Source organism: Cynocephalus volans, chromosome 4, assembly GCF_027409185.1.
Source record: "Cynocephalus volans isolate mCynVol1 chromosome 4, mCynVol1.pri, whole genome shotgun sequence".
NCBI lineage: Eukaryota > Metazoa > Chordata > Mammalia > Dermoptera > Cynocephalidae > Cynocephalus > Cynocephalus volans.
In genome coordinates, this window is record NC_084463.1 from 104,218,929 (window position 1) to 104,291,017 (window position 72,089).

Here is a 72,089-nt window from a genome sequence, read left to right on the forward strand (position 1 = left end):
CCCTCTCCAAGTCTCTCAATGCCTCAGCCTCCCTCCTCTGTCTGCCTGTTTCATTGGTCCCCCAGCTTACCATTTATAGCCAGGCCAAAATTATTGACCTAGTTAATCCCCCAGAAAAGCAAAAACATGCAGCTTTTCTCCCCCTAGTCCTGGGGTCTCCCTGGCCTCCTCCCTGGTGGCCACAGGGCTGGGCACAGGGTCTCTTATCCACTCTGTACACTCCACCAGAGACCTTTCCATAAGGCTCTGAGCCTCCATGGAATCTTTAGCCTCCCTGCAGCACCAGATCACATTGATAGTTCAAATAGCCCTCCAGAACCAACATGCCTTGGACCTCCTCACTGCAGATAAAGGTGGCACCTGCATGTTCCTCAACGAAGAATGCTATTACTACATCAATGAAACAGGTGTAGTCGAAACCAATCTCCACACTCTCACCAAAGTTTGTGAGTCCCTTCAGACCTGGTACCACATGGTAGACCCTACCTCACATCACTGGTGATAAACCCCATTAACCACATGGCTCTTCTCTTTACTAAGCCCCCTCCTTTCCTCAGGATATTGCTAACTCTGGCCCCTTGTTTTTTTCGCTTCATTCAGGAACGAATTCTAGAGGTTTCTAGAGTATCTGTCAACCAGCTTCTGCTCCACTCCTACTCCCGCGTGCCCACTTCTGACAACTCCTATGATGCCCCTTACTCAGCAGGAAGTAGCCAGATCTGAGTCATTGCGCTATAACAACAAAAAAAGGTCAGAATGTTGGGCCAGCAGGATCAGGAGGAGCAGAAAGCAGCAACAAAGTAGTGATGCAGTCTCCATCTTGTTAACTCCACCAGCCTCCATCTTGTTAACTCTACCCCTCCCCCTCTTCACCCTCCCCAGAAGGCGGGAACTGGAAACTCAACCCTGCTCAATTCCATACCATGTATGGGCAAAAAACCACCAACAGTCTTCCCCTATAAATACCTGTTTGTATCTACCCTGCACACGACTTCCCCAGCCTCACTCCCTTGCCAGCCACAGAACCTCGCCCGAGAGCGCCTCCATTAAAGCTTGCCTCGAAGCCATTGCCTGGCTCCTTTTGTTACTTACCATTACTGATTTGAACCAGACACTGTCTTCAAAGTTTATTTATAATTAAATGAATTTCATAAACTCATTTCTAACAGCCTTATCTAAACCATCACCATCTCTGTTCTGAATTACTACAATATCCTACTAACTTGTCTTCTTGTTTTGATCTCTCTCAACCTCACACATTTTAATTGATTTTCATGATAACAGCTAGAGTAATCTTACTGGATTTAGAATTTAAATTCAGCTTAAGTTTCAGATCAAAGTGACAAAGTTAAAACATGAATAACAAATACACCTTTGTTGTTTAAGATTCTTTCAGATTTAGGGAATTTATTTTATTGCAACATTATTTAGTCAATGTTGATTGATCAGATTATAAATGGTTCCTGCCACATTTTCCTCTTAAGCTAATTACCAAAATAATTGCCAGACTTATCTTCTTTAAATATACTTCTGGCCATGACATTGCCCTAATAGTAAACCAACCAGAATTCTTATATTTTATTTAAATTTAAAGCCTAGTTCGCACAATTGCTGCAAGAGCACACATGCTATGCACCCCTGTTATGACTCAGAATTTATCTCTTACAGTTAAATTCTACTTGCTTACTCCTTTCCAGTTACCCAAGCCTTCTTACAGTTAAACATGCATGGCATGTTAAACCTCAGCATTTTTTCATTTCCTGTTTTCATTGCCTGCAACGCTCTTCCCCAGATATTCATAAGGCATGAGGCTTAAACCCTACTTTGGACCACACTATTGCAACTCGACTGCTGTCCAATTCTTATGTCTCTGCAACAGAAGAATATATATGGAAAATATATCTGTACAAACTTATACATGTATATACATATATACATGTGCCTGCATACATATGTACATACATGTGTACATACATACTGATATCCATATCCATATCCATACATACATAGAAAGGGAAAGAGAGAGAGAGAGAAGAGAATTGTTTCTATAGTTTTAAACCCCATCACTAGGGGAATCCATGTACATTTAAAAAATTAATCCATCCATGAAGGAATGATGACAAAGTTAAAAGATGAAGCATTTGAAAATGTCGGCATAAAAGAAATATAGTAAATAATTTTAAAGTTAGGTGTTAATTTTTTAAATATTATAACATCCAACTTCCCTGTGGACAACGACATGCATGAGACTGCAAATTATAAACGTGGGTGATCTCAACAAGGTGAGGAAGAATAAATTAATAGAGATAAAGGAAATAATTCTCATATAACGTTAGGATGTAAAGACAAGTAATGGGAGATGAGGTAACGAGGAAATCAAGGGTAAACTATTTCAAAGCCTTTGCTTCGGTGAAAAGAGGGAGATTGTTCTCTAGAGTCTTTTAGTTTCAATAGATGCTATTTTTTATAAAAGACTGAATATGCTTATCTGTTTAAAAAAGTGGCAGAGAGGGAATGCTTGAAGATACAGGATAAAAGAAAATTGATGAAAATTTGATCATAAGGTAATTGATAAAGAGAAAACAAAAATAATCTTAAAGAAGGGAGGTATATCAGAGGGAAAAATAAAGAAGATTGAATATTTGCAGAATAGATTTAAGAAGGTGGATAGAAAGGAAACAAATGTTATAAATTTAAGAGACAATTTGTGGAGAAATTGCTTGACTATAGATCTTGTAGGAAAAACAATGAAAAATAGGCATGCGAAAGATACTCAGATACTTTATTCATCTCTTTCAAGGCTAGTAAATATTAAGTGTATATATATATTTTGCTGGGACATATAGTCATAAATTTTTACACAATCCTAGAAGTTTAATCATAGAACCAAGAAATGAAAAATCACTTAATGGTTAGAATTAGGGGGTTGTCCCACACCTAATTAAAACCTTAAGTGTAATCAACTCACATTAAATAACGTTTGTTATCAACTGGTACACCACATTTGGCATCTGGAAGTACAGAAGAAAAAAGTAAGTAATCCAACATAATATCACATGCAATTAATAGCATCCAATGGAAAAGAAATGGAAAAGAAAAAGAAAATATTACAATAACTTTGTGGTTTGCATACCAACACCGTATTTGAAATACTCCCCAATATTCTATGAAAATAACACCTAGAGCTTTTCAGTAGAATACTCTGATAGTAGAGTTAAACAAGTAGTCATTACAAAATTCCATAAATATTTTCTATGAATGGGTGCTAAGTGGTATCAAAGTGGAACAAAGCAGAGAAAAATGCATTCTCAAATTGCCCTATTCAACTGGAAAAGTCTGCAGTATTTTGCCACTAAGGAGATAAAAATGCTATTTTTGGAGGTGGAGGGGGCTGCAAAGTGCCAAATGGTTTCAAAAGAATTGATTAGTAGTAGTAATAATAATAGTAGTTGTTGTAGCTATATGAATTGAAGCCATAGTAGCATTATATTTACAATGATAAATGATACTATTTTGTTTCCCTAACCTATAAGCCTGGCTATAGCCCAGAAAGTTGACTAAATGTCTGTCTCCTGTCTTTCCAGTCTACAATTTCCCTATATTTCAGATTTTTTCCCCACACTCTGAATGATCTCAAATCCATCATGCTCTGAAAGTAACCCATTATTTGATAATTCCTGGTTCTCATTTCCTAGAAACAACTTCTTCTGAGGTAACTGAGCTCTTTATGTCTATGTGCCTTCAAGCAATGGGTATCTTTCTCCTGTAAAGTAGGGATGAGTCTCAGAAGTGTAATGACCTCTTTTGGGGCCAGGTCTGTAGCATCGCCCTGGGATCAGCTCAGATTCTAAGAAATGCTGAGAAAAGAAACAGATGATGAAAGACCCGTTGCTATTAATACCTTTCCAAATCCAAAATCTAGTAGAAAAGAGCTGTTCCATCAATTGTTCTTACATTTCAGCTAGCTATCTGTTTATCTGGGTGAGTTTCTTCTCTGTTTGTCAGGACCACATATGATCAAGGGCTTCTAACTGCAGCAAATTTTAAGAGGAAGTGGAAAGGATAGTGAGTCAGATGATCTTAATCCTGTATCTCTCTGTAACAAAGTGTCATTGGCATGGCCATCCTCTTACTATGGGCCTCAGATTTTACCTTTATTTATTTTTATTTTTATCAACAATATGAGACAAGGGCTAGATTGATGTCATATAGAGATGGGAGAGATGCAACGGTAGCTTAGTACTGTCTTTTTAATTGCGTGTGACGAAAACTTAACAGACACACTCCAGTTAATTAGTAGCAAGAGCATGGTGAAAATAAGGTTTTCAGGATCCTCTTTTAATTTTAACCTACAAAGTAGTTCTAAGATTGGTTTATTTACATTTTAAAAATAATAAGAGAAAGAGAGAGAGTTGGGGGTGTGTATATGTGTGTGCTTGTATTTGTGTAGTTTGAGTAGGACTTGAAAGATGTGATGAGAAAGTTAAAAATAGGAACACCCTGTTGTCTTTGGTAGCTTTCTTATCTGGTCCTACTCTCACAGCGACCATAGCTCATCTCGCGTCCCCTGAAATCCAATGTTCTCTGTATCACGGATACTAACATCTTGTGTTGTTATTTCTTCTTTTATACACTTTATTCTACCTCCATTTAAATAATCTTCCTAGTTTTCTCTCCTACTCTTCCATTCAGAAACCAAAAAAGAGCATTTTCTGATCTGATTATCATAGAAAATTAAGTTGCATAAAATGCATACTTTGTTGTTACAGAAGCAATTTTTAAAATAAACTCTTTTTAAAAATTTTCTGTTCCTATTCATACTTTTTCCACTTACTAGTAAAATTTTAAAGGAGAGTGGATTGTTTCTCATGTTAAATGGCCAGATTAGTTTAAATAAGTGGAATTTATTGAATCCACCATGGTCTACACATGATTGGGGATTCATTTTTCTATTGGGATATTGATTATTTGTTTGGCTTATATGAACATCCAATCTTATAGATTTGACTGAGAAAAATCAATTAGCTCCAAAAAAATCATCTTTTAATGGAGTGTTTATCAACTCTTTCTTTGGAAAATTTCCCCATTGTTGTATTTTGGTTTTACATTTTCTCAGGAAGGCAGTAGTTTGCCTCTGTCTTTCCAGAAGTTCTCTGCAGTGTCTGACAAGCCCTAGGTATCAGAAACTGAGTGCTCACTCTTTTGCGTACTTTGTGCTGAGACTTTAAAATACAATCTTATTTAGTCCTCCCATCAATCTAATGAGTTGAGTTAAATGATATTATCTCCTCTCTCCCATTTGTAGTAAGGTAAACATTGGAGCTAGTTTTACATAATACTTTATATTTCTAAATTAATTTCCCATGATTTTACACACTGTACTATGTAGAAGAAAATGAATGTGGTTAGTGCATCATCATATATTATGGTAGGACTAGAGCTAATTTTTAAATTTATTCTTAGATTTTCAGGCAATTCATAAATAATTATCTAGAATGTATTGTCTTTTGTGGTCTTTTAAGGCTCTGCCTTTTACAGCTCGTGCTACTGTATCAAAATGTGCTCATATTTATCAGCAGTCACTTTCAAGGAATCCACCGCATTCTCCACCTAACCTCATTTTATATGGACATCAAAAGGAATGTCTTTTCACAGATTTTCTACTTGTTTTGACCCCTACCTCTTTGTCTCCTTGGCCACTGCCTCGTGACTTTTATGGCTGCTGAAGTTCATATAACAAGTTCTCTTAGTCTCCATCAACTATTAAAACATTTTATATTTTATTATGTTGGGGACTTTCTAGTTATATACACATATGTATTCCTACTGTCTGTGAAACATTCTACTTCCTCTATAATTTCACAGAAGTACCTCTCTATTTTCCTTTCAAAGAAAAATATATAGAATCTCATTTAGTCTATGTATTTTGGCTGTGACATAATCATAAGCAAGATGTGATAAAACTTTTGTATAATGCTAAGCTTTTGGAATGGCTAATAAAAAATAAAAAATGAGAATGTATATAAGGTTGCTTTAAGCTTCAGTTAGTTGTTTGGCAAAGAGAGAAGGCAAGTTATAAAAAGATCAGAAGTCTAGCGTGGGGGTGAAGCGGGTCCATATACACAAATGTGTTAGAAATGATTTTCACCTCCAACTGGTAATAGTAAAATGAAAAAAGACAGCTAAATTAGGTTGAGCTCTGTTGTAAACAGAAGAGGACTGCCCTTTTCCATTTCCAGACAAATTAATATCATCAGAATATTTAAGGTACAGGAGTTATACAATAGGCCAGATTTTGTGGCCTGCATCCTATGCAAATTTATGGTCCCTTTTTATTCCATTGACCTCCTATCTGTCTTCAAGATCTGTGAGTACTTACTTCAGCTTCCGTGCCATTCTGCTTACACAACCACTTTGAAGACTCATGGACCAGAATTAATTCAGTGAATCAAACATGCTCAGCCACTATTGATACAAGAATAACTCCTACATATTGCTTCCAGGAACCTGGATAATTGGCCCTCACAGAGGTAATTCAACTTATATGAAACAGCATACCTCCTCACTTGCCCATCTGAGGGTAAGTTCCTAAAATGTGAGTGGAAGTATTTTATTCCCTAAACCAGAGAAATTGGAAGTACTGGGAGAGACTGCCACCCTCTGATGTTTCCAAGCTTTGAGCTAATTGGACAGGGCTCTGTACTATGACTTCAAGTGTCACAGGTATATCCCACAATTCTGAAATATGTCTGTAGTTTGGAGATAGATAGAGACAAAAAAAGTAATGTTGGCATCTGTGACACCATCTGAGAAGACTCTGAAGACTAGCAGAATCAATGCTTATAGAATCAGTTTCCATTTCTGTGATTTCTATGTGATAAACACTGGATCATGTTCCTCATTCACAAATACTTACATTGGCTTTGGGAGAAGATATTTAAAAGATATCAGAGCTCTACTCTGATATTGACCTAAATTGATACCCTCAAATTCAAAGCCACATGTTTATATTTCCATCCATGCTTTTCAAATTCTGAGAGAAAATATGAGGAGAGTACCCCTTTTCCTTACCTTCGATAATTTTTCTCTGAATAGGTATCAGAATCAGTGGTGACTACAGGATTTACCAGCCTCATGGGATCCAGCAACATGTCGTATCTGAATCCACAGACAGTGACCCTGATTGGAATTCCTGGACTAGAGCATGTGCAGTTTTGGATTGGGTTTCCCTTCCTTAGTGTGTGCCTGGTGGCTCTGCTGGGGAATATCTTCTTGTTAATTATTATTACTACAGAACGCAGTCTACACCAACCCATGTACATCTTTTTGGCAGTGCTGGCAGCCACTGACCTAGGTCTCTGTGTAGCTATTGCTCCGAAGATGTTGGCCATCTTCTGGTTTGGTGCTTCCTCCATGGCTTTTGATGCTTGCCTCACCCAACTCTTCTTCATCCATGCCTTGCAAGGTGTGGAATCTGGTACCCTGTTGGCCATGGCCTTTGACCGCTACATTGCCATCTGTGATCCTTTGAGACACACATCCATCCTCACACCTTTCTTTCTAGTTTGGGTGGTGCTGATGGTGGCATGCCGGGCAACAGTGCTTGTTGGGGTTTTACCTATTCTACTCAAACGACTGCAACTTTTTCACTCCGTGGTTATTGTGCATTCCTACTGTGAGCACATGGCTGTAGTCAAGTTGGCTGCAGAAGATGTGCACATTAACAAATCATATGGGCTCTTTGTGGCTTTTGCAATTCTAGGTTTTGATATGATCTTCATCTTCATCTCCTACATTCTGATTTTTCATGCTGTTTTTCGTCTTCCCCAGAAAGAGGCACGACTCAAAGCCTTCAACACTTGTATAGCTCATATTGTTGTCTTCCTGGAGTTTTACATTCTTGCTTTTTTTTCCTTCTTCAGCCACCGTTTCGGTCATATATCACCCTATGCTCACATCCTCTTGTCAACCATCTACTTGCTTGTGCCCCCTGCTCTTAACCCAATTGTCTATGGTATGAAGACCAAAGTGTTCCGCAAGCGGTTTGCTCAGATTTTAATTCTGAAGACCGACGTCCAGCAACAATCGAACAAATAATATGTCAGAGGAAAAAATATACATTTACCAATTTAAGATGGAAACTCGTTTTACTACATGACTATTTTGGTGAGATTTTTACATTACAATGATCTGCCTCTAAGAAATTCCCAAAACAAGAGCAATCATGAGATAAGCTTGGGTGAAAAGTACACATGTGTGTTATACATTCCTGTCATCCTTCCATCTCTCCCTTTCTTTTTCTCTTCCTCTTTTCTTTTTGCTTTTTTCCCTTCATCCCTAATTTCTCTTTTTTTCTTCCTTCCCTTTTCTCACATCTATTGTCTCTTTCTGCAATACCAAGAGGCAGTTTTTCCTTTGGATGTGCAACAGTAACAAAGTCATATTCCATGATTTCAAAGGTTCACAGTATAGTGATGATGAAAAAAAATTAAGAAAATGTAATTTAATGTTATTTAGGATACAGTAAGATAAAGGCAATAGACTGTTTCACCTGTGAGAAGAAAGTAACCTAGATTTTAGAAGGAATCAGGGGAAGTCCTTGTAGAGGAAGTCATGGCAATTGTGATATTTGAATAATGAATTTTACTTCAGATGATGAAATGTTATTTACAATAATTTTAATTCAGCTTTTAAAGCACTATCCTAAGACCTCATGTAGATATGGAAAGGTACGTTCAGGTGTGTGTGAATCTGACATCCTTGAGGACCCACGTCATAGAAAGCAGGCTTATTTCTGCCTTCATCAGTGATTGAAATATACAAATCACTCTTCAGTAGGGGATTATGTATTAATATTCCAATCATGTACTACTTGGTTTTATTTAACTGCACAAATATAGTCCTTTTATTGGGTAAGCAAGAAGTTCAAATTTGCAGAGTTGCCATTGCCTGGAACTGCTTGTGATGGCCCTGGAAGAAGCCCATTCTCTGTGTGTGTAGTGCTGCAACTCTCTATAAACTTATTTTTGCCAAAAGATAATTAGGAGATACTTTGAAAAGGAAAATGTGCCAGAAAAATTGTAGTTCTTTTATGGACAGCGTATTTTATATATCTATGGATCAGATGAGGAAAAGAATGGAAATTTTTCTCGTTATTTCTAAGAACTCTATAAAAACAAACTGACCCCCCCGTATATTCGTGTGAACAACAAAATCCCTCTATAAATAATAATTTTCAAAAAGTGAGAAAGGGGAATCCTCCTACACTGTTGGTGGGACTGCAAAATGGTGCAGGCTTTATGGAAAATAGTTTGGAGGTTCCTCAAACGATTACAGATATATCTACCATGTTACCCAGCTATTCCACAGTTGGGAATACACCCAGAGGAATGGAAATCATCATGCTGAAGGGATACCTGTACTCCAGTGTTTATTGCAGCACTATTTACAATAGCCAAGAGTTGGAACCAGCTCAAATGTCCTTCATCAGATGAGTGGATAAGGAAAATGTGGTATATCTACACAATGGAATTCTACTCTGTTATAAAAAAGAATAAAATACTAGCATTTGCTGCAACATGTATGGACTTAGAAAAAATTATATTAAGTGAAATAAGTCAGGTACAGAAAGAGAAATACCACATGTTCTCACTTATTTGTGGGAGCTAAAAATAAATAAATAAATATACAAACAAATGGGGGTGATGGTGGAGAAGACACAACAATCACAATTCCTTGAACTTGTTAAGACAAGTGAACAGATATGATGTTGATGGGAGGGAGGGGGAGCGGGAGGGGATAGGGAGGAATCAGTAAAGGGCCATGAAAATCAACTATATTGTATATTGATAAAAAAGTGACTCAATAATGGTTTGTAAAAGTGAAAATATTATGTGGCAGGTGAGTTTAGAAGACTATCATAGCAGCTTTAAGTACCAGTGTCTAGGTTGAGTCAGAACTATCAGGAACACTTGTCTACAATAACTTTATTTGCATTAATTCTAAATAAAGATACCACCCATTCATAACACATACAGTGAAGATATCATATTCCAAAGATAACGATATAGAAGCAGATGGCAACAATGACTACAGTAATTGTTTCTAGTAGTTGGGAATGTGAACTGATGAATGAATGTTTGTTGGCGTATTTAATTAGTGAAAATATCTGAATACCTCTTTTTTGTACACGACTTATCATAACATACCTGTGCTCAATTCACCCTTTTTTTTCTGGACTACTACTTGCAGTGGATCAAGAGTCCTTTTGCAGTACAGGAGGGGCCAGAAGAAAAGATAACCTTTTGAATTACGGGAGGGAACTGTTGTGCAGAATTAGACATATTGTCTTGGAAAGTAAGAGAGATTTGTACTGGTGTGTCCTGGCTCTCATGAGTCCCTATAAGTCTCACTATATATAAGCCAAAGTGTTTTGGTTACCCTGGAATTTTTAGAGAAAAAAAACTTAATTTCTAAAATTGAGAGTGGTCCAAATGTATGAGAGCTGATACGGGGAGCACAGGAAAATATTCATTGGTGAGCAGTGACAGAGAAGGTTGGGGTCATAATAAAGAACTTTAGAGAGGAGATACAAACTGAAGAACAATTTATTATGGGAGGGAAAGAAAACTGAGAGTAACAAACTATATTTTCCAAGCATGGCTATAAGTGTGTATCTTCCATATCACATACTTTTCTATGTGGTCTTGCTACTCTCCAGCCAAGAATACGTCTTCTCTGCACCTTTCAATAGGATTGGGATGTGCAACTGCTAAGAGTGCAACAAAAGTCAATCTGTGCCAGTTCTTGGCAGAGTCTTTAACTGATGTAATAGTTTTTTTTTTTTTTTTTCCTATTCTCTTGCCATCATCTAAGAACCTCAGGGTACTCTGATGGAATGGACATCAGTGTGAAGATGGACTGGGTGCCTGACATATGAGTGAAGACGAATCCTGGAATATCCAGCCCCGTTGCTTGAGGGACTGCAAGTGAGAACTACACAGCTGAGTTCAAGCAATACTCAGAATGTTAAGGAAAAAAAGTCATAATTGTCATCGATAGCTGCCACTAAGTGTTAGGGTGGTGCATTATGCAATAGTAGTTGAATGCAATAAACAAACAAACAAACAAACAAACAAATAAATAAATAATAAATAAATAATAAATAAAAAAAAATGATGTCAGGATTTTGATTCTCCAGTAGAACAAGTCTAAGACATGCAGAATTGCTTTTCATAATGCACAGTGGGCAAAAACTTGAAAAGTACAAATGAAACTGTTTATGAAAACTAAAGAGAATGATAAAACTGTTATTGTGTACCAGAGAATAAAGGAGCCACTGCTTTGTGATAGTGGAACAATGGACAAAACTGCCACCTTTGTTAAGGTAGGAAAACACATATATGTATGTGAGGGTACTTCAAAAAGTTCATGAAAATATTTATACTACCTTTTTTTTTTTTTTTGTGACCAGCCACACCAAGCACACCGGCCATCCCTATATAGGATCCGAACCCACGGCGGGAGCGCTGCAGCACTCCCAGCTCCGCACTCTCCCGAGTGCGCCACGGGGTCGGCCTTTATACTACCTTTTGATTCTATTTTTCCAAGAACATTTTGAGGTACCTTTGTACATGTATAAAATGAACCAATGGATTTGAAGAAAAGAATTTCCAGAAAGTGCCACAGAGTAGGATATGCATAGAAAATTATGAGTTAAGGAAATCAGTGTTTAATTTTCAAGTAGAATTCATAGAAACCATAAAGTTTACAGGGATTTCTGACTTAGACCGTAAAACAGTGTCTCATTCACTTTTTCTCCAGATATTATAGACTCTTAAAGTAGAAGAAAGCCTTTGAATAAAAGCCTGCCCTTTTATGACCTCTTGTTAGTCAGAAGCTTTGCTAGGTTAGACTTAAAAGGACAGAGATAGCTCAAAATGAAAAGAATCCTTGGTATACAATACCTTACTGTTAACTATAGGCACTATCTTGTACAGCACATCTCTAGGACTTATGCATCTTGCATAACTGAAACTTTGTTCCATTGACTAATACCTCTCCATTGCCCCCTCTCCTCATCCCCTGGCTACCACCATTCTACTCTCTGCTTCTGTGAGATTGACTATTTTAGATTCCTCATATAAGTGGTATCATGTGGTGTTTTTCTTTGTGTGTCTGGCTTATTTCATTTATCATAATGCCCTCCAGGTTCATTTATGTTGTCATAATGGCAGGACCTTCTTCTTTTTGTAATGCTGAATCATATCCCATAACCTGTATAAAGTACATTTTCTTTATTCATTCATCTATTTGTCAACATTTAGGAAGACATTAAATAAAATAGAGAGCCCAGAAATAAATCTGCACATCTAAGCTCAATTTATTTTTGACAAAAGTGCCAAGAATACACAATGGGGAAAGAACAGTCTCTTCAGTAATTGGTACTGGAAAAACGATATCCATACACTGACAAATAAAATTGGACCCTAATCTCACAGCATAGGTATCACATTTTCTTTATTCATTCATCTGTCAGTGGACACTTACATTGCTTCCATATTTTGGCTATTGTGAATAATGATGCACTGAACATAGGAGAGCAGATACCTCTTTGAGATTGTGATTTTTACTTCATTTTGAGATATACGCAAAAGAGATTGTCAAGTGAAATGGTAGTTTTATTTCTAACATTTTGAGGCACCTCTATTATTTTCCATGATGGCTATACCGATTTAAATTTCCACCAACGACGTATATGGGTTTCCTTTTCTCCACATATTTGCCAACATTTGTTATCCTTTGACTTTTTAATAATAGTCATCCTAACTTTTGATTTCCGTTTCCCTGAGATTAATGATGCTAAGCACCTTTTAACTGTTGACTATTTGCATGTCTTCTTTGGAGAAATGTCTATTCAGTTCCTTTGCCCATTTTTTAGGCAAGTTATTTGTGTTTTTCGCTATGGAGTTGTAGAAGTTCATTAAATATTTTGTACATTAACCCTGTATCAATATATTGTTTACAAATATATTTACATAGGATGCTATTTCATTTTTTGATTGTTTCTTCAGCTGTGAAGAAGCTTTTTATCCTGTCTTCTTATCACATAATAGTTATAATAGCAGCAATAATAATAAAAAAGGAAGATGGGAGGAAACTTTCTGAGGTGATGGATATGCTTATGGCATAGATTTTGGTGATGGTTTCACAGATGTATGCTTATCTCCAAATCCATCAACTTGTATACATTAAATATATACAGCATTTTTAAAAATGTCAAACACACCATCATAAAGTGGTTAAAAAATATTGCTTGCTTTTGTGTGGGTAGAGATTAAATTTTATTTCATATTCTTGCATGCAGCAAAAATGAACAATTCTATTCCCATTCTTTATTCTGCTTATACTTCTATTTTCAAGGCCTAATTATATGTTTAATAAATACTTTTTGCTAATAGAAACAATAAGCATATGACATTTTAATAATTTTGCTAGGATAAAAAAACTTTACAATAATATCAACATAAACAGTGAAATACGGGTGTGTAAATTTGCTTCTGTGTTAGGATTAGCCAAGATCTTTATCTTGACATATATGTAAATTTAATAATGTAACATTCAGTAAAATTAATTTAGTGTCATTTATTTTAAAAAGAGGGAAAAAAAGAATATTTGAGGTCCCTGACTTATAGGCTTAGAAATATAGATTGAAAACTTGGACCATTTCTTACCACAGTAAAGTAAAATGTGAAGAAAAAAAAAACAGAATTTGTTTGGCAAGTGTTAAGTTTAAGATGCATATGAGAAGTGGTTCACACGGCTTTAGAATTTGCTTTCTGGAGCACAGACATAATTCATGATTTAAGATTTAAATTTGGGCATCTTAAATTTGTAAAAATATATGAAGTCAGGTAAGTAAAAAGGAAAAGTGAAGCTAGAGAAAAAAATAACTTCATTAGATCTTCTTAAAAATTTATTTATAAAATGCCTACATCTCAGGTCCAATCTGTTATTTTTACTAAAGATTATTTTTTTCTTTTAATACCGTTTACACAGAGAAAGGGAACACATTTAAATATTCATGAATATTAGTTTAAATATAATTATTTTCCATAATATACTATTTTGTGGTGGTGAAATGGATAAAACATAAATGTAAAAGAGAAAAAATTAAATCAGGAAAACCTTTGGATAATTACGGTTGCCCATACATCTTGAGAATATAGGCCCAAATTGCATTTTTACCTCACTTGAAAAATGTGTTTCCAAATTATGTGAGGTGGTGTAATTAGATAAATAATGAATTTAACAGTAAAATGTTATCCTCATTTATTACTGGCATATGCATTTGGGGAGGGTTCTGGCTATGAGCGTTTCATAACAGCTGTATCTTGACAGGAAGAACATAACCCAGTTACGTTCCCACACTGGCTAAGTCCTTCTCTTGACTTGGTTATTCCTTTCCCCATGAGGCCCCAAACCTGGCAGGAGTGATCTCCACCTCCCACCTAGTGTGACTTCCAGCTCCACTTTTCCAGGTCTCCTGTCCCCCAAAGTTATAAACCTCAGTCTCCGTGACAGTGGAGGATCCGCAATACCCACTCCCGCATTTGCTTGGTCCGGGCACCATAAATCAAGGGGTTGAACATGGGAGGCACCAGGAAATAGAGATTATCAATGATAATCAGTAGATGGGGAGCCACATCGTAGCCTAAAATTTGGGCCAGGACAGAAAAGACAACAGGAAAATAAAACAGACCAATGACACAAAGATGAGAGCCACATGTGCTGAGAGCTTTTCCCCGTGCTTCCCAAGATGGTATCCGAAAGACAGCATGAAGGATAAGTCCATATGACAGACCGATAAAAAACAGATCAAATCCCACAGATGCTACGATAACCATGATGCCATAGGTAATGTGTTCAGAGATGTCTCCACAGCCTATAAGCACCACAGGCGTGTAGGCACAGTAGGAGTAAGGAATGATGTGCGTTTGGAATCTGTCCAGTCTTTTTGCCAGGATGGGTGCTGGGGTCAGCACTGCCACTGTCCTTGCCAGAAGAGCCAGTGCTATCTTTATAAGCATGCTGTTAGCCAGGATGGTGGTATATCTCAGAGGGTACCAGATAGCCACAAATCTGTCAAAAGCCATGGCCAGGAGGATCCCAGACTCCATGACATAGAAGGAAGGCATGAAAAACATCTGTGTGAGGCAGGCATTGAAACTGATTTCCTTGGCATTCATCCAGAAAATACCCAGCATGCGGGGCACAGTTACAGTGACAAGGCACAGGTCAACAGTTGATAACATGGCCAGGAGGAGAAACATGGGCTCATGAAGACTCATCTCCACCCGGATGATGCATATAATGGTGACATTGCCAATGACCGTGATGACAAATACCAAGAAAAAAGGCAGAGAGATCCAGCCATGGAAAGATTCCAGGCCGGGAATTCCAGCCAGGATAAATATCAAGGGCTGAGGAATGGAGTTATTGCAAGAAGACATCCTTAACCAGAGCTCCTCAGGGTCTGATTCATAGGGAAAAACAAAGAACATTTTGAAACTACTGCGTTATTTGCACCTACAAAATGCTAGTCATTACAGTAGTTTAAAGTGATAATTATGATTATATTATGTAAACTAATGTTCAAATGAATGCTTCAGCTATTTGGGGTGAAGAGGAAGATAATTCTAGGCTATTTACTCTGCAAGAGAGAGAAGTAGTCTCAGAAATAAATTCTTAATAAACACATATCAACTCCATAGTTTAAATTCTCCTATGGCTCTGATCCTATTTAATATTCAATTTTTGCATTTGAACATGGCAGGACAGTATTTTAACATTACAAGCAGAAAGTTAGGTACGAATGAGCCAGAAAGCATGATTTTCACTCAAGACAAGGAAGCTGAATTTAATCATACCTGAGTCACCAGTTTTTGGGATAAGACTTGGTGCTTTGGAATTCTTTCCTGGAATATTTAGTTACAAATTGTTCATTTTGACAAAGGACATAGGAAATCTGCTAATCATATTCCTGGAAAGCATTATTGTACTCTGGAGGAATAAAAGATGTTTTGTATGACAAAAGTGGACAGATAAAAATTTAGTATTAAGTTTCTAGATTATCCAATAAAGCCTGGTTGGAGAGTGGGTAAAGGTAAATGTAAATTAATGATTTTCTGTATATATATGTATTTGTGTGTTTTTGTATGAAAAGCAGGGTTTGGTGGTTAATGGTAACCCATATTTCTATAGGAGTGTGGCTTTATTATATTTATTAAATATTTTAAGCCACAAATCTCTTTAGAATAGAAGTACATATTTACAAATTTCCAAATTATTTGATGAAAACCATAGAATAAAGAGTATACTTAATCGGTATATTAAAAAAAGAAACCAAAATATTTGTAATAAATACAAAAATATAGGTATAGAAACAAGACTTTTTAAAAATTATATGATTGCAATTAAATTTCACTATTAAGGTTTATACTCCTAATTTTGTTAGAAACATTCCAACTATACAATAATTGTAAAAGAAAATCACAGAAAAAGAGAAATTTCAATATAAGTTTAAAATAAAGGATGGAAAAATGTACCACAAAGTTGTTTTCAAAACAAAGGCATATTAATATTAATATTGTGTCATATTATTTTGTTTTAATTGTTGATGAATTTGAATTACTAGTGTTACTAATATATGTAGCAATTTCATCTCATCTTTTAATTTAGCATGTTTACAATTTATTTTTAATACCAATGCATCGCTTCTAAGTTTCTTCTAAATAATTATATATTTTTATCTCAGCCATAATATGAGCCTTTAAAACAAAAATAAAAACAAAATTAGACATAGATTATATAAATTTTGAATGAAATTTTTGTTAATTATTCTATCCTAAATATGTAAAAGCCCAAACAGAGTGGCATATCTGCTGTAACAGTACTGTACCACTTATACATCATAAATTGAGTTATTCAGATATAAGTATTTTGTATGTCAACTGCATTTAGTAAAAGGCACCCCACAACTGAAAGATAGGTGGATCTTTTGGAAAGCAATTGTATAATGAAAATAGCCAAGTCTTTGGGATAACCCGTGTCTCAGATTCATTCTCAGCCTTGCTACTTATTCTATGTAATTTGACAAAGTAGTTAAGGCTTTGAGCCTGTTCTCTTATCTCAAAAAAATGAAATGAGGTATACCTTGAAAATCATGCAATGAGGATTAAATCCACCATTAAATTCCAATGTTATATAACACGTACGTGTTTCTGGCATAATTCTTCGCATATTTTGGTGCTCTGATGCAGATTTTTTTCTTCTCTATGAAGTATAAAGTTTAAGTAAGACATATAAGAAATAATGATTGTTTTGATTTGTTTGTTTCTTGGAAAGAGCTGTGACTAAGATAGTGAATAGTCTTGGAATTGACACAAAAGAAATATTTGATGATTCTGGTAATTTTGCCCTGCAGTATTTTTAGATTAATTTTGTGCTAAAAGGAAAAAGTATTTAATGTTACCAAGAGTAGACACCTGGCCAAACAAAAGGTGCTAAAAAAATTAAAAATGTATATTTTGGTTCAATAGGGAAGAGAGTCCTATCACAAAGAGCTGCTTCCAAACAGACAAAACAGCCCTGTGAAACCAGAAGCTCACTATCAGCAGCATTTTCAGGTAGAAACTGAATGATCATCTATCAGGAATACTGTAGATAAAAACTCTCCATGTAGTGGTGGCATTAGGATATTATTAGATCTTTAAGCAGCATGAGAGGGTTTTGCTTGAGCTACCAGAAACAACAGACAATAACAACTATACCATCTTTAACTATATGTAAAGACACCATCAACTCAGAAATAAAAATTTGAAATATATTTGTTATTTTCCAAAGAATGTCATTAATAATTCTAAAACACTGCAGAACCCAAGTTATAAGGGTTAGTGGCAGTGGCATTCGATTCAAAAGATGTGAGAATCTTCTTTCCTACATGACTTGTTGCATCCAGGATTTTCTGGTCTTTCCCCCCTCCCACTTTTTTCCTTCTTCCTGCAGTAGTACCTGCAAATGGTTGAGTGTCAGGTCACAATGGGCCTGGGACAAGCAAATTCCACTTGAAGTTTGAGGAATATGTGATGATCTCCAGAAAAAGATGGAGTGTGTGACCCTGAGTTAGATTTATGCTGGTTTATATTGGCTCTCTTGGGTCCCCAGTGGCCTTTCTCCTAGCCAAAGTGTTTTTCTTAGCTTGGATATTCTGGGGAACAAATCCTAGCACATGTGGGTAAGAAGAGATGTTTAGAAACAAGCTATTCTTGATTTCCCCAGACTAGGTCAGAACCTCACACTAAGTGCCCTTTTAAAAACTCACATCACTACCTGATAGCACTTTCATATCTGGTGTGATTATGCATGTAAGTTATCACTTGATTAAATTTTGTCACCTCCACCAAAATTTAAGCTCCTTGTGTCATGGACTTCTCTTTTGCTCACCTTTTATCAGAATCTAGCACAACCTGGCACATTTTAGCCACTCCATAAATAATTATTTGTATGTGAATCTATAAAAAAAAGCTGCATATATTCTCTGTTAGAATTTAATGCATTTTTAAATTTTTAACTACACATATTTATGGGGGACAAAATGGTATTTTTATACATGTATCCATTGTGCAGTGATCTAATAAGGGTAAATAGTACATCTATCTCTTAAGCATTTATTTCTTTGTGATGAGAACATTCAAAAACCTCTTTCAGCTTTTTAAAAATATATAATGAAATATTGTTAACTCTAGCTTCCCTACTATGCAGTTGAACATAAAAACTTATTTCTGTTATCTAAATTGTTTTGTAACTGTAGAGCTAGAGCTGGGTCTGGAGCTCACAGACCCCCTCGAGCCTATTGCCCAGACTGGGTCACAAACCCTTCACACATAGGTCTATGAGCTAGGTACTAGGAAAAGGTCCTTGGAGCCGTGGGTGAAGAAACAATAGGCTTTATTTTTAGATGAGGGCTCTGCTGACCATTAGATCAGAGCCCTGCCTCACACACCGAAGAGCACACAAAAATAGCAACAAGTCAAAGGATACACGGTGTGCATGCACACTAACTCTACCCCCACACAACTTGTTTACAAAGAATGTGCCGCACCACAACCTGTGATGAGGAGGCCTGACTAAACTACTCCATTTTCCTCATAGTACCCATTGACCAATCTCTCCTCATGCTCCCCCTACCCTTGCCCTTCCTCATCCTCTGGTAACCACTATTCTACTTTCTGCTTCTTTGAGAACTGTTTCTTACATTCTGCATATGAGTAAGATCATTTGCTATTTGTCTTTCTGTGCCTGGCTTATTTCACTTAACATCATGTCTTCCAGGTTCTTTCATGTTGTCACAGATGACAGGATTTTATTCTCTTTTATGGCTGAGTAGTATTCCATTGAGTATATATACCACATTTTCTTTGTGTGTTCATCTGTTGATGGGCATTTAGGTTGATTCCATATCTTGGCTACTGTGAATAGTGCTTCTATAAACATAGGAATGCAGACATCTCTTATGCATACTGATTTTATTGCCTTTGGGTATATATCCAGTAGTGGAATTGTTGAATTACATGTAGTCCTATTTTTAATTTTTTCAGGATCCTCCATACTGTTTTCCACAGTGGCTTTACTAATTTATAGCAGTATGTAGAGTTCCCTTTTCTCCTCATCTTTACCAACACTTATTATCCTTTGATTTCTTTGATAATAGCCATACTGACTGGTGGGAGGAGATATCTCATTCTACTTTTGATTTGCATATTTCTGGTGTTTAGTGATGTTGAACATTTTTTCATTTATCTGTTGTCCATTTGTATGTCTTTTTTGAGAAATTTCTGTCTGAGTCTTTTGCCCATGTTGTAATTGGGTTATTTATTTATTTATTGTTGAGTTTTTATATATATTGCATATTTCCCCTTATCATATGTATATTTTGCAAATGTATTTTCCCATTCCCTAAGTTATCTCTTTGTTCTGTTGATTGTTTCCTTTGCTGTAGGGGCTTTTTATTTTGGTGTAATCCCAACTGTCTATATTTACTTTTGTTGCCCATGTTTTTGAGGTCTTATGAAAAAAATCCCTGTCTAGATCAATGTCATATAAAGCTTCTCCCCTATGTTTTTTTTTAGTAGTTTTATAGATTGAGTACTTACATTTAAGTTTTTGGTCCATTTTGAGTTAATTTTTGTGTATAGTTAGAGATGAGAATCTAGTTTCTTTCTTCTGCACGTGGATATACAGTTTTCCCTGAACCATTTATTGAAGTGGTTGTTCTTTCTCCATTGTGTGTACTTGGCCCCTTTGTCAAAAATTAGTTGGCTCTAGATGAGTGTGGTTTACGTCTGGTCTCTCTATTCTCTTCCATTGATCTACGTGTCTCATTTTATGCCAGTAACATGCTGTTTTGGTGAAATTTAGTTTTGTTGTTATTGATAATTATGGTGTTGAATATTTACAATTTGATATTTGTAGAGCTAGGGGTAGGCCTCACAGACCCCTCGAGCCCATTCACAAAACCTTCAAATGCAGGTCTATGACCTAGGTAACAGGAAAAGGTCCTTGGAGCCATGTGTGAAGTGATAATAGGCTTTATTTCTAGATGTGGGCTCTGCTGACCAAGAGTTCAGAGCCACTGCTTCATGCACTGAAGAACACACAAGAATAGCAACAAGCTAAAAATACATGGGGGTGCATGCACATTAACTCTACTCCCAAACAACTTGTTTACAAAAAATGTGCTGCACCACACCCAAACAGACCCGAGGTAATGGGGCCTTACTGAACTACTTCATTTTCCTCACATTCCACCCCTTCAGGGTCCTTTGCCATACAATCTATACCTTCAGAATCTTCTGCGATATTCCCTTAGCGATGATAAATGACCCTTACATTCATATAACCTATTGTCTGTTCAATATGCCTTATGGCTTGTCCTTAAGACTTCTGTAGTTTTATCCTTTCATCTATTAGCTACAAGTGTCTGGTTTGTAGCTATCACTGGTGTGATTTTCCATGGAAACCATTTCTGATGGGAAGTTCAGTGCGTATTCAGTAGGCTGACACATTGATCACATGAAAGAATGTATGAACCCAGTCAACTCTGGTGCCTGCAGCCAGAGCACTATGGGCGAAAAGACAGAAGGATTATTGGTACCATACATTATCTGAATAGCTTCTAGGATGACTCTTGTCTTACCAAACCAGACCACTCCTAGGAATCTGACTGACAGCACTGGTCTTTGCACTTTGTCTGTGTTCATGGCCCAGCCACATTTTTCCAAATGACTTTGCAGTGTTGGAGCTGCCTGGGTTAAATCTGTAAGAGAATCAGAGGTTAACAACACATCATCAATGTAGTGAAACATTGTAACTGTGCTGGGCCTAGTCCACTTGGCTATGTCCCCAGGCACTAAACCATGACAGATGGTTGGGCTATGTAGATAACCTTAAGGCAATACTTGAAAGGTCCACTGCCTTCCTTCCCAGGTGAAGGCAAACTGATCTTTGCTATCATCCAAGATTGGAATAGAGAAAAAGGCTTTCTCAAGGTCCAATACCTAATGATAAGTTCCCAACTGAGTCATCAGCTGATCCATCAAGTCATGAACTGAAGGCATGGCTGCATGCAAAGGAGGCACTACTTTGTTTAGTTCTCAATAGTCTGCAGTCATTTTCAAGATACCATCAGGCTTTTTCACTTGCCATACCAGATCATTAAATGGGCTATGAGCTGGATTAAAAATGCCAACTTTCTCTAATTCCAATAGAGTGGCACCTATCTCTACATGTCCTCCCAGTAGGTGACACTGCTTTAAATTAACTACACGTCTTGCCTTGGGTAACACCTGTGGGTCATGTTTAGTATATCCATGTAACACAGGTTTTACTGTCCGTATTTGCAGCTGAAACTCTCCAACTGTTGTTTGCAGGTACAAGCAATAAAGTACATCCATACCCAAGATGTATTCAGCTACTGGGGATATATATACAGTATATACACGAGGGGGCAATTGTCCTATGCTCAATGGCAGTGACACAGCCTTGACCTCAGTAATATGTCCTCCATAGCCATCTATACAAACTGTGGCTACTGGAAACTTATCTGGATTGCCATATATCAGGCTACATTCTGTGCCTGTATCCACCAATGCCAAAATATGCTGCACATTTGTCCTCAACCAATATATTGCCAATTCAACATGAGGTCTCTGGTCCTCACCTGTCCCAAAAGATGAGCACCTTGGCCTGTTCCCTAATAGAAATGGAACATTTCATCCACATCCTCAGGAGCAACCAAAAAGTCCTTTAAATCCACTGAGCGTAACTTGCTACCTGTTTCTGGATGTTTAGTGAAATGCTGTTCAGGGCACAATTGTTGTCACAAGGCAAACAGGACTGCATTTGGCTGTCACTCAGTTTTCTTGCTATCAACCCCTGCTTGCTATCAACATCTGCTTACAGCTAGTCTTGCTTGGTCCCTTCAGGATAAAATCCCGAGTATTTCTTGGGGGTTTGGTCTTAGCCACATTTTGGACCTCTTTTGCTTGTCTCCTCTCCTCTACTTCACCCAAGCTGGTGATCATGGTTGTTACCTCATGCATAGGATGGCGAATGTATGGGGCCAGTATGGTCATCAGTGACCCAAAGGGCATTGACAAGGCATTTTGCAGCACTATGTCTCTCATGCTGCCTGTAAAGTTTTCATCATCCAGGTCACGAGTGTTCACATTAAACATAGACTTCTGCATCCCCAGCTCCCAAATTATTTGTACTAACTCAGCATGTGTTTGCCATTTACTCACAATTTGGGGCAGTTCTCCAGCATTTGCCCACATGATTCAGGCAGCTGCATTCACCCATTCCATTAGGAGTGATTACCTGGCCCTTGTGCGTATCTGCTGCTATTCTGTCGCCGCTGCCTCAGGGATGGGTGCATGGTAATGGAGGCCAATTTTTCCATCTTCTCAGCAGAGAATACCACACTATCCACCCCTAGATCCGATAACCATAGTGAACAAGCAGCCAGGGGCTCCCCTTGTTTCTGCTGGAAGCTTCTCCCCAAGTCAACCAATTCAACCTGGGTATCGGGACATAGGTAGTGAATTGGGTCACCTGTGGATTGCCTGCCAGTTGTCCACCTGGTCCCATAGCCTGCTTGTGCTTCACTTTCTGATGCACAACATGTCATGCCTGGAGATGCACGATCTCCCCCAACTCACCACTGGGTTTGTCATTCTCCCTGGTGGAAGAAGCCGGGATGGCCAGTCACTGCACATTATCCTCCAGGACATTTATCCATGCTTCCATCAATTCTGCTTTCCATTTCAAATCTCAATCAGTTTGAAGTATAGTGAGAAGTTGCCAGGCTCTGGTCAGCATAAAAATGGCCACTGGGCATCTCATACTCTAGGATAGCCACATTTCCTCCCCTTCCCAAGGGGTTCTCTGCTATAGTGCCTGGTCTATGCTGACTTGCAGTATAGTGAGCTGCAACCTGATCCTTGTCAACAGGAAAGTGGCCCTAGGGCAGCACAACATATTCAAGAGTAGCCACATTTCCTCCTTCTCACAAGGGGCTTTTGGCTCCTGTACCTGCTCAGAATCCTGCTGCAGACTACCCCAATTGTAGAGCTATGGCTAGGTCTCACAGACCCCTCAAGCCCATTCAGAAAACCTTCACATGCAGGTCTATGAGCTAGGTAACAGGAAAAGGTCCTTGCAGCCATGGATGAAGTAATAATAGGCTTTATATCTAGATGTGAGCTCTGCCAACCAGCAGTTCAGAGCCACTGCTTCACACTTTGAAGAACACACAAGAATAGCAACAAGCTAAAAATACACAAGTGCACTTGCGCACTAACTCTATTCCCACACAACTTGTTTACAAAGAATTTTCTGCACCACACCCAACCAGACCTGAGGTCAGTGGACCTAACCAAATTACTTTATTTTCCTCACAGTATTCATTGGTAGATAACCTGTGCATGCTAACTCTGTAGTTCATATTGCTAAATCTAACATATAAACCTTTATTCTCATCAGAAAATATAATTAAACTCTGTGATTAATAATAGCTCCAAATAAGAAAATATAGCCTGATGGTTCAGAGTTGCAATTCATCCTCAAGAAACATCCAACATAGTGGCGGTATTCTCAAAGTTCTACATTTTCATAGAGTATTTTCTTCTTTTTAGCCTCAAAGAGATCTGTCCCTACTGTCATTGTCATTTTTCTTACTTACCTTAGAAAAGGTAATTAAAGTATATTCTTATAGTTTTAATTTTGATACCTTAATTATAATTATCACCTGATTAGGAATTCTAAAATATATGACAATGGATCCAAACAACTTATGGTTTTATTTATTTCTTCAGAAATTGAACACATACATTCATAGAATACTGAGAGGTGTTAGGGGTTAAAAGGAACTAAAGATAGTCCCTCAACATAGGACTAAATACTTTTGCATTGATTTAAACCCAGACTGCACTTTAAGTCAATATGTGGCCTTGAAAAAATTATTTAACCTCTAAGAGTCCAAATTCCTCACCTGTAAAATCAGACTAAAAACTGCTCTGGTGATTATTGTGATAATTACATAATTTAAATTACAAATATATATGTATCTCACAAAGTATGACATATAATACGTATATACAAAATTATACTTGTTCTGATAGTCCATAATCTTAACTAATTTTATTTGTTAAGGACTTACTGTGTGGCATTATTATAAGTGTTTTACATGCTTTTACTCATTTAATCTTTAAAACTTTTAAGGGGAAAAAAATTATATTCCCCATTTTATTGACTGTGAGAACAAGGCCCAGGAAGTTTCATCAGCTTGCCTGGGTATACACAGATAGTGACAGAAATGAATAATGAACCCAGGTACTCTGTCTTTAGAGTCAGCAATTTAACCTGTCACTATATTAACATTTAATTGGCAAAATAACCATATTAAGAGTTAACTACAGTATATCATAACATTTTTTACAATAGTGGTAGTGAAAGTTTTTAGTTAGTATGATTTGAGGAAATAATGCCGTCTTTCAAATAGATGGGGAAGTTTATATAAGAGCTGTATGCTGAAGAATAACCAGTACTTTCCAGGTAAGAAATAGAATGGGGTAGAAAGGAGAATTCTAAGCAAAGGCATAAAGATGTGAAGGGATCTACTGTTTGAATGCAGGTGTGAGACTTCTTCAGGACAAAGAGAGCATGGGATGTGCAACAGCAACAGGAAAAACAGGAGAAAACATAATTCATAAAGCTTTGCTTTGCCATTCTGAATCTTGCAAGGGTCTGACAAAATCAGAGTTTTTTTGTTTGCTTTCTTTTTTCATTTAATGTTTAAAATTTTAGGATGATAACTGTCATCTCATTGTAGAGGTTTCACTGGACATAGTAATTAAAAACTAATGCCTTGAAAACTTCAGCAGAAACAGTTGAAGTACTTCTAGTGAAAAATAATAAGGTCTTGAATGATGGTATTTAACATATTCTAAGGAAGAGGAATATAGAAAGGAAGTCCAGATATTTACTTTTAGATTAAGTAGAAAGAAAATAGAAAAAAAGAAGGTGCAAATAATACTTTAAAAATTGTATATTACTAAAAAGAGAACATCAATTCAATGAAATTCAGCATGTATTTGTTGAGTGCCTACAGTAATTTCCATTGTGTGAGAGCCAAGAAGTGAAAGAAGTCACATTTTTTTAGGAGCAAATGTTCAAGTTTTCGAGTAAAACTATTTATATTTTTAAATTTTATTTTCAATAATGCCAGTCAAATAATCATGAAAAATATTAAACTGAGTTGTTTGTAGTAGTAGACTTCTTTTAACAAAAGCATGTAATACCAAAGACCAGCATATTTGAATCAAGTGCAGTAAGCCTAAATTAGCTCTGGGCAAACTCTTAAGTATGTGTCTCAAACATAAATTACTATCATTTTCCAAAGATGCTGTGATGAAGCTTTAAAGAGGTCCTATTCTAGTTCAGGTAACAAACCAATAGCAGGCACAAAGTTAGTCTTGGTGGGAAGAGAATATCCTATGAGCAATAGTTTTTAGAGACCTGTCTATTGTTGAAATTTTGAACCATTCCATGTTTACTGTTTGACAACTCATCCAGTGTATCAGTTCTTATGAATACATGCAAAATTATTTGATGTATTTAGAGGGTATTAAGCCAGTTATATGGCCTCTTCTGTAAAATATTGAAAGTGATCATTAATTTTTCAGTTACAGATTCTTCATGGACAATTTTTTTTTAAGATTGTCATTGGTTTCTTCCCTATTTGAATCGTTCTCTATTTGAAAGTAAGCTATGACCTCCCCCCCCCAGGTATACCACAGATCATTAGCAGCAAAAAGCAGAAAGAATTGCTTTTTCCATTCATGAAGTTCTAAGTAAGTTAGAACTTCTAAGAAGTTCTAAGTAAAACCCTGGTGCATGCAAAATATATTACTGTACTAGTTTCATCAGATTTGTGGAATTTCTATTGTATGTAGTCATTTTTCTTTAGTAAAATCTCATGCAGTGTCTGATATAATGTTACTTATGAAAAAGGAATCAATTATTTTCCCTCTTTTCCTCATATTAGGATATCAGCTTTGCAAATAATTTCAGCATAATCAGGCAACTTTTGCCCTTAAAGATCTAAGGACATGACCACGAATTTTCTTGGTCCTAATACCATATACAATGGGATTAAGGAAGGGTGGTACCAGAAGGTACATATTTGCAATGAAAATATGAATTTGTGGGGCCACATTGTGGCCAAAGCGGTGGGTGAGAAAGGTGAAGACAGCTGTGGAGTAGAAAACCATGATGACACAGACATGAGAGCCACATGTGCCGAGAGCTTTAAGACTTGCTTCTCGTGATGGAAGACGGAAGACTGTGCGGAGGATTAGAATATAAGAGATGATAATAAAAAAGCCATCACAGGAACCAATGACAGAGGCCACACTGAGGCTGTATCGCTTGGTGGATGCTGTGTCTACACAGGCAAGTTTCACCACAGCCATGAATTCACAGTAGGTGTGGGCGATGATTCGTGTCTTGCAGTAGGGCAGCTGCTGGAGCAGGATAGGGTGTGGAGAAAAGAATACCACTCCTCGGAGCACCACAGCTGCTCCAATTTTGACAATGCGAGTTTGGGTGAGAATGGTGGCATGATGCAGTGGGTCACAGATGGCCACATAGCGGTCAATGGCCATGGCCAGGAAGAAGCCTGACTCCATGGCAGTAAAGCTGTGGATGAAGAACATCTGGGCCAGGCAAGCTTCAAAGGCAATGTTGTGGGCTCCAAGCCAGAAGACGCAGAGCATGCGGGGCATTGTGGATGTGGAGAGGACCAGGTCAGTGACTGAGAGCATGCACAGAAAGAGGAACATGGGCTCATGGAGGCTGCGCTCTGCCCTCACCACAGCCAGGATGATCACATTCCCCACCAGAGCCACCACGTACATGGAGCAGAAGGGAATCCCAATCCAGATGTGCAGATGTTCCAGTCCTGGGATGCCCATCAGCAAGAAGGTGTTTGGACATATTTCAGATTCATTGGCTGGTCCCATGGTGATGCTATCCTCTGCCACTTGTGGATGGAATTCTCCATTTTAGGGCAAATGTTTTCTGTCAAGGTTATTACAACCCAATCTAGAAACAAATTGAAAACAAATCTGGAAGATCCCAAAACATCACATTAGAAATGTTACAAGGTTTTTCTGTGTCTGTTGAGATAATCATTTGGCTTTTGTCCTTGCTTTTGTTGATGTGGTATATCATAATTATTAATTTGCATATATTCAACCATCCTTGCATCCCTGGGATGATTCCCACTTGATCATGCATCTCTTCATGATAACGACCCTCAACAAATTAGGTATAGAAGGGAAGTATCTCACACAATAAAAGCCATGTATGATGACCCACTGCCAACTTCATCTTGAATGGGGAAAACCTGAAAGCAGTGGGAACAAGGACCTACTCTCACCACTCCTAATCAACATAGCATTGGAATAATTAGCCAGACCAAGCAGGCAAGAGAAAGAAATAATGGTCATCCAAAAGACACATGGGCAAAGGTAATGAAAAAGACAAAGTCAAATGGTCCCTGTTTGCAGATGACATGACCTTATAGAAAAACTCCTAACCTCTACCAAAAAACCTCATTAAGTTCATAAACAAATTCAGTAAGGTTGCAGGATACAAAATCAATATGCAAAAATCAGTTGTGTTTCCACCAACAGTGGAAAAGGAGAAAAAAAAAATTGAGAAAGAAAGCCCACTTACAATATCAACCAAAATAATAAAGTACCTGGGAATAAATGTATCCAAAGAGGTGAAAGATGTCTATAATGAGAACTACAAAAAAACTGTTGAAATAAATTGCAGAGGACACCAGAAGATGGAAAGAAATTCCATGTTCATGGATTGAAAGAATTAACATTGTGAAAATGTCCATACTACCCAAAGTAATCTACAGATTCAGAGCAATCCTCATAAAAATACCAATGACATTCTTCATGAGATAGAAACAAACAAACAAAAACAATTCTAATGTTCATATGGAACAAGAATAGACCTCAAATTGCCAAAGCAATCGTGAGAAAAAGAAAATAAAACCAGAGGCATTACACTACCAGACTTTGACTAAAGATAAACTAACCAGATCAGCATGGTACCGGCAAAACAAACAAACAAACAAAAAGAAACACTAACCACTGGAACAGAATAGAGGACCCAGAAATCAACCCCTGTACTTATAGCCAACTGATCATCAACAAAGGCACCAAGAACATATATTGAGGAAAGGATAGACTCTGCAGTAAATGGTGCTGGGAAACTGGATATCCATGTGTAGAAAATGAAACTATAGCCATACCTCTAGCCTTATGCTATAATCAACTCAAAATATGTAGTAGATTTAAGTATAAGATCTAAAATTGTATAAATCCTAGAAGAAAATATAGAGGAAACATTTCAGGATGTAGGACTGGGCAAACACTTTATGAATAAGGTCCCTGAAACACAAGCAACAAAAGAAAACAAACAAACAAACAAACAAACAAATGGCATTATATGGAACTAAAAAAGCTTTTGTACAGCAAAAGAAACAACAGAGTGAAAAGACAACCCACAGAATAGGAGAAAATATTTGCAAACTATACATCTGTTAAGGGATTAATATCTAGAATATACAAGGAATTCAAACAACTTAGTAAAAGAAAAACAAATAATCCAAATAAAAATGAGCAATGGGGCTGAATAAACATTTCTCAAAGGAAAACACAAATGGCCAACAAGTACATGAAAAAATGTTCAACATCACTAATCATAAGGGAAATGCAGAACAAAACCACGTTGAGATACGATCTCATCCCATTTAGACTGGCTATTATCAAAATGGTAGAGAATAACAAATGCTGACAAGGATGTGGAGAAAAGGGAACTCTTCTACACTATTGGTGGGACTGTAAATTAGTACAGCCATTATGGAAATAGCACATATGTTTGTCAAACAACTACAGATAGAACTACCATACAATCTAGCAATCACACTTCTGGATATATACCCAAAGGGATGGAAATCATCATGTAAAAGGGATAACTGCACTCCCATGTTCATCGCAGCTCTGTTTACAATAGCCAGGGTATGGCACCAATCTAAATTCCCATCAACAGATGAATACATGAAGAAAATGGGGCATATATACACAACGGAATACTTCTCAGCCATAAAAAAGAATGAAATTTTGCCATTTGCAGCAATGTGGATGAGCTTAGAGAAATTACGTTAAGTGAAATTAGCCAGGCAAAGAAAGAGAAATACAGCATGTCCTCACCCATAAGTGGGAGAAAAGAAAGGAAGGAAGGAAGGAAGAAGGAAGGAAGGAAGGAAGGAAGGAAGGAAGGAAGGAAGGAAGGAAGGAAGGAAGGAAGGAAGGAAGGAAGGAAGGAAGGAAGGAAATACATTGAACTTAGAGAAGGAAAGAACAGATCTATGGTTATTAGGGGTGGGAAAGGGGGAGGATAAGGGGGACTAGTGAGAAATTTGGTAATGAACAGAAGGATTAATTATGATTTGTAATGAACATGCTAACAATGCTGATTTGATCGTTGCATATTATGCACAAATACTGACAGTCTGTTTTGTACCCCCAAAATATGTATACTCAATTACGTTTTAATTAAAAAATGAAAAACAGAAAGCTTACAAGGTTGTAATTTAGAGTGAAAAAAAAAATAGTGACACTAGGCAAAAACTGTGCAGCCAGACACAAAGTACTAATTGTCAATCAAGTCATGAATCTCATGAATTTGTTAAAAAGAAAAAAAAAAAAAAAAAAAAAAAACCTTTGTTAACCGTCTAGGTACCATAAAATGTCTATAACACTTTTGACTTCACAATTTGTTTTATTTGTTGGCCAACTTAGCTTTTGATAGAAAGATTAGATTTTATAAATTGAAAAGATCTTAGGCTTCATCTATCTTAGTTTTCTTTTTAATGCCATCCTGAAAAATAATTCTCTGGTTGATGTCTGAGTACTGTAAGGTATGGTTATTGATTTCCTAGGGAGTCCATTCCATACTGTTTTTCATGGTACTGTCACAGAACCTATCGCCAGGAACTGTGAAGCACTAGTGGCTCTGGAGCTCTACAGGCTCAGTCTCTCCTGCATCATGGGCTTCCCCAAATCTGAAAGTAAAGGTCACAAAAGCTTTCCAAACTTATATACCCACTTATTTTAAACCTAGTTTTCAGCAATCCTGATTTTTTACTTCAACTCTTCTGTACATTCCCCAGTGTTCCCCTGTGCCTTTTAACTTTTATTTCTTGTATCTGAACATGATAGTCAAAACCCAGTTCTATTATCCTGATACCCCTTTTTATTTTTAGACTATTAGTGATAGTGATCTCAGTTCATGTCCTTTTTTTATGTAAAATAAAGAAGAAAAGTAACAGTTGTTCCTAACATAAAAAAGATATTGTCCTGGAATCTTTGTATTTTATCGGGAAAAGCAATGCAAGCTCAATATTTTTCCTTGAATTTTACTAATAAAGAATAGAAGCCCAAAGTGTTACAGATAATGTAGTGTCATCACAGAAATAGTGGATGAGACACAAAAATTCTAACATAACTCATTATGACTGCAAAATTAATGCTGTTTTCACTCTGAAAACCCAATATTTCTTATCATATATGTTAAACGCATAATCAACTATAACCTGTCAATATTTTGAACTAATTTCTAACGTCAACTTTCTCTGGATGATTTTAAGAAAATGATCATAAAAATTAAACTTTGCACTTTAATTTGATAAGTTGTATTGTTTTAGAAAATACTTTAAAATAATTATTATCATGTGTTTTTATTATTAAGCGTTTTTCACTGTTCATACCTTGAATTTAATCAGTATGATTTGCTCATGTTAAAGGTACACATTCTACATCTACATCACAGTAATTAAAATACGATTTTGAAATAACATTAGGCTAATAACAGAGTTCATTACAGCCTCCTGGAAAATTTGGTTTATTCCTCTAACAACATACTCTGTGTACTTTTTATTGATTAGTAACAGATCTGTTGAATTTGATAATAATGAGATTACAAATAATGAGCCCTGTGCACTTCACTGTAATTTGTAAAGTCTGGCTAAGTGTTCCATTAAACTGGAATACGACTTACATTATTGAGTATTTTTGGGTGAACGGAGAAAAGGTCAGCTATGGGTTTTTCTTCCCAAGTTGATAAGCTCAATAAAGAAACACACATTTTACCTTACTCCTAAGGATTCTTACTCCCACAAGAGTTAACATGATTGATTGACCTGTAATGCTGAGTAGGAAGAAACCAGGTGTTTTTGCTCACAGTCGTCTTTGGTCCCATACCTGTCCAGGTCAAGCAGCTTTAATGCTATTTTAATCCTAATTTGGAATATCAGTGCTCCCTATATTTTAGCTAATCAACAGGTAACGATATATCAGTTATGAGAGGGAGGACCCATTTCTCCTTCTCGGTATATATCTGTGATCTTTATTACATAAATTTATTAAGGGTGTTCAAAGAGTCGGACATTACCTTCTTGAAGATCTCATAATTCTGTAAATGCAGATATTTGAATATAGCCCTCTCCTTTCTTTTCCTGTCCTGTTAAGGTACTCCTTTCTTGTTAAAGTAGAGATGCAGTCTCTACCTTAACTCACCCAAATTAAAAGCTGACAGTCATTTGGAGAGCCACCATCTTTAAGCACCAGGTGCAAACAGGTGTGCTTAGTAAACATGAGCTGGAATTACAACTGACTCCAGATTCCAAATGAAAAAAAGTTGTAGGTAGCAGGGGAATCAGTGGCCCTCTGGAATAAGGTGACTTTTCCCAAACTACAAGACTTAAATTACATCCAGGAGTAGTAATTAGTATAAACTATTCCTTAAGATAATAAAGGCATTATTATTTCCCAAATGTCAGCTTCATGCTTTGATATATAATATATTTGTAAATATACCAGAAAAGACATTATACAACCACAGAACCAAGGAAAAGGATTTTGTTTGTGTACTGAGAGGCCATATATTTGCTAGGTTCTGGGTTTTAGGACTTAAAATCCCTTCTCTCACTTGGACCTCAAACAGTCTTTAGAAATAGAGTATTGCCACTAAAGAGATGAGTAAACAGAAAGACTGACAGACTAAATAATTTGTGCAAAATTTTACTGCTAATGAAGAGTGATATCAGGATCAGAATCAAGATATCTCTGGCTCCAAATTTCATTTGTTTAACCACTATATCACTGAGATTTAGAAAATGTTGTATTCCTGAATTATACAAAGTGCTTAATTCTATCGATTGTAACTGACAATATCCAAAATCCTTTTGGATATTGTCATTTTATATCAGGTCAGCAAGTGCCTTCATAACCTGGCCCCTGGTCTCTCTCTGACATCACTTTCTGCTGCACAGCTCATCTTTACCTTTCTGAGAGTCTCAACCATTCTGGACTCTTTTTTAACTCTCTCTTTATTTAATACTGTTTCATGTTTTCGCTTATTCCTCTAATGCTCTCCCAACTCTCTTGTCCATGTCTCCTCAGTTTCCTACTCATTTTAAGGTTACAGATGGAATGTTAGTGCCTCAAGAAAGACATACAAAGAAGGCACTATTATTTTCATGATTTAATACCTAATAATTTTCTCTCAGATCTGAATTATTAAACATTACACCTTCTTGTAATGTTAGTTGCTAGCTCGTTTTATCTTCCTTATGTTTGTTCTTATCTCAATTCTTTATGATGTCAATAGCCTGATTTTCTAATTCCTTGATCTCCTCCCTTCTAAAGACCTTGTCTCCTATCCTGCTGCTCCTATTCTGTATGCTAGATATTAGGATTAATAATATCTTAAACCTTTCCACAACCCCAGGTTAGGTCATGCATTCTCAATCTACTCTCTCACAACTTTCCAGCCTGTTCCCTCCAGTACGGCATCTTCAACGATCCTCTGCTATTCCTCATCTTCACATCGTCACTCTGAGCTTTAGCAAGCATAATATGCAAAGTCAGACTCGTACATGTGGCCTAAACACCGCTTTCTCTCTCATGTGATTATATCCTCTTCACCATGATTATCTATTGATTTTACTGTGAATGTACATACCAGGTGTTATGGAACAGAGCCACATAATGGGTAGATTTCTTATTGAATACTTCACAGAAAATAATAAGTGCATCAGCTTCCCATTTATCCTAGTCCTTATTTAAAGTGGTGTCAAAGGCAGGCTCATTGTCCTACACAAGTAGCTAGACAGCCGTAGGCAGGGGGTGTTGAAAAAAAAAACAATTTTTCTCTGTTTACAAAAGGAAAGGAGAAGTCACTTCCTCTACCTCCAGTCAAGCTCCAGAAAAAGGGTGTCATCCTTACTCTACCCCTTGTGTGTGTAAATACAATCTCTCCAGGGGCCATACAGTACCAAGTCTCTTGACATTTCCTCTTGAAAATGTAAATATGTAAGACAAATGCCACTCTAGTCTTCTTCCCAGATTGAGGGCCTAACTTAGTGACCTAATCTTGTCTATTACTTTTCAGCATTTCAGATGATAATAGATGAGTTCCATGATTATTATCCTTTCATATCAGACTAGTTTAATAGGCAAATGTTTACACTGTAGAGGGATTTGGGGACTGAGCAAAGAAAAATACTTGACCACCAGGTGGCAGAAGCACATACGAGCTTTATTTTGGTGATGTTTTGACAGGTTTGCATGAGGGGTGAGAGAAGGGGGTAAGTTCCCCACAGCACGAGACTGTCTAAATGAACAGGACTTGGTCAATATCTGCTAACCCCATTTTTTGTTCCCACTTCAAGTGAGCCCACTTCCAGCTTCCACAGCCAATAACGTCCATCCAGAGTACCTGAAGCTTCCCTTTTGTTTATTCCTTATGATGCTTTCCCACTGCTCTTGCAGCCTTTGAGTCTCCACCAAAGGCAAATGATGATGGCTGATACCTCTGCTACGGCAAGCTCTGAATAAATAGTCTCTGTCTCCTCATTTAGCTGATCTTTATTTCCAAAGCTGTATGATTATTTTTTAATGTTTTGAAGAGATTAGCAGATTTATATGTTAAAACGTTTTGACACTTGAAATTTATTTTATCTGAAATAATATTTACTATCTCTAGTAATCCTATCACCCTAAATACTAATAAAACTATGCAAGATTTTTCTCTGAATAAAAGTTTGTATAATATTTGCTTCCCCCCCCCATTTTTTTCTTCTATATCTCTTTGTATCTCTTTTGAACGGTAGTAGATTATCTTTAACCAGATTATAACTATATCATTTTACACTCAAAGGTATTATTTATATGTTTGGATTTGTTTATAGTACTTTACTTCGTGTTTTTAATTACATATTATGTTTGATTTATTTTCTTGATTTTTTATTACTTTTATCATTCCAAATTCCTCTTTATTCATTTAGTGATTTTATTATCTAATATTTGATAGTGGTCTCCCTTACCATTAAAAACATATTGATGACCAATCTTGAGTTTGAATTAAGACTTCACAAGTAATTCATGAAACCTCAGAATTTATTTCTGCAAGTTATTTGTATTACTAAAATTGGAGGTTTGTCACTTTTGTGTGGTGAAAACTTTACATCATTTTACACAAGGAAGGCTTTAGACAAGTTGGGATGACAGAATTAAGATAAAAATTCTTCAAAATAGGCAAGGGTAATTTAGTCTTTCTTCAGAGCTTGAGGTGACATTGGGATTTAGAGAAAGATCTGTAAAGTCTTTAAAAGAAGACTACTAAAATACCCATTGTGAGTTTTCTATTTTTATTTCTTTGGCCAGAATAGCTTTTTGACTTCCTTCCTTTATCCTTTCTAAGTTATTTTATTTTAAAAAATATAAAATTTGTCAATAGCATAATGACAAAAATATAGTTGTTATCATTGTGAAGATATTAAGATAATCTGTATCATGTAAAGCCAATAAAATGCCACATGCAACATTTACCTTCAGACTTAAAACACTAATTTTAAGTAATTTTATTTAAAGATAACCGCCTTTAAGGTAAGACACTAGTTTTATGTTTAATGGTTACTTTGGAAAGAATATATTAATAGAATGGAAAATTTGTTCATGCAGTCTGACGTCTGTAATGATGTTGAACACAAGCACACAATTTCCCAAGAGAGCAAGTAGGTAGATCAGGCAGACAGAATCAAGATCCACATGTGTGCGGACTCTAGCCCTGGCTATCTAAGGAGAAGTGTGGTTGGGCAGGAATTGCTTTATTGGTTCTCCTAAGAGCTAAGATAGGAACAGTTACATGTCCTTCTCGAGTCAAAGTTGTAAAAACAACACAAATATATGAAACTAGAAATTAATTTTAATCATGGGCCAGGAAACTCAGGCAACCCAATGAATGTAATCAACCCCTGAACTCTTATATACAGAAAGGAGAGCAATGCAGAAGACTAGCCATGCCTTCTAGATCTCAACTTTGAAAGATGAATAAGTAATGTACTCGACCCTGGGAAGAAAAAAGGTTAAAATCTCAAGTTATATACATGTCCATGCATGTGTGTGGGGGGGTGAGTGGGCATGGCTTATGATAGTTGAACAATTTCCTAATTTTACATTATTTTATGAGCATTTGGAACATTATCTACATTATAGTAGGTTTTCCAGATTTTTGACAAACAGATTAATAAATGATTTTAAGTAAGTAAGAATGATTTCAGTGCAGTAGTGTACCTTTGCTTTTACATATTTGCAGACTCTTCGAATCATTAAGACATTTCTTGTTTCACTTTATGAATTTTTTTTAGCAGAGGCAGAAAAGCTGGTTATACATTTTGATATAATACTACTGGAGACATAAATGACAGAAGTCTAAGACTGAAGTATCTGTCCAATTTTCTGGTCTTTGCTTCTGGGTTCTATGCAAAGCACCTATGGCTAATTTTTTAAAAAAATGATATATATATACACACATATCTTGATCTCTGTGGCAGGCATACTGAGTTGTATAAACCAATAAATTATGGGATTTTGGTCATTTCTCCCTGGTTCAAACTGAGAAATCTCTCTGCATGTCTCATGAGAACTAGCAGATCCCTGCTTTATGTGATGAAAGAATGCTTAGAAATTACAATGGCTTTTACTATTTTAGATGAGTGGAATCTTATGAGAATTGCCTCACCCAGAAGGAAAATTGGGGAAGAGGGGATTTATATAATAAATTACTCAGCTGCCTTGCATGCTGAAATCGACACAATCTTTGCTGTTGTGGCTCCACTATCAGCATCCTTTTCCATATGGAGCTTCTTCATAGTTCTGGAGTGGTTGCTTACCCTGTTTTCACCAGTGCAATGTTCCTTCCTCTCCTCGATGCTTATTCCTTGCATTCTACTCTCGTGCCTTCTTTTCGATGATCCCTTCTCCTGTTAATTCTATACCCAATAAAGTTGAGGTATGGTAAAATGTCATACCCATGTATTGTCAATTTTGATTCACAAACACATAGATTGGTAGAAAAGATTCCTGAATAGGGACCTTAATCACTGTGTTACTTCTAAAGCAATTGATTGGCACACAGAGCATACATTTTCAAAACTGTGATTCTTAGGTTAAAATTACTTAGAATGTGATTATGTGATCTGTGAAAGTCTTGTCAAGTTTAAGGACAACAGATATAGATTCTGTATAATGAGCCCAGAAATTTGTTGACATTTTATGAAGCCCAGACAAAGCACCATCTCAGCTCTCCTAAGCTTCTATGGAAGGTACACAGTTGACATGTTCCTTAGGCTACCTTTCAGGGAAGTGTCCAGACTTTCATTCCTCCAGAGTTTCTAACCTACTAAAGTAAACTTTTCCACCCTTTCATTGGAAATACAGAGTTACTACCACACAAGAGCAAATCACAAGAGCCTGAAACTTGTACTCCCACCTATTCACCTTCTTCCTGGAAAGCACTTGGTTCTGAGAGAGCTACAAGAAAAATAGTTGACTTCCCATTTGTTTTCCTGTGGGCAGAAGGACTGTAAGAGGGCACCTAGGTAGAAAGTATCTCATGGTGATGCATGGCAGTTGTATGGAATTCTGATGACAGGTCTCTTCCAGGGGAGTCTGATCTTTGAGACTTCTGTCCTGGTCATGGATATTATCTTATACAACAATGACCTGTGCTTTGGAATCACATGGAAAGAATCTCTGAACTTTGGGTTTTGAGAATGTTTCCAACACATACATAACAATTATATTCGAATGTTAAGGGTATGATCATGGGCAATAATCAGTGACATAATCTATTAAGAATCTCTAATCCAAGACTTTCAAATCCATATATGCAATAAAAGTAATAGTCTATAATTGTTAAAATTGAAACTTGAGCCATTGGTGTTCTACTGACAAATGTAAAGCAACAATTATCCCTATTGCATAATGCATGCATTGTCCCACCAGTATACTTTCAAGAGAGAAAAGGGAGGAAACTTCTGGGGGTGATGAAAATGTTTCATATCATGATTGTGGGGTGGGTTACATGGGCTATGGGTTATACATTTGTTCGAATTTGCTTAGCTATACGCTTAATTTCTGTTCATTTCTTTGTATGTCATTAAAGCTCAATTAAAATGCAAATGTACACGCATACATAGATAATAAATACAACAGCTTAAAACTGTTAAAGATGTAATTTGAGTCATTGATGTTCTACTGACAGAGATAACAAACATTATCTGGGAAAAAGAAAAGATTGAAAAAGGAAATACCTGGTAAGTAACCTGGGACAATAGGCATAAACTGAGAATGTCTCAGGAGAATGAATATATATATTTAACCTAAAACAGAGTCAGAGCTATAAGTGGTTACAGAAAATCTGCTCTATAAATATGTGTGACGGAAAGCTTTGGAAGTTGCAACTGATTTATTAGTACTATACTCACTCATATTTAGGTTCTTTTCAACGTAAATAAAATAGTTTTCAAAACATGAAATGTTTTTTCTAATCTGGTCCAGGTCTGTCTAATAATAACACAAACACATACACACACACATACAACTATACTTCACTGAAGCTGCCACTTTCTACATTTATTCTTTATGAGGAGGAGCATGAATATTTTTTCATAATGAATATTTTTATATTTGGAGGACTACAGTCCACAATCAAATGGGCAGCTATGATGGGACAGGAAACCTATGTCAGTAGGGCATGGTAGCAAAAAATTTCAACATTTTCCAGATTCTGTTTATGGCTTTTTTAAAATTTTTATTTATTTTTATTTTTTTATTTTTTTTATCTTGCAATAGTTCCCTGAATGAATTTACTCAGAATAGAACCTCTCCCCCCCACCTCATCCCCCACCAACTTACCACCATCTGTTGAAGACACTTGAGTATTTACCTGAACTGAGAGCTTCTTCCTCAGGATATATACAATTAAATATTCGACGTGAGTCTCAAACGCACCATGTCCAAACTGAATTCATTAAATGTAGCCCTCGATATTCCTCAGAATCTTAAGTTCATTATGCCAAGGGGAATAATGAAAAATATGTCTAGTTTTCTAAAAGATAAAACTTTACTCTCCATAGTTAAATTGTAAACTGTGTAACTGGTGAATACAGAGTTGCTAGTCTTTGTGCGTCTAACAATGAATAAGAGTTCCTAGGTTGAGTAAGCAAGAAGTGGGAAAGAGTTTTAGAGTGCCAATATCAAATGCCCTCTTTTGAAGATGGTTTCCAGGAAAACCAAAACCAAAACAAAAACAGTTCACAGGTCTTAGATAATATTTAAGAAATGATTATAAATACATAACTTGCCTGAAAAACCAGAGAAAACTTAGGGAAATGAACAAAAAAGGAAGCTAGGCCTAGGTGCTAGGGGGAAAAATAAAAGCAGGAGAACAGCACAATATTTTGACTTTGTGGATAATAGAGATTTCTTGTTTGGAGTCCTGACACTGGTATCCAGTCAACTAATTAAGTATTAAGTCACCTAATAAATCAAGGAAACAATACACGTGGTAGCCTGGTAGTCTGGTAATTTTAACTAGCAGATATTTCACTTGGATTATATGAATTCCTCCATTTTAGCGGTTCATTGGTTCCAGGATATTTGCTTATTTTATGAAATACTCTATAGTCTAAAAACTACAGAAGCTTTAACACCAAAGGTGGCATCTTCACACAAATTCATGTTTATGAATTAATTTTTGTTGTTGTTCTCCTGATGGGAGTGTTCATTTTTTATGAATTTAGATATTAATCATATGTACTATTAGTCTCACTCATTTATCTGGAGCCTTTTATTTGATTCAATTAGAATGCATTACCTGTTCTATAAAACCCCAGACACATATATGGATCAAAGTGTTTTCAAACTGCATAGTCTATATTATTCTTTTTTTTTTAATAAGCTAGGCTTTATTAAAATTAATTCTGTTTTGCAAAAAACTGTGTTAAGAGAATAAATAGACAAGCTGTAGACTGTGACAAAACACTTGCAAAAACCACTTCCAACAAAGGACTGGTATCCAAAAGACACAAAAAATTCCTAAAATTGAGTAAGAAAACAACCAATCAAAAAATGGACAAAACATCCATCTCACCCAAGATACATAGATAGCAAATGAGCATATGAAAAGATGCAAATCAGCATACATGATCAGGAAATTTCAAATGAAAACAACAGCGAGTTACCACCATATACCCAGCAGAGTAGCTAAAACACACCAAATGCTGGAGAAAATACGAAGCAACAGGAACTCTCATTCACCATTGTTGTAAATGAAAAATAGAACAGCCACTTTGGAAGACAATCTGGCATGCTCTTACAAAGATAAACATAATCTTACCATGAGATTCAGCAACTGCACCCCTATGCATCCAACCAAATGAATTTAAAAATGATGTCCACACAAAAGTCATCATATAAACATTTATAGTAGCCTTATCTAAAATTGCCAAAAGCTAGAAGCATCTATATATTATTCAACATAGAGTTCTCCAGAGAATCTTTTTTTCCTTAAATATCTTGGATTTTTTCCTCCTTCCACTTGCTTCATTCCCTGTTGCAACTACCTCAAAATGTACATAGCTAGAGATTAACAACTTGTTCACCAATATTTAATAAATTAAAGAACTAAAATAATTTATTGAGTTAGAATTGTCAAATATACTAAATAATGTGGTAAATAAAAGAATTTTCAATTGGAATGCAATTCAGCATGTAGGAGTTAGAACAATTATTTTTCCTCCATAATTTCTTCCATTTCTATTTATCTGAAACTGTCTTCTCTATTTATCCAACTAAAATCAAGCAGCTTTGACCCTTATTACCTTAAGAACATGCTCTCCTATTTTCTTGGTCCTTACTCCATACACGATGGGGTTGAGAAAAGGGGGCACCAAAAGGTACATATTTGCAATAAAAATATGAACATGTGCAGGCACATTTTTCCCAAAACGGTGAGTGAATATGGAAAATCCTGCTGTGGAATAGAAAACAAGAATGACACAGACATGGGAGCCACACGTGCCCAGAGCCTCAAAGCTAGCTTCTCGGGATGGCAGGCGGAACACAGAGCGGAGGATGAAGGCATAGGATACAGCAATGAGGACAGCATCACAGGAACCAATGATGGAAGCCACACTGAGGCTGTAACGTGTTGTGGACCTTGTGTCTGCACACGCCAGCTTCACCTCAGCCATGAACTCACAGTAGGTGTGGGCAATGATTCGTGTTCTGCAGTAGGGCAGCTGCTTGAGCAGGATGGGGTGTGGAGAAAAGAAGGCTATGCCCCAAACCACCACGATGATACCTATTATGGTGATTCGAGTGTGAGTGAGAAAGGTGGCATGGTGCAGTGGGTCACAGATGGCCACATAGCGGTCAATGGCCATGGCCAGAAAGAAGCCTGACTCCATGGTAGTAAAGCTGTGGATGAAGAACATTTGGGCCAGACATGCATCAAAGGTGATGTCATGGGCTCCGAGCCAGAAGAGGCAGAGCATGCGGGGCATTGTGGATGTGGAGAGGACCAGGTCAGTGACTGAGAGCATGCACAGAAAGAGGAACATGGGCTCGTGGAGGCTGCGTTCTGCCCTCACCACGGCCAGGATGGTGACATTCCCCACGACAGCCACCACATACATAGAGCAGAATGGAATCCCAATCCAGACATGCAGGTGCTCCAGTCCTGGGATGCCCATCAGCAAAAAGGTGACAGGAGAGGGACGAGAAGTGTTGAGAGGAGGCATGATAACTTTTCCCCCTTGCTTTCTGTCAGTTCTTGTGAAAATAAAGTTGGTATGCCAAGATACTCACAACCAGATGCTGAAAAATATGGAGATTTGTTCAGGAGGACCTTTAATTAGCTGTTGTGGAAACATATCAAATTCATAATGTGGTGTATTTAGGGCCAGCTTAGTAAAATTAGTAACAACATTCCAAATTTAGTGTTTAAAAGTACAGAAAAATAATTGAAGCAGTATTTTGTAGTATTACAGGGACATATAAATTACCTTGTCCTTTCATTTCTAGTAAAAAGACACTCCCTCTAGCCATACTTCTACCTAATTCAACAAATATTTATTGAGCAGTTACTATGTAATAAGCCATTTTCTAGGATCTGGTAATAAATAAATGGGCAGATAAAACATTCTTCTCTTGGCGATGGCACTCTGCAAGAAAACAATCCTAATATGGTGAGTGGTGATTAGTGTCAGGGAGTGATGAGAATGCTGCATTTGGGCTGATCACGGAATGATGGAGCTCAAACTGTGTAGAGCCTGAGATATTTATTAATCATTCATGGAATGAAGACAGCATGAAGACTTGCTGTGACGTGGGAACAGACAGACAAGAATGGCAGGATTCCTCAAACAGAGAAAGCAGGAGATGAGGCCAATTCTCCATATTAACAGCACCTTTGTCTTTTATTTCTGCCCATTTTAGAAAACTCTCAATTACATCAACAATTATCAAGATGATATTTTAAATTCCTCTCCTTCATCTTCTTCAATATGAACTTTCTGAAGAACACCTTTTTTTCCCATCAATTTTTTAAGTTCCGAATCTATTGTAGATACCTGATTAGCTATGTTTTCATCTATTATTGCTCATTTTAAGTCCTCCATAGTATCATTCATTACATAGTATTTGATATTTCCTTTTCATTTCTCCTTTTGGTACTTGCCTGAAAATAATACCTCTAACATATTCATTGTTTTACCTCAGGTATTGAACCCAATTTTGAATAGTACAGCTAATATTGATACTATGGCTTTACGAATACAGATAAATTGGAGCCTAGGGAGACCATCCTTCAGATTGCCCATGCTGAATAATGCAGAATATTACTTCTCAGAACAGAAAAGCACCTTCTAAAGCCATCTTGGGTTTTTGGCTTTTCCCTATGAGTTGCTTTTACGAGAGTGATAAGCAGACACTGTTTTGGATATATCAGGGCTTTGAATGCTCTCCCTCTGATTTCTTAGTCAGTGTTTATCTCAAGTAAGTGAATTTTTCATGATGGGAATTGATCAATTGGAGACCTTATGAAATGTTCAGGGAGTTACTGAAAGGAACCTTGTTTTAGATAGAAGATTGCACTACTCACACTCTAAGTGACTTAAAGAATAGAGGTAAATGATTTCATTCTCCTGGTTCACGAGAAAGAAAGTTAAAATCTAAGCAATCAAGCTTTAGTAGCCACATGTTACTCGTGAAAAGCTAATGATTTGCTGGACTGAATGTGGTACGAGTGCGAGATCAGGTGAAATATTTTTACATGGGGACATCTGATTTACATTCTTGGGGTGGCTTCTGAATTGTGAATAATGATTTCTGTATCCCGTTGGCTACACTGCATATGTGATTAATATGACACACAAAGTATTATGATATCACTTTTTGTTATACTTATTTTTTCTTTCTATCATGTCTTCTTTATATGTCATATTATGTGTTCTTTTGAATATATACATACACACACATCCACACATATACAGACTATCTTTATCTATGTAGGTAGGTATAAATATATAGATATACAAATAACATTTTTTAACCATAACTCCATTTACCTTCCCATCCTCAGTGTTTCAGATTTAGGTAATTTCACTGTAGATATGTACCCTTCTTGTGCTCCCTCATTTATTCATCCAGAAAAACATTCTGACACATGCAGAGCAGTTCATTTACAGGTTATTAATTTGATTTAATAATGTCCAAAATATCAGTTACTGTATAAAGCATATTCCTTTAGACTTCTTATAGTTCCAGTGCAGAGTCAAGACTCCATGGCAGAGAAACCCTGAGGCTATTCCCAGATAAAGGGATAACTAGGGAGGCAGGGGGTAGGAGAGTTAAAAATGGAAGGGCTCAAGTCTCTACAAGTCTCTACACATCATTTGGTTGTACTGTAACCCTTGCTTACCAGTTTTCTGTTTTGCCCAAGCTGCCATTGAGGCAGTGACTTTGGATAGTGCTGCCATCAGCACTTGAGGAGAATCTGTTTTTCTCATGTCATATATATACTTGTACATATACATATATATATATACAAAAATTCATAAGAAAACTAACACAAAGTTGTCCCTTCAATTGCTTGCTAGAATCTTGTAAAAACACACTTAAGCTCTCTAAATATCATTAACTAAGGAAATATTCTCTAGGCTTCAACATTTACTAACTTTGTGTTTACTCTAGTTAAAATCCTTGAATAGTGAATATATGGCCATTTCCATGATTTAGCTATGAAACAAATTATAAAAAAAGTAATTTATAGGACAATAAATTATCACAAGTATAACATGAGTTCTATAGAAACAATGGCAAAGGACCAAATTAAGTTAGAAAAAGACTCCTTGAATAAGTGAAACTTAGGCTGGAATCTAAAGAATATATGATTCTGGCATTGGGAAATGAATACATACATACATATTGTTTTTTTCCATATGTACAACGGTACTTCAAAAATTTCATAGAAAAATAGAATCAGAAGATAATATGAATATTTTCATGAGCTTTTTGAATTACCCTGGTTTGTTGTGTATGTACATCTATATCCCAAATATATACATATATCTCAAAAATATATATATATCCCAAATATATATATATACTCAATATATAAAAACACCATATATATGTATATATATTCCAAATATATGCATAATCCAAATATATATACATATATATATATTGAATATATATATTTCAAAGGAAAAGATATAAACGAATTTCTACTAGGAAGAACCGTTACACTTCTTGCTGTGTAACAGAGATGAAAATGATTACTCAAAGCACCACCATGCAATGAGAAGCCCTAAGGGACTGCACCTCAGCAACTCCTCTGTTAGGAGGAGAAACTGGGTACAGCCCCAATTCAAAGTTATCTTCTATTTTTTATTGTAAAGACAAGGAAGTTTCACAAGAAAAATCAGTTGATTCAACCATTTCAAAAGGACACAAAGACATGGGCAATGTGACAGAAGTTATCTGTAGTTAAGTATAGCTTAAACAATGGAAACTAGAAACATCATTTAAATTAACAAGGTGACATTCCAAAGTACAATTTGTGAAAAGCTAAATTGATAGACTGTGATCATTGTCTAACCCAAAATATAACCTCTCCCCAAATGATTTAAGCAAAAGTTACATTCTTATGAGAATTGTCTCTAAAGTTTCCACCAACAAACAGCTTGCCCTTAGCAAACATTTTTTAAACATTTTTCCCTGTGGCAATTTCTTGAACATATTTTAACAATAATCAATATGTCAAATAGTACATAATTGCATCCCTAAACAGTGATTGGAATTGATTACATGGGCTTTTGCCATGCAATCTGTGGACTTTTGTCCCTTAATCGAGGGCTTTTGCCTCATCCATGCATTACCTAAAAACCCTGTTCTAAAAATCAAATGAGAATCAAGATTCTAACACTCTACAAAGAGCAACAATGACATAATGAATTAAAATCTAATATAGCTGGGACCCAAAAAAGATGATTTTACAAAAAGATGATTTCATTTGTGTAAACAAGGGTCCTCACAATTACATGAATAATCACATAGACCTGTAGAGAATTTTATAACTCAGAGTCTAGACCAATAGGTTTAGCTTATTACATGCTCAGTAAATATATGTTGGATATATAAACACAATATGGAGCATCACAAGAGAATGCAATATAGAACCTTGCACACAATCGCAGATACACATATGGGTTCCCAAACACTTCTTTTGTACAGGCATGCATGTTGTAATCTTTGCGATATCTCCCCCAAAATGCTAACCTGTGAGTCCTGATGTCACGAGGTATCCATATTTTTATTCCTTTGAATAACTCATGCAATATAAATTAGTGTAAAAACGAGAGAGAACCCTCACTTCTATGATATACTTAAAAAAAGATCTTTGCCTTCTAAAAACTGGCTCTTTCATCATTTCATCCATTGAGAATGAGAAATATATTTTCCTTGTGCTCAAAATGTTGTTTCTTCTTCTGTTCTGAATATCCTGTTAATCTAGGACATTCAAAAAATAAAAAGATGGTGTTTTGGAGGAGTCTTATGCCCTTTAAAAAGTTTTTCTGGAATTACTCAGGCTAGCTCCCCTTTTCCATCCTGATTTGTTTTCATAAGATCTCTTATCAGTTCATTCAAGAAACTGATTCAGAACCAACAAGCAACCCAAAGATTTAGCTTCTTTATGTAGTCACTTCAACTGATAATCTCAGAAGATAGGTCAGAATAACATCTAACACAAACAGGTCCCTGTGGAATCACTGGCAGAAGGAGGAGTGTTTTGTACACTTGGTGACAATTGATAATCTATTTTATTTCAGGGCTAGTGATTTACTTGTACATTCACTCAGATTTTAGCTGTATATGTAGCCATCTCTCAGTAATACAATATACTTTAATTTGCCAACTATGTAGTAAGACCTGTCCTGAAGGATACTGAAAAGACATACTCTTTACTCCTTTGATTAACCTAATTCAATTCCAACCTGAAATTAAGAGCAGAGGCCAGTCAACAATATCGAGTTGGGCCAGAGATACAGGGACAGAAGGGAACAGAAGGGAGATGCAGACAGGGGATGCAGATGTATGAAGGTGGCTTTGTTTTAACATTTGATAAATATTTGCTGAGTATCTTATCTGTTCTATCTTCAGAATTAAATGTGAGGGAACTTCAAAAAGTTCATGGAAAAATAGAATTGCAAGGAAATACCAATCTTTCCATCAACTTTTTTGAAGTACCCTCGTAAGCAAACATGGCTCCAAAAATTTCATTTTAAAATCTCTATTGATATATAATTTACGTATCATAACATTAACCTGTTCTAAGTTCACAATTTAATAACATTTACTTTATTTGCAGACTTTTGTAACCATCACCTAAATTTATTTGATTTTAGAATATTTTCATCAACATAAAAATAAACCTTATGACCATAAGCAGTCATTGGCTATTTCACACCTGCGAGCATATTTAATCCCACACTCTCAGTACAAGGCCTGCTGTCCTACAATATGGAGAAAATGAAAGCCATCACATTGGAACCTTAATCTTTAGTCTCCAAATTCACACATGGATTGTACCTTCAATCATTATTTCCTTAGTTCCTTTGTCCCTATCTTTATAATGAAAAAAGTTACTTTCTCCCCCATTAATCACTCTGCTGTTACTCTGAGTCTTCTGACAACATATAACATTTTTAAAAACAATTGCATCTATACCTGCATTCCAAATCAGATTGTTCTAGGTTTTTTTTCATCTCTCTTTTGCTCTTTTTTTGCTTATTCTTAACATACAATTTTCTCAATATTCCACCTTAGACCTGTTATCTTCTCACTCTAAATACCCTTTATGGGAGGTCATGCCTATTCCTATACTTCAAGTATAAAGTGTGTCTTGATGAAACTTGGAATTTCCTTATCTCAAGTCCAATCACAGCATTTGTTTGTATAATTCTCTTTAATCCAACCTTCATAAAGTCTTTAGAGTCGGTATAATCAGGCCCCTATGTACCTTTCCAATTTTATCTCTCACCTGTAGTTCTCTTAAAATGTAGCCTTACTCACATTGGTATTTCTTGGTTTCTTTATCTGAAACATGCTTATTTGTCACCTGCCTGCCTTCTGTTTACCCTTTCAGTTTTACCAGAGATATCATCTCACTGGAAATCAATTATTGACACCTCTGCAAAAAAATGTAACTTCTCATATCACCTATCTTCTTTTAAGCAATCTATTTGTTAGATCTTACTTTTAGGTCTGCAAAACATTTTAAGTTATTATTATTTTTTTATATGATGGATATTGGTTCATCTTCATTCTTTTGCATGGTGGATATGAAGTTGTTCCAGCACCATTGTTGGAAAAACTATAATTTTCCCATCACATTGTCTTAATGTTCCTTTAAAAATTATTTTGTTACAGATGTAGGGTTTATTTAGTGACTCAATTATATTTCTAGATCTGTATATGTACTCTTAGGTAAGTACCACACTGTCTTGATTATTGTAGCTTTGTAGTAAGTTTTGAAAACAGGCAGAATGAGTCCTCCAACTGTGTTTTTCTTTTCCAGAATTGTTTTGGTTATTCTGAGTACCTTGCCTTTCCAAATGAATTTTAAGATTAACTTGTTATTGAGAAAAAGTATTTGGGATATTGATAGAGATTGCCTTGTATTTATAGATAAGTTTGGAGACTATTGCTATTTTAACAATATTAGCTTTTCCAACCCATAGATATAGGTGTCTTTCCACTTATTTAGGACTTTAACTTCTTTCAACAGGTATTTTTCTATGTATAAGTATTGTACTTTGTTATTTTTTCATAATAATTATAAATTTCAATGCTATCATAAGTGAAATGATTTCCCTAATTTAATTTTTTGGTTTCTCATTACTAGTGTATAGAAATACAATTGATTTTTGTGTTTTAGTCTTGTATTCTGAATTTTTTTATTAGCTCTAATAGATATTTTTGTGGATTTGTTAGGATTTTCTATATATAAGATTTATGTAATTTGCAAATAGAGATAGTCTTACTTCTTACTTTGTAATATGTATATCTTTTATTTCTTATTTTTGCCTTATTTCCTTTAACAAAGCCACCATTAAAATGTTGAAAAGAAGTTGTGGGAAAGGACATTCTCATCTTCCTGTTGATCTTAGGGGGAGCACTTTTGGCCTTTCATCAAGTATGATATTAGCCTTATGTATTTTATATATTCTCTTTTTCAGTTCGAAAAAGATTCTTTCTATTTCTATTTGGTGAGGTTTTTGTTTGAATAGTAAAAGGATACCGGCTTATGGAAAATGTATTTTCTGCTTCTATGGAAATTATGTGTTTTATATTTTATTCTATTAATAGATTGTCATATATTAATTGATTTTCACATGTTGAAACAACTCTGCATTACTGTGATTAATTCCAATTGGTCATGGTGCATAATCCTAAAAAGAATTACATTGCTGGATTTAGTTTTCTAGTATTTTGTTGAGGATTTTGTGTTGATATTCATAGTGACAAAGGTTTCTAGTTTGGTTTCTTATAATGTTTTGTTTGCTTTTTATTAGGGTACCATTGGCTTCATATAATGAGTTGGGAAGTGTTTCCTCCTTTTCTACATATTTGGAAGAAAAGATTTGGTTTTTATTCTTTAAACTTTTGTTAGAATTTATCAGCGAAGCTGTTTGATTCTTATTTGCCTGCTTCAATTCGCTTGCTTGTTTTTTACTCTACCTGCTCTGTGCCTTACTTAGAAGGCTGATCAGTATGGACTACTTTAATGATTCCCCTTGCCTTTTGTTTCCAAGTTTGACTTGACCAAAGGAGACACCAGCATGATATTGGAGAAAGGTACAAGAGTGAGGCTGAAGCTTTATTGCCCAAGCTCACTGTCTTTAGGGTTACCCCTGGCTGGTTATAGACATCAACCAACTCTCTGCTCATGACAGGCAGCCATTTCCACACAGCCCTTCCTCTCTCAGTTTCCAGTACTGATACCTTCCCTGCACCTCCACAATCATGAGGGTACTATGGGAGCACAGTCACAGCTAAGTCTGAGTTTATGCTTTTTCCAGATATTTGTACACAGCCTTTCAATTTCACTCTTCTCAAATTACCCTAATTTATGTGTCATCTATTTTTTATTGTGATTCTTACTGTGCATGCACAGTGCATAAAATTATAAATATTAATGGTGTCATCATTTTAGATTATTTAAAAAATGCAAAGTGAGAAGTCAAGTTATACTAATTTTCTCCTATGTGAGGAGTGTAAAATAATATAATTTTTGACATAATTAAAAAATATTAGGAGTTAAATTGAATTCCTTTCTAGCAGTAAGAAAAAATATTTCAAATTTAAAAAACTTTAGAATAAATCAGATTAAAAATATTATCATCATAATAAATAACAAATGCTTGGTGTCTTATGTAAATAAATTATTTTTTGGTATCCACAGTAATTTATACTCTTATAATGTGTCATTTGCTACTTATGTGGTAGATGCATGCAATTAGGTAGGTTAGGAGTATAAAAAAGTGTTCACATTTGTCAAAAAACTAAATAATATGTATTTATATACATTAGAGAATAAGAATTGATCTCTCTGCTTTACTTTCAGAGAAATATTCTAGGGAAATTGGTCTATTTATATGAAAAAGTGAGTACTTTTTTACCTACAGATAGCGATAAAATACTGTGGTTGAAGAAATATGAATCTATACAAATAAACATCCACATTTAAAACATTAATGGTTTGGTAATAATAAAATTATGATATAGAACTTATGTATTTCAAATATCATTTTATTCTTCAACTTTATTATCTAGGAAGATTTTGAGGAATTTGTTATTAACAGATGGCCAGGTAATTTGTCTTAGACAACATTAGGATAAATATAATGCTTAATGATCTGTGTAAACCCAAATACTCTTTGTCTATTTGAGAGATATAAAAGGAAAAGCAAAGATTGTTCTACACATTCATGAAATGGATTAAGTTATTTTTTGTTATTGTATCAAGTACTGTCAATGCCGAGTTCCTTTCTGTTCTGCTTACTCCTGATGTCACCTGATGATAATGCCCATAACTACCTATGGCCTACTTACTTCTTTATGTTTTAACACATTATCTAGCCATGGAACAATGATCTTGACCATACAAGTAAAGCTATACTTTCCAGAGTCATGGCCTCAGAAGTGACTTTCCAACAATAAGGATTGTAAAAGAGAAATGCCCAGCTTCCTTGGCCCTCTCTAGGGAAAATGTGAGGTATATTCTACATCTTTACTCAGAGGGTCCCTGGAGGAGATGCAGCTTTAGTAGCCCAAAGTGATAACCAGCTCATACCCAGCTTCCTTGGCCCTCTCTAGGGAAAATGTGAGGTATATTCTACATCTTTACTCAGAGGGTCCCTGGAGGAGATGCAGCTTTAGTAGCCCAAAGTGATAACCAGCTCATTAATGTATCTTGTATTGGCTTTTCACTCTTCCCTGTCTCACTCTTCACTTCTTCACAATGCTTTCTCAGATAACCTCTTCTATAAACTTTTTATTGGTGTTCTGGGGGTGCTAACTAAGGACATTATTTCCACAATGGTGTTAAAGCTATGCTAATATTTCATAATAACTGGCTAAGTCAAAAAACCTGCCATCTGTGCATGGAAGCCCGTGAATGATAATCCCATAATGGTGACAAAATTCCAAAAGTTTGACCACACTATAGTTTGATAAATCTCCTCTGGTACAGAAGACATTATATTTTCTACAACATGGCTCTTAGATTTTGTATTTTGTTGATATTTCATTCTACAATCAATAAATTGGAAAACCAAACTATTCACTAACAGGAGTAGCCATTGATTCTGGAATTAAGTCTTGTCATCTTTGTCTTCAATTGGTTCTCTATCTGAAGTACTAAACTAATTTATTTGTATTATATGAGAAGGTTCCATCTCTTATTGTCCCACATTCTTCAATGCCTAAACTTTTAGAGTCATTTCACTTCTTCAAAAAACACAGAGGAAAGTGATTTACTCTACAACATGTACTGAATTTGATGTGAAGTATTCAGATATAAACATGTGTGTAGGTGTGTGTGTGTATGTATGCACACAGACATACTTCTCTGACTTTATCTTCCACAATATTCCATATCATGTTTAGAACTGTAACAATATTCAAATGCATACAGTTATCCACAGTCTTTGTTTCAATACTCTTCTTCTGCCAATTCTGCCTGCACGAAACTCTTCATTACATTTTTCACTCAATTATCTTCAATTTACATTTTAACACTCGACAAATAACTAAGAACAGATAAATCTAACATATAGTCATAAAACCCCAAAATTATTTGCTTTGAGTGGTGAAGGATTTGGAAAATGATTAGAATGTGGCATAAGGAAAATCTCTGAGGTATTGAAAACTGTCTAAATCGGAAGTTGGGTGATGATGATACAGTAACACATTACATGTCGGATGTTATCAAACTGAATACCTAAGACTCATTGAAAAGCAATGAATAAGTAGAGAAAAGAAGGTGAGGTACTGAGGTGAAAAGAAAGGAAAGATTTCTCTTAGAATAAATTCCTGGGGAAACCAGCAAGAAAAAGGAAAAGGATAAAAAATGAAGATGATGACATGCATGAAAGTATTTTCTTCTCTCCTAGACATTACGAATTGACTTGGTGTGTGTCTCAAAGCTGGAAAAATGATTCTGAGGCTCAACAGCTACTTACAGCTTAATACCAATAAATAAATAAGTAAATAAGTAAACAAACAAACAAACATAAAGCAGCCAGCACTGGTCTCACATGAGAATTGAGGGTGAGTGTCAGGCCATTGATCCTCCCTCAGAGAAGAAATACCGAGGTAGAAATCCCTGCATGTTGGCCGTTATCATCTAAAGCCCAATGACCTGAAAGTTTTCTGGGGGAGGGAAGTTTGACAGCTTCATGCCACAATCAGTTAATTAATAGTTTTCAGGACAAGTGAGTGAACTGCTAAAATTCCAAAGCCAGAAAATAGTCCCCATTAGAGATATCTCCAGATTGCTGAGGGGGATGATCTATTAATGATAATAAGCTATAAAACTTATTATTTGGGGGTTATGAATATATCACCGATGTGGTAAAAATGTTGTCACTGAAGTTAGTGACAACCCCAAGGAAGAAATGTATGTATAATAAAACAAGACATAAATAAATAAAAGAGATAATGGTAAATTATTAAATATCTCAAAAAACAGAGAAAGATTGGAGTATCTGGTCCTTGAAAAAATGTATTTAAAGTTCATTTGAAACTGAAAATTAATATAAAATAGTAGGTCCAAGAGTAACATTCTTTGTAGTAGCAGTAATTGTAGTAGTACTAGTAGTGGGAGTGGGAGGAAAAGGATTATCAGTACATTTTTATCACAATATGATCTACTATCCTTCTTTATCTACAAGTTTTTCCAGATGACAGAGGATGAACTATGTTCCATGTCTGTACCTTAAGAAATTCCTGTTTCTCACTTTCTTTTGAGCTCACTCCTCATGAGCTCACATTTGACTTGTTCTGAATATAATCCAATATTAGATATTTCCCAGTTCCCATTCCAGGGAGATTAGGACCTTCTAGAAACAAGAGCACTATTTTTTTTTAATGATGACCAGTAAGGGGATCTTAACTGTTGACTTTGTGTTGTCAGCACCACACTCTCCCAAGTGAGCTATCAGGCCAACCCTATATAGGGATCCAAACCCATGGCCTTGGTGTTATCGGCACCACACTCTCCCAAGTGAGCCACGGAAAGGCCCTAAACAAGAGCACTTTCTGATCCTGTGCTCCAGGGTCAAGATCAACTCACTATGAGAAAGGAAGCCTTGGGATCTAAAGGATAATTATGCTTTGGGATGGCTTTGAGGAAGGTAAAACAGTTCTTCCATTAGTATCTACATCTGTTCAAAATTTTTGTAGAAATAAGTTGTAACCATCCCATTCACATGCCAGGCTAGGCCTCTGATCTACCCTGGTAAGTTTCTGTCCCTTCCAGTTTGGAAACTGGGAGTGAATAAGGGCCTGAAAGGTGTTTACTTTAGGAGAAAATGGATAGAATGGCACTCTAAATTTCTACTTCAGTCATTAAGTTTTTTGTCCACTACCATGCCATCTCTTTTCTTTGTGTTTAGGATTTTCCATGAACAAAAGGAGACTTGGGGGCTAAATGGATATGATTTATATATGAAAGAATTTTATAGATTATTTGGTCTCATTTATATTTATGGCCTTCAAATAATTTATAACATATGCAAAGTAGTTTTCATATTACTGGATTTTATTCACCTGGATATGTGTTAACTCTAATGTTTTCTGGTTTACTGAAAATTTAAAAGGATAACTGAGGCAACCAGCCTTCTGTGTATATGGAAATATAAGGATGTTTGAGTGATATGGAAAGTAAGAGAAGGATAGAAAAATTGTAAGCCATAAAAAGCTTTAGTATATGATGGATTTACACAGCAACTCAGTCCTCTCTGCATTAGGGAAAAAAGCACCCTGACCTCTTTTATGCCCTTTGCCTCTATTAAAGATCAACTATTAGGACTTTTTCTTTCTCTTCTACTCAGTAACTAAGGACAAGACAACCTTTATATGATAGCAGTTAGATTAATTTAAAAAGCTAAGGATCATAAAATCATATCTTGTTATTTTCTCATAAAAATTGCATTAAATGTAACTTACATGCATTGGACTCATCACATTTTATTCCTGCTAATTCATAAAGGCTATAAGGAATAATTATTACAAATAATTTTTTAAAATCATGTGACATTTTAAAATTTATGAAACCATCTAAACCTGGTTGAAACAGTTTCTATCTCCCTATCTCAAGTTGTTTTACAAGCTTTCTTGCAGGACGTAAGCTGAGCATGGGCAGAGAGAAGGGCCTTGCCCTCCAGATGACCTCCAATACCACAGGAACCAAAAGTCTAGGGAACTAAAACGCAGGAAAATGAACCACTGGAGTTGTTCATAAAGTGAGAGTTCCTTCAAAAAAGAAAATCTGGCATCCGGCATCTTTGTTACATGGACTCTTTCAGAGCTAGCCAATCAACTTTTGCTAGTCATATGGACTCATTCAGAGCTAGCCAATCAACTTTTGCTAGTCATATGGACTCATTCAGAGCTAGCCAATCAACTTTTGCCAAGTTCTTCGCCCCTTACTGACCACAGTCTCCCTCCAAAATTTTTTAATATATGTAAGATTTACTGCTAAACAATTCATGTTACATACCCACAGAAGTGCTTCAAGTGGCTATGAAACTGCTACTTTTCTGACATTTTTCAAGAGATTGCCCCCAGAGTAAAAACAGAAACAGATTTCCACTACTATTCATAAAGGCTTTTCTTTTGCAAGATGTATGGATATGACCAGATCAGAGGAAATCTCTTTGTGGAATTGATTTTTGTTACATTTATGCGTGGAATAATTGGAGCAAATTGTGGAAGGGCCTAAACAAACAGATTCCAATGAGAGATAACAAATTATTAAATTTGAGATTTGGGTCCAGGAAAAGAAAACTCAGGTTGAACTCTGGACTGATTGTAGAACTAGAGAGATATTAAGAGGTGGGCATTATATTTAAAGGAGCTTTAGGATTCAAAGCACAGCTAACATTTCATAGTATAGAGTATAGAGTCATAGTATGAAGTCATAATATGCTGTAAAGTTATTAAAAAGAAAATTATGATCCTGTTATGCAAAGCACAACATCTATCTTTAACTAGACTCAAGGGGTTTTGTGATCCATTGAACTTTAAGCTGGGTGGGGGAAACATAATCATGCTAATCTAACTGTCAGGTATTTAAACTAGCCAGGTTCTGCTTTTCACTACATTCTATTATGTTTCTAATTGTCTCTTTTCTTGAAAACTATTCATCTGCATTTTTCTTTTTCTTTTCTTTTTAAAATTTCCTAAACCCCTGTAAAAACATTCTCTGTAAGAACATCCTCTGAAAAACATCCACTCTTGCTAATTTACCATAAACATAAAAAAAAAAAAAAATCAGTTCCTTTAGGGAACTAGTCATCTGCGGCCCCCTGTGAAAGCAGACCACTGTCTTCACATCTCCTCTAAGGGTCACACTTAGTGCCCTGTCAACACTGACTTATTAAATATTTGATGCTGAAATGGGTGAATACAAGTCACCTAAATTTTCTCCTACCAAATACCATTTAAGAATTAATGCTGAAGACTCAGGAATAAATAACTTGCTCCCTGGGATGAGGAACAGTGCGGTTGAGAGTAAAGGTTCTCACAGGACTATTCGCTAATTCACTAGGACAACAGAAATGGTATCTTCTCTGGGTCCCAGGGGAAACTTGTATTTGTAGCAAAATTGGGCTGTCTTGTAGAGGAAAATAAAGAAAAAAGCTTAATAGTGGCTTTTCAGACAGCCCAGCCTAGCCCTCATGGAATATGTGAATATCAGTGTTCTCAGAGTGCCTTTCCACAAGGGCTAAGTCAGAAATCCTGAAACTTCTTCCTGCTTCTTACTTTCATATATGGCTCTAATGGCTTTAGTGAACATATTATAAGATTGTTTGCTACTGCTATCCCAGCACATAGAGTAGAATCCCCAGACAATCTGGCCAAACTGTCATCTAAAGCACTGAACTTATTTCTTCAGTGCTCAGTATGCCTGATTGATGATGACCTGTGTTCTATCCACTTCCCATTTCCATTTACCTTCTGTAGGTATGAAATCAGTGGTAAGAAGAGAGTTTGTTAACTTCCATGGTGCCGTACACCAGATGTCCTCCCAACCTCATTGAAGCTTAAGTCCCCATTGTGACTGTTGAGGGTGGGAAATCCTATTATGGTAATCAAAAAGTGGGGCCTTGAAGAGGTGATTAGATCATAGGACTGTGCTGTAGTGAATGGATTAAAAATAGTGGTTCTGCTTTAAAAAGAGAGTAAATAAGGAGGTTCCTCTCTCTCCTCCACCACTTTCACAATGTGATACTCTGCTGTAACTGAAGCCAGCAGCAAAGAAAGCCTTCACCAGATGCGTTTCCTGGACTTTGAACTTGGAGCCTCTGAGACTGTAAGCAATACATTTATTTTTCTTTATAAGTCACCCGGTTTGAGGTATTTTGTTATAAGAGACAGAAATGGACTAGTAAACATGGTATCAATTAACACGTCATATCTGGACCCTAGAATTCCATATTGACTGGAATTTCTGGGCTAGAGCATATGCAGTTTTGGACTGGATTTTTCTTCTTTGTTGTATGCTTGATGGCTCTTCTGGGAAACATCATTTTACTGATCATCGTCCCTGCAGAACTTAGCCTGCACGAGCCCATGTACATCTTCCTTGCTGTGCTGGCAGCCACTGACATAGGACTAGCAGCCATTGCTCCCAAGATCTTGCTTCTTGGCCTTTGATGCCTGTCTAGCCCAGCTGTTCATCATCCATGCCTTGCAGGTCATGGAATCTGGCGTCTTCTTGGCCATGGCCTTTGACCATTATGTTGCCATTTGTGATGCTCTGAGGAATGCATCCATCCTCACACCTTCCTTTCTGGTTTAGATAGTGCTAGTTGTGACAATCCAGGCAGCAGTGCTCATTGGTATTTTACCAGTTTTAATCAAATTGACTACACCTTTAATATTTCATTGTTATTTCCCACTCTTTCTGTGAACACAGGGTTTTGGTTAGTAGACTACAGAAGACAACCAAGTCAATATGAGGGGTCTTCAAAAAGTTAATGGAAAGATTTGTATTATCTTTGAATTCTATTTTTTCCATGAACTTTTTGAAATACCCTCATAAAATGGGTGGTCTTTTTGTAGGTTTTACAATTCTGAGATTTGTCATGATTTTTATCCTCATATCCTATGTGCTGATTTTTTGGGCTGTTTTTCATCTGCACAAAAAGGAAGCATGACTCAAATCATTTAAAACATGCACAGCTTATATTTTGTTCTTCCTTGAGTTGTTTATGCTTGCCTTCTTCTTCAGGCACCATTTTAGACATGTTTCCCCCTCAACCCACATTCTTTTGTCTACTATTTAGCTCCTCGTGCCACCTGCACTAAACCCTGTTGCCTCTGTATCTCTTTCCCTCTCTCTAGCTACTGCTAATGGCACTTTTTAAATTTTCATTCTCAATTATTTATTGCTAGTGTATGGAAATATTGATGATTTTTGTAAGTTTATCTTATATACTGTGATCTTGATAAACTCACTCATTAATTTCAGGAAATTCTTTTTGTAGATTCCTTGATATTTTCTACATTGGTGTCATCATCTGAAAATAGAGACAAATAGAGATAGTTTTGGTTTTTACTTTCCAGTCTGAGTGTCTTTTAACTTTTTTTCTATCCTTACTGCATGAGCTAGAACTTCAAATATGATAGTGGACAGAAGTTGTAAGAATGAACACCCGTATGTGCTTCTCAGTACAGGAGAGAAACCACTTAGTCTTTCACCACTGTATATTATTTTTTTTTCTTACTAAATGTCCTTTATCAATTTAGAAAGTTTGCTTCTATTTCTAGTTTGTTGAGAATTATTATTATGACTGGCAATTGAAAAAAATTTAATGATTTTTTAATATATTGATACAATAAAATGCTTTTTTCTCCATAGCACATCTTTTAATGTGTTCGGTTTTGTTGATTGATTTCAAGTTGTATTAGTCTGCTTCTGTTTCTTATAACACAATGCCTGAAACTGGCTAATTTATAAAGCAATGGAATTTATTTTTCACAGTTTTGGGAGCTAGGAAGTCCATGGTCCAGGGGATATATCTGTTGAGGACCTTGAATGACCATGAATGGATCAATGTATATTCATAATAGCACAGCCCTCACACTTGAATCACCTCTTAGAGGCCCCACCTTTCAAATACCGTAATTGGATTTCTCACCCTCTTAGCACTGTTACAATAAGGGTTAAGCTTCAATGGTTAAGCTTTTGGAGAGAACATTCAATCCACAGCACAAGTGTTCAACCAGCCTTGCATTCCTGATAAATCCTACTTTGTCTGATGCATTCTTTCTTTCTTTCTTTTTGACTTTGCTGGGTTCAATATGCTAATGTATACTTGACACTTTTCTTTTCTATATTCATGAAGGATATTTATGAAGGTCCGTAGCTTCTTGTTTGTCATTTTTATTTTTCTGTCTGTGTTGTCAGTAGTGATACACCTTCTTTAGTTTCTGATGTTGGTAATTTCTCTTTATCTCTCTCTATCTCTCCCATTCTCTTTCTGTCTCTATCTCAATTATCTCTATCATCTCTCTCTGCCAATCTAGCTAGAGGTTTACCAAAGAAACAGTTTTCAGTTATATCGATTTTTTAAATTGTTTGTCTGTTTAGATTTCTCCTCTTGTTTTTACTATTTCCTTCTTTTGTTTTTGGTTTATTTTGATTTGAATTTTCTCTTATTTTTAAGATGTATGCATAAATTATTAGTTGATAGCTTTCTTCTTTCATAATATAAGCAATTCATGCTATTTATTTCCAAATAGGCACAGCTTTGCCTACTCTGTGCAAATTTTAATATATGGTATTTTCACTTTGTTACATTTAAAAGACTTTTAAATTTTTTCTTGAGTCGTCTTCTTTGAGCATGCATCAAGTGTGTATTTAATTGCTAAATATTTGGGAATTCTTTAGATATCATATTACCATTGACAACTAGTTTAATTGCATTATATCGTAGAACACATTTTGAATCTTGTGATAGATTTTCCTGACAATTTCAAATCCAGTTTAAAAACAATTCTGAAGTTGTTACAGTGCAATTATTTTTAAATAAGTGTTTATGTATATATGCATGTTTGTATTTATTTATTTTTAGTTTTTGATCAACTAAATTGTTAATTTCTCCCTAGTTTCCAGGAACCTGGCCCAGTCAAAGCAACAGCTGCAGTTGAGAATGCAATATGTTTGTTATGGAAGTGCACGGTCTCCAAGGGCAATTTAGATATTCTCCAAGAAATGTTCAATTTATGAAATGTGGATACTCCCCTTAGAATAATAATGGAATAAGATTGAGACATTCCATTTTTCCAACAAGATAACTGCATTTTCTTTTGCATAAACTGTTATCCTTGATTCCTGTCTTTCTATCACATTACACATATCTCCTCAATGATTTTGTTGGCTGTACCTCCAATATATACATAAAATTAAATTAATCTTGCTAACTCATTTTAACTAATCTTATTCAAACCATGATCATCTTTATTCTGAATTATTGCAATATCCTACTAACTTGTTTTCTCTTTCTTCAATTCCCACAAATTTCAATTGTTTCTCTGGGTAGCAGCCAGGGTAACCCTATTAAAATTTTATTTAGATGCTATTATTACATTGCTCTAAACCATCCAATGGTTTTCCTTTTGGCGCAGTAGTAACTCAGTGCCCTTAGTATGACCTATATGTCTCATGATACGACACCTACCATTTTCTCTTTGATTTCCTACTGCTTTCCCTGCCCCATAACCAATTCCCTTCAACCTCATTTTCTCTTCACTAAAAGTTCTTCTCCAGTTCAGGACTGAGTTTTATATTCTTATACTGAGAGATCCTCATTTGCTAGGCCCTAGGCTTAGTGCTCATAATCTATTTTGTCACTCATCTTTAAAGCAGCCTTTGGAAATAATAATACCACTAGAGAGTGGATCAAGATAGTAAATCCCAAATAGTAAATCCCAGTGATCATCTCCCTACAGATACATCAATTTGATCATACACCCACACAGAAAAATACCTTCACAAGAGCTTAGTAAGCCAGGTAAGAGGTGACAGTACTTGGTTGTAGCATAATGATAATAATAAATGATGCATTGAGGAAAGTAGGAAAAACAGAATTACATTGCCTGTTTCACCCTTCCCTCAACTGCAAGTAGCACAGGGTAGCATGGAGAGACAAAGTCGGCTTGGGAGAAGAAAAACTGAGTGCAAGACTTTGAATGGAGCCCAGTGTGAGACACCACAATAAAAATCAGTACCAGGCAGTACTTTATGACCATCATCCCCAGGCCAGGCCCACACAAGGAGCATCTACTCTCACTCTGCCACCAGGGAGAGACTCACAGCCCCAGTGGAATGAAGTAGTGTTAAGGCCCACAACACTGCTGGCTGATGCAGTGGCTCCAAGCCAGAAATAAACCTCAGAGAATGGCAGGTCATTGCAGTGAAGGCCTTAGGTGCTGGTCTCAGTAGCTGAAGAGGCCAGCATATCAATGGGACCATTGATCCCATCTTTCTTTCAATCCCAAGAAGCACGGTGTGGAGACAGGTATTGTCTACTTGGAAAAGAGAGAAAAAAAAATAGACACTAGACATTGCCTTGATGCCAAAGGCCCGATTGAACACAGTAAGACGCAGCACCAGGAATAGCTTGGTAGCACCTGACCCCAGGCTAGTGACCATGGACAGAACATCTGAACACAGTACAGTCACAGGTGGAAAATAACAAACCCAGTGGGAGAAAACACCCTTGTTAGATCCTCCCCTGGTTCATCCAGACCTGAAGAACAATGACCATGTGGCTTAGGCCACCCTCTAGTATTGAAAAAGTGGCGACACATTAACTGTGAACTTAGGGTATCCTGAGCTTAGGGCACCCTCTAGTATTAAAAAAGTGGCACCACATTAACCACAGATCTATGGCAAACCTTGTGTTAGAATGCCACCTAGCTAAAACAGAGACAGTGACCACAGGCTCAGACTGCATAGCCAGCCTGCTTTAAATCTCTGAAAAGATGAGCACAAACAAATCTGGACAACAGTGACTGGAATAAATGCCTAATTTCTTCAATGCACAGATGTTGTCTCATTCCCACAAGCATCAAGAACATTAAGAGAACCATGATCTCATCAAATGGACAAAATAAAGTGCTAAAGACTGACCTTAAAGCCATGAAAATGTGTGACCTCTCAGAAAACTCAAATCAGCTGTTCTAAGGAAACTCAATGAACTTCAAGAAAACACAGAGAAGAAATTCAATGATTTATCATAAAAACTGAACAAAGATATAGAAATAATAATTATAAAATCAAACAGAAATCCTGGAGCTAAAAAATTTAATGAATCAAATTAAAAATGCAATAGACAGCATCAACAGCAGAATTAACCAAGCAGTAAAAAGAATTAATGAGCTAGAAGATAGGCTATTTGAAAATACACAGGCAGAGGAGAAAAGAACAGACAAAACCTACAGGAACTATAGGATGGCATCAAAAAAATGTACTAGTCATTGTAATCAAAGAGAAACTTCAGAATGCCAAAGAGTTTGTAAGCTTATTCAAGGAGAAAATAACAGAAAACTTCCCAAACCTAGAGAAAGATACAAATATCCAGGTGCAGGAAGGTCAAAGCTCACCAATCAGAGTCATATTTATATGTATATGTTTATACAAATATATATATTCAATATTTATTCTAAATATTATTTCATCTGTTACTAATGAAACTATGAAAGCTTTCTTTTGATAAATACTTATACAGTATTAACTTTTCTCATTCTTTTATTTTCAACAGCTCTATTATATATTTAAATCAAGTTTTATTGTGTATATTTAATTTATGCAGCTTGGTAGTATAAGACACATGAGAGTACTATAAAAATTTGTGGGAAACAGAATGAAAAGGTGATACACATCTTTTCACACACATTTTGGGTTATGGGCCCAGCACGCTTCTGCTGCGCCACTCTGCTCGTCCTTCACACACATTTTGAAGACCCCTCATTATATAGTAAAATGTTTACTATAGTGGATCAAATTAACATATCCATCACCTCATAAAGTTACCCATTTTACTCCCAGTGGCAAGAGCAGCTATAATGTACTTTTCATAGAAAATTCTGAATAAAATACAATATTATTAACTATAGTCCTCATGTTTTACATTAGATTGTTTGGCTTGTTCATTCTACATATTTGCTACTTTGTATTGTTTGACCTACATCTCACCATCTTCTTCCCCCTCACCACAACCCTGGAAACCACTGTTTTATTCTGTTATTTCTGTATATTTGATCTTTAAAAAAAATTTTTAGATTCCATATGTAAGAGATATCATGTAATATTTTTCTTTCTGTGTCTGACATATTTCACTTATCAAAATGTCCACCAGTTTCATCCCTGTTGTGACAAATTACAGGATTTCCTCTTTTTTAGGACAATAATATTCCATTGTGTGTGTGTACTTGTGTGTGCATTTATATATTTATCTCATAGTTTGCTTATCCATTTGTCCATTGATGGACATCTAGGTTTTTTCCATATCTTGTCTACTGTGAATAGTGCTGTAATGAACATGGGAGTGCAGATCTTTTTTTAAGGTGGTAATTTTATTTCCTTTTGGTACATACCCAGAAGAGGGATTGCTGGATCAAAGCTCTATTTCTGATTTCTTTGGGAACTTCCATACTATTTTTCATAATGGCTGCACCAGTCCACATGCCCACAAACAGTACAAGGGCTCCCTTTTCTCCACACCCTCATCAATACTGGTTATCTCTTTTGATAATAGCTATCATAACAAGTGTAAGGTAGTATATCATAGTGGTTTTAATTTGTATTGTGATGTTGAGCACCTTTCCATGTATTTGTTGGCCATTTCTATTCTTGTTCATCTTGTGAACACTACCATTTTTTTAAAAATCAGATTTATAATTATAGTCTTTGACATTCAAAGTAATGGTTCATATGTTTGGATTTGTTTCCACTATTTTATTTTGTGTTCTATGTTTATATTTTTGTTCTTTTTTGAATTGTTCTAGATTTATTATTTTTTATCATTCCATGTTTCCCTCTATTAATTGAATAATCCTGTTCTATAGTTGTTAGTTATTTCTTTGAAAATTAAAGTATGTTGATGTCCAATTTCAGAATCTGAATTGACTTCACAAGTGATTTATGAAAAATTAGAAAAACTAAATTTATTTGTGCAAGTTCTGTGCATTACTAAAATTTAAGATTCCTGGCTTTTGTTTGGGAGAACACTTTAAATAGCTTTAGCAAGTGAGGATCCTAAACTGGTTTAAATAGTAAAGTTGAGACAAAAAAAATCTTAAAAAGGCAAGAGTAACATACAGCTTTTCCTCAGGGTTAAATATGGCACTGGGATCTAGAAAAAAGAGACTGAGGAGAATTGTTGTCTGCTGTTATCACTTCTTTTAAAATAGGACAGAATAGATTCCCTAAAACAAGCAAAAGTGTTATTTAGGGAATACTCGTTTCAGAAAGATGGCTATTTAGCTAACCTGTTCAATATTAAAATTCACTTCTTTCATGTCTAGTCAGTAATAAAAATATGTTACATACCAACTTTATTTGCTGTATTAATATACATGCAGTCTCTAAGAATGTGAGAAAGACTTATTTTTGATACTTTAAGTTACTTGTTTAATGCTAATATTCCCTTTATTATCTTCACATCTGTAATAATACTCTGTCCCAAATCAGACTGATGTCTGCATTGATATACCTTCAGTACCTACAAATGTAAGGTAGGTCAAAAGCACGAGTTTGAAGCCAAATGTAAAATGACCTAGAAAAATGTGAGCAGTGTTGCTGGAATATTCCGAAATATTGGGAGATGTCTGAGGCTTCTGGAGGCCTTTGGAAAAGGGCTTTTGAATTATTTTTGCTGTTGTGCAAATGAGTATTACTAAGAGGACTGAAAATAATGTAATCATCTAATCAACTCACTCTCTTACTCAGTTTCAGATTTTTCTGTTTAGTCATCAAACCCAAATTGATAACAAGCTTTTCTTATCTATGAATTTTTTTCTCATATGCGTATATTTATTAAATTACTCAAACATATATATTAAGTACTGAAAAGATCCAGATACTATGAAGTACGTGTTCAAGTGTATTATCTCATTAAAAATATTACTTACCTGATTTTTTATATAAAGTACATTATAGATGAGAGAGTATCTTGTTGGAAAGATAATAGATATAAAACAGTAGAGCTAGGATATAACAAAAACATTTTGAATTCAATTATAGAGCTCATTTTCAGCATGGAATATCATTGTTTTAATCTCAGGAATAGAGGGTTGTTTTATACCTAAACCTCAGTTCCTGGCATATTAACATTGATCTGTGCAAGACCCCTCTCTTGTCTGTCTGTTTATTTTATTTCCTTTTCTCTCTATATCCCAGTCCCCTTTTTTCACTTGTGGATAGAGAAACCCTACAACCTGCTTGGTTGAGTTGTTACTGGTTTATGTCTGTTGTCCTCTTTTATACTCAAAAGTGTACTGTTTTGGAAGATAAACTATGTGGCACTGTATCCATAAATCAATATTTGAAATGCATTTATTTTTATCTTTGTAGTATTTTCACCAGGCATATATTGTTTTATAAGATTGTATTTTAACATATAAATGGTGTTAAATTATGTATCTTATATCAATACTCCTTTGTATAATCTATCTATAATGATATGTATACATTTATTTCACTGCTTATAAATACTCCTAATCAGAAAAAGAGAAGCTCTTACTCCAGTTTAACAGGTATAACCTTTCCCACTGGGGAAATTTATTCCACATTGTTCCTTAAAACATAGGATTTGGGCTCTCAATTATATAAAACATGGTTTATTTGGCATGGTTCCTTTGCGATACTCAGGTCTTAAGAGATTCTGCTAGGTGTGTTTAGAATCTTTGTTTACTACATAATGCATAAACTCTCTCTCTCTCTCTCACACACACACACACACACACACACTCTCTCTCTCTCTCTCTCTCTCTCTCTCTCTCTCCGTTCATGGATATATATTAAAACATACGCCCCTTGACACTAATGCGTTACTTAAAAACGATTAGGGAGTGATATCCTTATACTATAACTGTCCTTTCTGTGGTCCTCATACAGACCTGGGAAATTACTCTGATTAAGGTACTTTTAATTTTCTCTAAAGAACCCCTTTAAACTAACTGGGATCATAACATTCAAATCAATTTACTATCAGATTTTATGGTCTTTGCTATTGGTAAAGTATAATCCTTGAGCTTTTATTATAATTATAATTATCAAAAATGAAGCAATGTTTTTTTTCTATTTTTATTATTGATGAAGTAAATTCTTCTTGTCACCAGGCATGTTGTTTACTTTATTTTAATGCTGTGGAAACTTGTGTTTCTTTTGTTTTTTTATTATATTAAACTTATAAATTGGTGAAGGGTGATTATAAAATGACTAGTTTCTTCTTATCCTAATCTGAAAGAATCACCTATAAAACTTGTCAGTGGAGTCTTCATTTTTTATATCAGCTACATCTGTATGATTTTTATGGTTTCTCATTGCTATTATATTCCAAAAATATCTTTAATTGTTTACATTTCATATTTAATTTAGCTCTTTATCTGAAACTTATTTGACCAACTTTGTAAATTGAGAATCTGAAATAATTTTTTCAAGTATTAGATAACTTTATCTTCACTTATTCTCTACTTTATTTGGTTGTGATATTCTCTGTATTACAAATAAACTTACTCCACAATTTCCAACTATATTTGGATTATCCCACAATTACTAATTACAGTTGGGTTCAGGAATAACTAATCTTTTCCATCTACCTTGTTTATTTTTGGCCCAGTATTATATTGTTCTTATTGTTCGAGCATTATAAACCTAAATTAACACTGCAAATATAGCTCTCTCTCATTAAGTTTTTTTTCTCAGAATCACGTAGTTATATTTATTTTTTATAATTAAAGATGAATTCTAGATTTACATTGCATGTAATCAATTTTTAACTCTGACTGGGAGTGGTACATTTAAGCATTTATCCACCAGCAGAGAAGGAAAAAATGATGTATGTAAGTGGTCGTTTTGATGGACTGAAGTTGTAGTTCCTTCACTTTTCCTCTGTTATCTCTTTAAAGTTGGCTGCAAAGCAATCATCAAGAGATAAGAGGAGGAATTGAAGGTGACATTGTGAGAGTATGTAAGAATTTTTATTAGTAATTGAACAAAGTAAAAACACATAGTAAACAAAAAACACTGGGTTTGCTTTGAATGTTGAATCTGTCAGGTAATGAGATTTTTCTGACAGTGTACAGAAGGTACATACGGAGAAGATAGATATTTGATTTCAAGCAGGATTAAGATTTGTCAGGTAAGTGGGAAACACGCACACAAAACAGCAAAAACCTGATAAAGTATTTTAGAGTACAGAAAAAATGAGAGAGACATATTTCAGTTCATGAACATGAACACGATTCACAAACCAAATAAAAATTGTATTAAGAAATTATTTCCCTGTTATAAATTTTATTATAACTTCCAAATTATTATATTCATCAATTAATTTTTAAAAAGCAATTTTGTTTCCCCAAGCAGATCTAGTAATTTCTCATTGTGTCCTTCCTTGTATGTATCTGGACAAAAATTTAAAAGTTAAAGTAAATCTAAATTTAAAAAATTAGATTATTTAGCCATGATATAATCATGTTGAAAGTCATAGGCTATTTAAAACATTTGATGACTTAGAATTTGACCATTTTGTCAAATATATGCAGTAAAATTACATTATTGTTTAAATTTCTTTTTTATTTTTTCTTTACATTCATTAGTCTTGCATTTTCTGTAAGTAATAAGTTTTAAATATGCAATCAGAAGAATTATATATTTGAAAACATGGCTATAGTTTGTTCTTGATTTTTTTTAATATATTCTCTATTAATGATTTTCACTCGTATCCTTTTGGAGTTTGTGTTAATTGACTTATTACTTATTTTTTCTTTATATGTGACTCAATGGAAATGTGGAAAATAATAAGTCGAATAGTATTTATTTGCCATTACCTTAAATATGTAGGATAGTATATGTCTATTATGCAAGATAATAAGTTTAAGAAGGATCACATATTCAAAACTGAAAACTGTGAATTGTGTTTATACTCAATGTTTATAAAATCAATGTCTGATTCAGTAAGTGCCTATAGATTGTGTATAAGTTTATTATAAGGTGTGATTGTAAGTAATCAGGATAAAGTAGATAGAACAAATGGTTAAAAAGAAGATAAAGTTTTTGATGGTAATTATGATAGTGTAACAACTTATTTATTGTCATTTTAAGAATAAAGATTTAGTACTTGAGCACATCTATTATGAGACTTTACAACAACAGTAATTTTCAACTTTTGCTGCTCTCTGGCTTCTCTGGCTTGGAACATTATCATCCTCAGATCTCCATCTTCTTCTGTGTTTCATACCTAATTGCCATTATGGGCAACAGCATCATATTGGTAGTAATCTGGGTGGAACGATCGCTTCACAAACCCATGTACTTCTTTCTTTCCATGCTGGCAGTCAGTGACCTGGGTCTCTGTGCCACCACCTTACCTACAGTGCTTAAGCTCTTCTGGTTCAATGCTCGTGAAATACACTTTGATGCATGCCTTGCACAGATGTACTTTATCCACATCTTGTCCATGATGGAGTCAGGTATCCTATTATCTATGGCTTTTGACCGCTACGTGGCCATAACCAATCCTCTCAGATACACTGCCATCCTGAACAGGGCTACCATTGTGAACATTTCTGTAGGGCTTGTGTTGCGGGCCATCATTGTCCTCATCCCAGCCCCTGTCCTCATTAAGAAACTCAGATTTTGCGAGGCCAGTGTACTTTCCCATTCCTATTGTCTGCATCCAGATATCATTACGCTTTCCTGCTCTGACCACCGTATTAACAGCATCTTAGGTCTCATTGTCATTATCATCACATTTGGTTTTGATTCTGTGCTCATCCTTTTCTCCTATGTGAAGATCCTTACCACTGTACTAGGTATTGCCTCCCAGGAAGAGCGAGTCAAGGCCCTCAACACCTGTGTTTCCCACATCTGTGCTGTGCTGCTTGTCTACATCCCCATGTTGGGAGTATCCATCATTCACCGTTTTGGGAAGCATGTTCCACCCGTGGTTCATGTTGTCATGGGCTATGTCTACTTGTTGCTTCCTCCTGTGCTCAACCCAGCCATCTATTGTATCAAGGCCCATGAGATACGCACCCACCTTGTATATATCTTCAAGAAAATATCAACAAATGTATATTAATTAGAATTTAAATATCTCCGTGACCAAAAAAAAAGATATTCAAGTAAAAAAAAAAAAAGTATAGGTATTTGTTAATTCTGCATACTAATCATTCAAAAAACCTGAGAAGGTAAAAAAAAAAAAAATGGTCAAAAGGCTAATATCTAATACTATGTGCTATAGAATCAATAATTTTAAAAGTCAATATTCTAACAGAACTCTTTTTATGTTAATCTAGTTCTCAAGGAAGATACCCTCAACCAAACAAATTCTACTGATTCTTCCTAAAGAATAGTAGATACTCCACCTTAATTTTATTATTTGAATTTAGTTGTAAATTGTCTTTTCCAGATGTGAAAAGTTCTCTTTGTGATTAACTGCAAGATCTCCAAAGGCAGAAAAAACTTATTCAGTAAATTTACTACTAGGTGAAGCACTAGCATTTATTCAAAATATTTATTCCTCTCTTATTGTCTACCAGGCACATTAAAAACATTAGAATAGAGCTAATTTGTATAAAATAGGTAAAATCACTCTTTGGCTAATACTGTATTAGACTGAGGTAGGGAACTAGCTTGGAATTAAGTATCAATAGCAAAGAAAACTTGTCCTTCTGCCTTGTCAATAACACACTGATTTAACAATTCTTGTCGCTTTCTGAAAGTCATTGTTCTGAATGAATATGTTATCCAATATCACCTCAAAACCAATAAGTATCTCTGAGGTGGTTTGTGGTCAAGGCCAAATTGTGCCTGGTTACCAGGGTTAAGTATGTGGTGTCTGATGTTCTTGCAGACATTTTGGTAAGGATCTCTTCTTACCATGGGGCCATCACTTTGCTCTTTTACCCTTTTACATAGTCCACCGCTGTCCTCACTTATTAAAGACCTCACGTACAGTTGATCACCTAGACCCAGAGACAAAGAAAGATGGCTTGTTAGGACATGAAGGAATGTTAGAAAATACAAAGTTATGTTTTCCTAAGTGAGTTTACTATGAAGTAAGCATATATTGCATTTATCATCTTGCATAAATATGGCCCCAAAGTAGATATGGTTTATCATACCCAATTTAGAGAAAGGGAAATCAAGTCTCAGAGGATTATCACTTCTTAAGAATAAAGCTAGTATTACTATAGTTGTTTGTTCATTCCAAAGTTCATTCTCTTTACACAGAAAAATACTGGAATATGTTGACACTAACACCTAAACTTTATTCTATTGGATCAGTTTAAGTCAGTGCCCAAGTCAGGTGCAATTTACCTATTTCTATATGTCTACTGACAGATAAAATTCCTCACAAAATAGTTATTAAAATATGTGAAAATCCAAAGTTCAATTAGTGCTTAATGAAAGTAAAATTCACATTTGAAGATATATGGCTTTCAGTCAAAAATATATTATCACCCATCAGAATCATGGCCTTAAGCACTTTAAACGTTTTTAAAAGAGGAAATAAAAACACAATAACCAAATTTGCAAGATATAACTTGTTATAAAAGGAGAAAATAAAGGCAGACAAAAATAGATGGAAGGAAATCATTAAAATAATTTTAGAAAATAGCAATTTAAAATTATCCTAAGTGAAACAACCCAGGTACAGAAGGAGAAATACCACGTTTTCACTCATAACTGGGAGCTGAATCCATAAATAAGCAAATGAACAGTAAAGAGAGATAAAGAAAGAAAGGAGCAACAATCACAGTAATACGTTGAACTTTTAGAAAACTAGAGGTGGAAAGGGGGAGCAGGGGGGTCGAAGGATGGGTGCTAAAGAGGAATTGGTCAATGGACACAAAGAATGATCATGTATTGTAAAGATGAATAAGTTAATCATACTGATCTAACCACCACACATTCTACAAAATTATTGAAAATCAGCATTGTACCCCACATGTATGTACAATAAAAATAATGTATATACAATAAAAATAAAATAAAATAAAATAAAATAAAAAATAAAAAAATAAAGAAAAAAGAAAAAGAAAAAGAAAAAAAGTAATTTTGTTATGTAGAGTAAGCATGCTTTTTGAGCTTGTTAGGCTTCTCAGCATATGGGTAAAAAGCAACTTCTTTTGAAATTCCTAAAATATAACTTCATAAGTGCAGAGATTCTGACTGTTTTGTTTGCTTCTGTATCTTCAGTGGTTAAAATAGTGTATGACACCAAAAACACAACAAAACAAAAAATTGGTGTATTGAATTTATCAAAATTAAGACATTTATTCATCAAATGACACTATCAAGAGAGGAAAAGACAACACATATAATGAGATAAAATATTTGCAAAGCATATAAATCATAAAGGATTAATATCCAGAACATGTGAACAACTCTTACAACTGAACGACAACAACACAAACAATTTGGCAGTTAAGAACCAGTCAAATGACGTGAATAGATCTTTTCCCACAGAAGATATACAAATGATTGATAGCATAGGAAAAGGTGCTCAACAACACTAGTCATTATAGAAATGCAAATCAGAACCACGATGACATATCCCTTCAGTCCTATTAGATAGCTATTATGAAAAAAAAAAAAGAAAAAGAAATTTTGGTGAGTATATAAAGAAATTGGAGCCCTTGTTCCTGCTGGTGGGATTATAAAATAATGTAGCTGCTACAGAAAATGTATGGCGGTTCTTCAAAAATTTTAAAGTGGGGTTGCCATGTGATCCAGCAATTTCACTTCTTGGTATATAATGTAAGGAGTCAAAAACATGGACTGGAACAGATATTTGTATGCCAATTTCCTTGCAGCATTATTCACAACGGCTAAAAGATAGAAACGACCCAAGTGTCCATCAAAAGATTGATAAAGAAAATGTATATATGTACAATTGAGATTTATTGTCATAAAATAATGAAGTTCTGATATATGCTATAACATGCATGAAACTTGAAGATGTTATGCTAAGTGAAATAAGCCAGACACAAAAGGATGAATATTGTATGATTTCACTTATATAAAATAACTAGACCAGGCAAGTTCACAGAGAAAGAAAATAGATCAGAGGTTACTAGGGGGTGAGGGTGGGGTAATGGGAAGTTATTGCTAAATAGCTACAGAATTTTTGTTTGGAGTAATGAAAAAGCACTGGGAATTGGTAGCGATGATGGTTTCACAACATTGTGAATGAAGTTAATGCCACTAAATTGTACACTTAAAAGTTGTTAAATGATAAATTTTGTTTCATATATTTTACAAAGATACTCAAATGACATACCCCTTCACACCCGTTAGATAGCTACTATAAAAGAAAAGGAAATGAGACCGGCCCGTAGCTCACTTGGGAGAGCGTGGTGCTGACAACACCAAGTCAAGGATTAAGATCACCTTATTGGTCATCTTTTTTTTAAAAAAAGGAAATGAAAAATAAATTACACTTACTA

General features: G+C 35.5%; 5 protein-coding genes and 1 pseudogene across 5 annotated transcripts; 3 read left to right on the forward strand and 3 right to left on the reverse strand.

The window, feature by feature from the left end:
• Positions 1-7,134: 7,134 nt before the first annotated feature.
• On the forward strand, positions 7,135-8,097 carry LOC134376314 (olfactory receptor 52A1-like). The gene has a single exon (XM_063094905.1). It carries the CDS (start codon positions 7,135-7,137, stop codon positions 8,095-8,097), a length of 963 nt encoding a protein of 320 aa, XP_062950975.1.
• Positions 8,098-14,567: 6,470 nt separating this feature from the next.
• Positions 14,568-15,512, reverse strand: LOC134374779 (olfactory receptor 52B2-like). Its single transcript, XM_063092748.1, has one exon. The coding sequence runs from the start codon at positions 15,510-15,512 to the stop codon at positions 14,568-14,570; it is 945 nt and encodes a 314-aa protein (XP_062948818.1).
• An 11,184-nt stretch (positions 15,513-26,696) lies between these two features.
• LOC134374567 (olfactory receptor 52P1-like) lies at positions 26,697-27,641 on the reverse strand. Its single transcript, XM_063092360.1, has one exon. It carries the CDS (start codon positions 27,639-27,641, stop codon positions 26,697-26,699), a length of 945 nt encoding a protein of 314 aa, XP_062948430.1.
• Positions 27,642-40,906: 13,265 nt separating this feature from the next.
• LOC134374594 (olfactory receptor 52M1-like) lies at positions 40,907-41,851 on the reverse strand. The gene has a single exon (XM_063092406.1). It carries the CDS (start codon positions 41,849-41,851, stop codon positions 40,907-40,909), a length of 945 nt encoding a protein of 314 aa, XP_062948476.1.
• Positions 41,852-53,518: 11,667 nt separating this feature from the next.
• On the forward strand, positions 53,519-57,772 carry LOC134376315 (olfactory receptor 52A5-like; annotated as a pseudogene).
• A 10,113-nt stretch (positions 57,773-67,885) lies between these two features.
• On the forward strand, positions 67,886-68,716 carry LOC134376316 (olfactory receptor 51I2-like). Its single transcript, XM_063094907.1, has one exon. The coding sequence runs from the start codon at positions 67,886-67,888 to the stop codon at positions 68,714-68,716; it is 831 nt and encodes a 276-aa protein (XP_062950977.1).
• Positions 68,717-72,089: the final 3,373 nt, after the last annotated feature.

Bases quoted from the DNA above. Each gene is read 5' to 3' on its own strand.
- LOC134374779 (XM_063092748.1), bottom strand. From the start codon at position 15,512: ATGTCTTCTTGCAATAACTCCATTCCTCAGCCCTTGATATTTATCCTG.
- LOC134374567 (XM_063092360.1), bottom strand. From the start codon at position 27,641: ATGGGACCAGCCAATGAATCTGAAATATGTCCAAACACCTTCTTGCTG.
- LOC134376314 (XM_063094905.1), top strand. From the start codon at position 7,135: ATGGGATCCAGCAACATGTCGTATCTGAATCCACAGACAGTGACCCTG.
- LOC134376316 (XM_063094907.1), top strand. From the start codon at position 67,886: ATGGGCAACAGCATCATATTGGTAGTAATCTGGGTGGAACGATCGCTT.
- LOC134374594 (XM_063092406.1), bottom strand. From the start codon at position 41,851: ATGCCTCCTCTCAACACTTCTCGTCCCTCTCCTGTCACCTTTTTGCTG.